The 71,861-nt window shown below is 41.7% G+C and overlaps 2 protein-coding genes, 1 long non-coding RNA gene and 2 pseudogenes across 13 annotated transcripts in view; 3 read left to right on the forward strand and 2 right to left on the reverse strand.

The window, feature by feature from the left end:
• The window catches only part of LOC125085268 (uncharacterized), a 13,886-nt gene extending 6,785 nt beyond the window's left edge, over nucleotides 1-7,101 (reverse strand). The window contains exon 1 of the long non-coding RNA XR_007122839.1: nucleotides 6,522-7,101. This is a non-coding gene — a long non-coding RNA (uncharacterized LOC125085268). The remainder of the gene's footprint in view (nucleotides 1-6,521) is intronic.
• A 7,427-nt stretch (nucleotides 7,102-14,528) lies between these two features.
• Nucleotides 14,529-15,644, forward strand: LOC125107878 (olfactory receptor 7D4-like; annotated as a pseudogene).
• Nucleotides 15,645-22,561: 6,917 nt separating this feature from the next.
• LOC125085229 (zinc finger protein 639-like) lies at nucleotides 22,562-24,852 on the forward strand (annotated as a pseudogene).
• A 949-nt stretch (nucleotides 24,853-25,801) lies between these two features.
• Nucleotides 25,802-47,330, forward strand: LOC125085174 (zinc finger protein 426-like). 8 transcript variants are annotated; one of them, XM_047703454.1, is made up of 8 exons: nucleotides 25,822-25,840; nucleotides 26,072-26,156; nucleotides 32,777-32,824; nucleotides 33,303-33,388; nucleotides 33,990-34,116; nucleotides 34,674-34,754; nucleotides 42,410-42,492; nucleotides 42,956-47,330. In XM_047703454.1, exons 3-8 carry the CDS (start codon nucleotides 32,800-32,802, stop codon nucleotides 44,258-44,260), a joined length of 1,707 nt encoding a protein of 568 aa, XP_047559410.1. In that variant the 5' UTR covers nucleotides 25,822-25,840; nucleotides 26,072-26,156; nucleotides 32,777-32,799; the 3' UTR covers nucleotides 44,261-47,330. The 8 variants fall into 8 exon arrangements, with proteins under 8 accessions (XP_047559428.1, XP_047559419.1, XP_047559410.1 ...); XM_047703472.1 differs by lacking the exon at nucleotides 26,072-26,156 and having other exon boundaries at nucleotides 25,802-25,861; XM_047703463.1 differs by lacking the exon at nucleotides 26,072-26,156 and having other exon boundaries at nucleotides 25,821-25,861; nucleotides 32,730-32,824.
• Nucleotides 47,331-63,651: 16,321 nt separating this feature from the next.
• Nucleotides 63,652-71,861, reverse strand: part of LOC125085210 (zinc finger protein 177-like) — a 25,046-nt gene continuing 16,836 nt past the window's right edge. For 2 of the 4 annotated variants that reach the window (XM_047703496.1, XM_047703503.1), the window contains exons 2-6: nucleotides 68,071-68,156; nucleotides 67,346-67,472; nucleotides 66,804-66,896; nucleotides 66,224-66,306; nucleotides 63,652-65,694 (exon numbers count right to left, since the gene is read on the reverse strand). In XM_047703496.1, the coding sequence (XP_047559452.1) occupies nucleotides 64,588-65,694; nucleotides 66,224-66,306; nucleotides 66,804-66,896; nucleotides 67,346-67,472; nucleotides 68,071-68,103 (1,443 nt within the window). In that variant the 5' untranslated portion in view covers nucleotides 68,104-68,156 and the 3' untranslated portion in view covers nucleotides 63,652-64,587. Of the gene's footprint in view, nucleotides 65,695-66,223; nucleotides 66,307-66,803; nucleotides 66,897-67,345; nucleotides 67,473-68,070; nucleotides 68,157-70,699; nucleotides 71,191-71,861 lie in introns of those variants that run through there. The other 2 variants (XM_047703509.1, XM_047703519.1) reach the window with 2 other exon arrangements.

Consider the following 71,861-nt stretch of genomic DNA (forward strand, 5'->3'; position numbering starts at 1 on the left):
AAAGAAAGTTGGAGTGGCAATACTTATATTATACAAATCAGATATTAAGCTTAAGACTATAATAAGAGATGAGGAAGGACACTATATCATACTTAAAGGGTCTGTCCAACAAGAAGATCTAACAATTTTAAATATCAATGTCCCTAACGTGGGAGCAGCCAACTACATAAAGCAACTAATAACAAAATCAAAGAAAAACATTGACAAGAATACAACAATAGTAGGGGACTTTAACACCCCCTCACTGAAATGGACAGATATCTAAACAAAAGATCAAGAAGGAAATAAAGGCTAAAATGACACACTGGACCAAATGGACATCACAGATATATTCAGAACATTCCTTCCAAAGCAACAGAATTCACATTCTTCTCTAGTGCACATGGAACATTCTCCAGAATAGATCACATCCTGGGTCACAAATCAGGTCCCAGCTGGTACCAAAAGACTTGGATCATTCCTTGCATATTTTCAGACCACAATGCTTTGAAACTCAAACTCAATCACAAGAGGAAAGCTGGGAAAAAACTTAAAAACAGGGGCGCCCGGGTGGCTCAGTGGGTTAAAGCCTCTGCCTTCGACTCGGGTCATGATTCCAGGGTCCTGGGATCGAGTCCCCCATTAGGCTCTCTGCTTAGCAGGGAGCCTGCTTCCCTTCCTCTCTCTCTGCCAGCCTCTCTGCCTACTTATGGTCTCTGTCTGTCAAATAAATAAATAAAATCTTAAAAAAAAACCACCTTAAATACATGGAAGCTAAAGAACATCCTACTAAAGAAGGGCACCTGGGTGGCTCAGTGGGTTAATCCTCTACCTTCGGCTCAGGTCATGATCTCAGGGTTCTGGGATCAAGCCCTGCATTGGGCTCTCTGCTCAGCAGGAAGCCTGCTTCCCCCTCTCTCTGCCTGATTCTCTGCCTACTTGTGTTCTCTCTTTCTCTCTGTAAATAAAATCTTTAAAAAAATAAAATAAAACAAAATAAATAAAAAATTCATGGAAACAAATGAAAATGAAAACACAACTGTTCAAACTCTATGGGATGCAGCAAAGATGGTCCTGAGAGGAAAGTATATAGCAATACAAGTCTTTCTCAAGAAACAAGAAAGGTCTCAAATACATAACCTAACCCTATACCTAAAGGAGCTGGAGCAAGAACAGCAAATATAGCCTAAACCCAGCAGCAGAAGAGAAATAAGAGAAATAAATGAAATATAAACCAAAAGAACAGTAGAATAGATCAACGAAACTAGGAGCTGGTTCTTTGAAAGAACTAGTAAGACTGATAAACCCCTGGCCAGACCTATCAAAAAGAAGGGAGAAAGGACCCAAATTAGTAAAACCATGAATGAAAAAGGAGAGATCAGAACCAACACCAAAGAAATACAATTATAAGAACATATTATGAGCAACCATGTGCCAGCAAATTAGACAATCTGGAAGAAATGGATGCATTCTCAGAGTCGTATAAACTACCAAAACTGAACCAGGAAGAAATAGAAAACCTGAACAGACCTATAACCAGTAAGGAGATTGAAATAGTCTTCAAAAATCTCCCAACACGCCTGGGTGGCTCAGTCATTAAGTGTCTGCCTTCAGCTCAGGTCATGATCTCAAAATCTTGGGATCAAGTCCCACTTGGGGCTTCCCTCGGGAAACCTGTTTGTCTCTCTCCCACTTCCCCTGCTTGTGTTTCCTTTCTCACTTTCTCTCTGTTAAATAAGTAAGTAAAATCTTAAACAAAGAAAGAAACAAACAAAAGAAACCTCCCAACAAAGGCCCAGGGCCAGATAGCTTCCCAGGGGAATTCTACCAAACATTTAAAGAAGAATTAATTCCTATTCTCCTGAAATTGTTCCAAAAAATAGAAATGGAAAGAAAACTTCCAAACTCATTTTATGAGGCCAGCATTACCTTGACCCCAAAACCAAAAAAAGACCCCGTCAAAAAGGAGAATTATAGGGGCGCCTGGGTGGCTCAGTGGGTTAAAGCCTCTGCCTTCGGCTCAGGTCATGATCTCAGGTCCTGGGATCGAGCCCCGCATCGGGCTCTCTGCTCAGCAGGGAGCCTGCTTCCTCTTCTCTCTCTGTCTGCCTCTCTGCCTACTTGTGATATCTCTCTGTCAAATAAATAAATAAAAAATCTTTAAAAAAAAAAAAAAAGGAGAATTACAGACCAATATCCTTGATGAACCTAGATGCAAAAATTCTCACCAAAATACTAGCCAATAGGTTCCAACAGTACATTAAAAAGATTATTCACCATGACCAAGTGGGATTTATTCCTGGGTTGCAAGATTGGTTCAACATCCACAAATCAATCAGTATGATATTTTTAATATCATTAATAAAAGAAAAAACAAGAACCATATGATCCTCTCAATAGATGCTGAAAAAGCATTTGACAAAGTACAGCATCCCTTCCTGATCAAAATTCTTCATAGTGTAGGCACAGAGAGTACATTCTTCAATATCATCAAAGCCATCTTTGAAAAACCCACAGTGAATATCATTCTCAATGGGGAAAACCTGAGAGCTTTTCCGCTAAGGTCAGGAACACACAGGGATGTCCACCATCACCCCTGCTATTCAACATAGTACTAGAAGTCCTAGGCTCAGCAATCAGACAACAACAACAACAAAAACAAAAGGCATCCGAATCATCAAAGAAGTCAAACTCATTCTTTGCAGGTGACATACTTTATGTGGAAAACCCAAAAGATTCCACCCCAAAACTGCTAGAAGTCATATAGGAATTCAGTAAAGTATCAGGATATAAAATCAATGCACAGAAATCAGTTGCACTTCAATAAAACAAAAACAAGACAGAAGAAAGAGAAATTAAGGATTCAATCCCATTTATAATTGCACCAAAACCATAACATACCTAGGAATAAATCTATCCAAAGAGGCAAAGGATCAGTACTCAGAAACTATAGAACATTCATGGAAGAAACTGAGGAAGACACAAAGAAATGGAAAAACATTCCATGGTCATGGACTGGAAGAACAAATCTCGTGAAAATGTCTATGCTACGTAGAACAATCTACACATCAATGCAATCCCTATTAAAATACCATCAACTTTTTTTTCACAGAAATGGAAAAAATAATCTTAAAATTTGCACAGAATCAGAAAAGACTCTGAATAGCCACAGCAATGTTGAAACAGAAAACCAAAGCTCGTGGCATCATAATTCCAGACTTTAAGCTCTATTACAAAGCTGTAATCATCAAGACAGTATGGTACTGGCACGATAAACAGACACATAGATTAATGCAACAGAATAGAGAACTCAGAAATGGACCCTCAACTCTATGGTCAACCTATCTTTGACAAAGCAGGAAAGAGTATCCAATGAAAAAAGAGCCTCTTCAACAAATGGTGTTGGTTAAACTGGACAGCTACATACAGAAGGAGGAATGTGGACCATTTCCTTACCCCACACAAAAATAGACTCAAAATGGATGAAAGACCTCAATGTGAGACAGGAATCTATCAAAATCCTTGAGAAGAGGCGACTGGGTGGCTCAGTGGGTTAAAGCCTCTGCCTTCAGCTCGGGTCATGATTCCAGGGTCCTGGGATCGAGCCCCGCATCGGGCTCTCTGCTCAGCAGGGAGCCTGCTTCCTCCTCTCTCTCTCTGCCTGCCTCTCTGCCTACTTGTGATCTCTGACAAAAAAAAAAAAATTCCTTGAGGCGAACACAGGCAGCAACCCTTCAACCTCAGCCACAGCAATTACCTCCTAGACACATCATCAAAGGCAAGAGGAGCAAGGGCAAAAATGAACTATTGGAACTTCATCTACTATTGGTAACATTCATAAAGCAAGATAAAATGCTTTTGCACAGCAAGGGAAACAGTCAACAAAACCAAAAAACAACTAACAGAATGGGACAGAGTATTTGCAAATGACATATCAGATAAAGGGCTGGTATCCAAAATCTACCAAACTCAACTTATCAAACTCAATACCCAAAGAACAAATAATCCAATCAAGAAGACATAAACCGACATTTCTGGAAAGAAGACATCCAAATGACCAACAGACACATGAAAACATGCTCAATACTATTAGGCATCAGAGAAATACAAATAAAAACCACAATGAGATACCACCTCACACTAGTCAAAATGGCTAAAATTAACAAGCCAGGAAACAAAAGAGGGTAGCAAGGATAGGGAGAAAGGGAAACCCTCCTACACTGTTGGTGGGAATGTAAGCTGGTGTAGCCACTCTGGAAAACAGTATGGAGGTACCTCAAAAAGTTGAAAATAGAGCTACCCTATGACCCAGCAATTCCACTACTGGGTATTTACCCCAAACATAAAAATGGACTGATCTGAAGGGGTACCTGCATCCCAATGTTTATAGCAGCAATGTCCACAATAGCCAAACTATGGAAAGAGCCCAAGTGTCCATCAATAGATGGATGAAGATGTGAGATATATATATATATATATATATATATATATATATATATATATATATATATATATGGTGGAATATTATGCAGCCTTTAAAAAAAAATCTTGGGGCACCTGGGTGACTCAGTGGGTTAAGCCTCTGCCTTTGGCTCAGGTCATGATCTCAGGGTCCTGGGATCGAGTCCGGCATCAGGCTCTCTGCTCAGCGGGGAGCCTGCTTCCCCTCTCTGTCTGCCTCTCTGCCTACTTGTGATCTCTGTCAAATAAATATTAAAAAAAAAAACAAAAACAAAACAAAAAACCCCCAAATCTTGCCATTTGCAATGACATGGATGGAACTAGAGGGCATTATGCTGAGGGAAATAAGTCAATCAGAGAAAGACAATTATCATATGATCTCACTGATATGTGGAATTTGAGAAACAAGGCAGAGGATCATAGGTGAAGAGAGCAAAAAAGGAAATAAGAAGGGAGACAAACCATAAAAGACTCTTAATCTCAGGAACAAACTGAGGGTTGCTGGAGTGAAGGGGGATGGGAGGGATGGGGTGGCTGGGTGATGGATACTGGGGAGGGTATGTGTTGTGGTGAGCACTGTGTATTGTGTTAAGCCTGATGAATCATATCTTAAAAAATGGGGGTGCCGTGGGTGGCTCAGTTGGTTAAGCCACTGCTTTTGGCTCAGGTCATGATTCCAGAGTCCCAGGATCGAGTCCCACACAGGGTTCCCAGCTCTGTGGGGAGTCTGCTTCTCCCTCTGACCTTCTCTCCTTTCATGTTCTCTCACTCTGTCTCAAATAAATAAATAAAATCTTTATAAAAAAACTGATGAATCACAGACCTGTACCCCTGAAACAAATAATACATTATATGTTAATAATAAAAAATAAAATAAAGGTCAAGTTTAACATATGTATTTTTTTTTTAAGATTTTATTTATTTATTTAACACAGAGAGAGACACAAGTAGGCAGAGAGGCAGGCAGAGAGAGAGGAGGAAGCAGGCTTCCCGCCGAACAGAAAGCCCGATGCGGGGCTCCATCCCAGGACCCTGAAATCATGACCTGAGCCGAAGGCAGAGGCTTAACCCACTGAGCCACCCAGGCGCCCCTAACGTATGTATTTTATTTTCAACTTATGCTCGGAGTTCACCATAAAATGGATTCAGTTATCCACACAGAGAGAGCATGCATGCAAAATGTTAAAAATGGGTGAAACTATTATAATGAACATTCACTGTACCGGATGTTCAAATTTTGTTCAAAGTTTCAGATTTTACAGAAGAAAAATTGAGGGGATAAACCACACTCAGTCCAAACATCCCGTTAAGGGTAAAGTCAGTTATTCTGGAACTAGTGCCACAAGGCTCCCACCTTTTTCTCCTGGAGGCCCTTCTTGTGATGGTTTGTGGGGGATGCACGGGCCCAGGACGTTCAGAGCACAAGACAGCGGAGTATTCTTGCTTTCATTTAGAAGAATGACTTATGGCCCGTACATGTCCGTTCTTATACACAGAAATACACACACCCTTGAACCTAAGTCTCTTTTCTTTCTACCTATAGGTAACGTTCAAAAAGAAGAACAGGGGGCGCCTGGGTGGCTCAGTCCTTAAACGTCTGCCTTATGCTCAGGTCATGATCCCAGAGATCGAGTCTGGCGTAGGGCTCCCCGCTAGGTGGGGCGCCTGCTTCTCCCTCTGCCTGCTGCTCCCCCTGCTTGTGTTCTCTTTCTGGCTGTCTCTGTCAAATAAATACATAAAATCTTTTTTTAAATTAATTTATTTTTTTAATTTGACAGACAGAGATCACAAGTAGGCACAGAGAGAGAGAGAGGAAAGGACTCAGTCTCCCCGCTGAGCAGAGAGATCGATGCGGGGCTCGATCCCAGGACCCTGAGATCATGACCTGAGCCAAAGGCAGAGGCTTTAATCCACTGAGCCACACAGGCGCCCCTAAACACATAAAATCTAAAAAAAAAAAAAAAAAAAGAAGAAAAGAAAAAGAAAAACAGACAATGCCAAGGCCAAACGCTAGCAAGTAACTTTCCCTTGCCTATGAGTAGAGGAAAGTCCCGCTGAACCAAGGCTCCGCCGGTGCTCACCACAAGGGTCAGGAGTGCCAGCGTCGTGAGAACCGCAGGGCACCGCGTAGGGACAACGTCCCTGGCTCGTCGGAAATTCACTTCCTCCGGGAAAAGAGTCGCAACCGTTACCTGAGGCGTCTGAACCGGGAGGCACCGTGGCCGAAAACACTCCGCAGGCGCGCCTCACCTCACCTCCCGGACCGGCCCAATGCGGGCACCAGCGACCGCGAAGAGCACGAGCTCAAGGACCCGGCCCCTCTCAAGAGGCCGCTTGGAGACCGGGTCGCACCTGTGTTTTAACGCCCTCCTCGCATTCGGGCCTCCTTTTCACGCAGCCTCGCCGAACACAGGTTCAGGCCCGCGACGACTAACCTGAGTCGCCCAGGGAAACGTTGAGCAACGCGGCAAACACCTCCGCGCGCGAGTGACGCCACTTCCGCTTCCTGCCTCGCGCCGTAAGGGGGCGGGGCTCCAACTAGGACCGCGGGACTCGTTGGACCGCTTCTTGCTGGGAACCCGTAGTTTCCTTTCCAGTGGATGCTGAGGATCCTGGAGTTGGGCCAGCGTGGGGACAGAGGGCAGGGACAGACCCGAGAGACTAGGTGGGGCTCGAGCCAGGTCTGTGCTGTGTTTGGAAGTCAGGAGGGCAAGACTGGGCATGGGGCGCGGGGGGGGCGGGGTCTGCCCTCAGAGGATGCTTTCTTAACAAGTAATTTTGAGGGTTCCCGCCTTACCCTAAAAATTCTCTTCAAACTCTAGATTCCAACAGATTTCCTAATTTTCTTCTAGATGCATAGTTTTTAGTGACCTTTTAAGAATGTAGTTTCATGGGATAGCGGTGTGGGATAGTAGATCCATTTTTCCTTTCCTTTTTTTGAATTTTTTTTTTTAAGATTTTATTTATTTGACAGAGAGACAGATCACAAGTAAGCAGAGAGTCAGGCAGAGAGAGAGGGAGGAGCAGGCTTCCTGCCCAGCAGACAACCCGATGTGGGGCTCGATCCCAGGACCCCGAGGTTATGACCTGAGCTGAAGGCAGAGGAGTGACCCACTCAGCCACGAGGCCCCCTCATTTTTCCTTTTTCTTCACAAATAAACTGTACTGTAGTAGTACCTATTGATAAACTATCCGTGACATACTGATTTGAAATTCCACTTTTGTTATGTAGTAAATTCCTCTATATACACTTGCATTGACTTCCATTTTTTTATTTTTCAAAATTTTCCATACAGTCCAGGGCTCCCCATTCTAAGTTGTGGAACAGCACCTATAACAGGCATTTTCAGTTATTCAGTAATGGTTCTAAAGTTCCTACCACTGTCGGGTGATGTGGACTTCAGTGGGTGGTCATGGTGGAGTTCATAAGGTCCTTTTAGATCCTGGTTTATTAGCACATTACCAAGAATGGTTTATGTGCGTTATCAAATGTGTCTTACTCATCCCTTGAATTCATAACTGTTTTGCTATGTTCATGTTTCTGTATATTTCATTTTCATGTAACCAAAGGAATCTTTTGAAAATAATCTGTTTTTTGCCTTGCTTTGAAAAATTTTCTTCAAACTCTAGATTACATACATGTTTCCTATTTTCTTTCTTAATGTATGTTTTAATGACATTATAACGTTTATACTCCACGAATGCAATTTATCATGTGATGTTGGAGAGTGGATCCATTTTTGCTTTTTCTCCAGAAACATAGTTTTCTGTAGAATGATCTATTGATAAGCTATCCTTGACATACTGATTTGAAATTCCACTTTCATTAAACAGTGAATTGCTCTATATGCACCTGTATCAGTTTCTAGACTTAGGGTCATATCATACTCTCTTTTTACAATAATTTTATACTATGTTTTAGCATTGAGTGGTAAAACTATTATGGCAGCTAATGGTTATTACATCTTTTTGCTCAATGTTCTTCAGAGACAAAATTTTTTTATGAATTTACTTATGTAGCTATTATCATGATTTTCCCTTTTGTCTGTGTTTTGCAACAGCTATTATTGAGATATAATTCACATACCATATGATTTACTCTTTTAAAACTATACCGATCCACGTTTTTTAGTATGTCACAGAGTGGTGCAAGTGTTACATTTTAGAACCTTTGCATCACTCTGCAAGCACCTGTGGCTGTCCAACCCTTATTTTCTTCCTCCCTCAACATCTAAGCACCCACAAATCTATTTTCTTTCTCTATCACTTTGTACTGTATAGTAATTTCATGGAAATGAAATCATATAATGTTTGTCAATGATTTTTTTCACTTAGTATGCTTTTAAGGTTCATATGCTTTGCAGTATACATCATTTAAAAAAAGATTTTATTTGAGAGAGAGAGAGAAAGCACACTTGAGTGGAGGCGTGGCAGAGGGCGAGGGGGAGAGAGAATCTCAGGCAGACTCCCTGAGCACAGAGCCTGGCTCAGAGCTCAATCCCAGGACCCTGAGATCATGACCCGAGCCAAAATCAGGAGTTAGCAGCTTAACCAACTGCGTCATCCATGCACCCTCATCATGTTTTTTCTTGGTGACTAATATCCCATTGTATGAGTATATTACATTTTATTTACTTATCAGTTGATGAATATTTGGTTTGTTTCCACTTTGTGCGTATTAGGAGTGTAGTTATTGGGTTTTTGTTTTTGTTTTTTTTTTTAATGTATGCTCTATGCCCAAGGTGGACCTTGAACTCATGAGCCCGAGATTCATGTTTGTTTGTTTGTTTGTTTTAAAATATTTTTATTTGTCAGAGAGCACAAGCACGGGGAGTGGCAGGCAGAGTCAGAAGCAGGCTCCCCACTAAGCAGGGACCTGATGTACGACTTGATCCCAGTACCCGAGGATCATAACCTGAGCCAAAGACAGACGCTTAACTATCTGAGCCACCCAGGTGCCTGACTTGATACAATTTATACAGGGATTTTACTCAGGGCATCTTACAGATTGGGGCATCAGCTGGATGAAATCCAGGTGCTACGCAGCTATTCTTTGCAAAGTTCAGAACTTACTCCACAAATTTTATAGATCGAGAGGATGCCCCCGCTTTTTTTCCAGGGAGAACTGTAGGGAAATCAAAGGTTTTACATGCACACAATTGACAGCTAACATTTAATTAGATTTTGTGGTGCACTCTGTGCGTCACGAAGGGGAGAAACTATGTTATCTTGAACAAATTTATAGAGGACCAAAGCAAGCCTACCCCCATCCTGGCCTTGGCTATATTAGTCTACAAGGGGCCCAAAACAGGTAGCCCCAAGAGAGGTCATCATTTGAACACGAGCAAAAAGGAGGCTTAAAGCTGCTGTCAATATTGTCAGTGATCCTACAGTCCTTAGGTTCTCACTGTGGCTCCCACTTCCTAAGGACAGCCCTTCCCAACTACCGACTTCTTCTACATCAAAAATAAAATTTTATGGACACTGTACATATTGTTGCAGGTCATGAACCAAATGCTAATGCATTGGACTGTAGTAAACCCTGTGTTGGGTCACCCATTTCTCTCTTCAAAATTAAGGGTTTAAGTCTCCAGGTTCAGGGACTACAGCCATCTGACAACCCTCAGCCTTTAACCCTCTTGGAGAATTGCCCGCAGCTAAAGGAAGCTGACTCACTTACCCACTCAGATCTCCTGCTGCAGGAGCATAACTACCTGACAGCCATCTGTATCCACCACTGTCTTTGGTCCAAGAATCCTGCTGGGCTGCTCCCATCCACTGACTGGTCACAGGTGGATACCAGAGCACGCCCACTGCCAGGCTTACACAATGACATTCATGACGACGGTCAATTAACCCTGCCAAAATGGTGTCTCCTCTTGCTGGCTTAACAGATCTCAAATTCCAGGCAGCTGGAAAACTTCAATAGGACCTTGGCCATGTTTCTGGAAGTTAACCTTGTAGGTGTCAAGAGCTCTAAAGCTGCTGAGGCCAGAGTTGAAGAGACCTGAACCAAATACTGCCCAATCGGCTCACTGGGCATGACATTAGATAGGGCTGCTTCTAACAAGCCTTGATTTCTGGACCCAAGTATCCCATATATTTGAGTTAGGGAACATTATGATTGTCACTGACTTAGAGTGTATATGCATCCTGTGAATTGTGTAGCGAGAATATCTACTGTATGCAAAAGTCTGCTCTAAATGTCATCATACTTTTTGAAATTAAGCGTGTTGCATACTTCCCATTAAACAAATTTTTTTAAAAGATTTCATTTATTTATTTGAGAGAGAGAATGAGAGAGACAGCGCATGAGGGGGAGAAGTCAGAGGGAGAAGCAGACTCCCCAATGAGCAGGGAGCCTGATGCGGGACTCGATTCTGAGGCTCCAGGATCATGACCTGAGCTGAAGGCAGCTGCTTAACCAGCTGAGCCACCCAGGCGCCCCTAAACAAATTTTTAAAAACCATACTCCCCATTTTTCATCTGCATAGTTTTGCCTCTATCCTCACACTCCGTGACAAACTTTAGAGGTGGTTTATATTGGCACCTCCGTTTCCTCAATACTCACTCATCAACCCACTCTACCTGGATTGTTTATGTCCCTCTCCCTCATGTTAGAGGTAAAAAATGGTGCCCTCTCTAATATCGACAAAGGCCCCCATGTCGCCAGCAAATGTCAAGGGATATTTTCAGTCCTCATTTGGTTAGTCCTTTCAACAGAACCCAAACTATTAACCACTCTGCTTTTCTTCAGAAAGGACCTCTTTGCCTCCATGACACTGTGGACTAAGTGATCTTTGAAATCTCCAAAGATTCTTCAAGAAATGGGTATTCCACAAAGTTGATTCCTGGTTTTGGTTCTTGTAGAAATTAAATGTTTCTTAGGGGATATTTTCTCATTTTAATTCAAACCAAAGGAAAAAGAAATTTTTTTGAGAATATACCTTCATCTTTGCCCACTGTTGCCTACCCAGACATGACTGAAAATCTGCCATTCTTTCATCTTTATATCCCAGGGGACCTGAATTGTTTGCAGTGAGGAAAGTCAGAAGAACAATTTATTCAATGAGGACCTTTGAGAATTCAACCACTATGATAATAACATGTCCCGTTCCCCCTTTCCTGTAATTCTCTGAGGGCAGCTTAGGGGAAAACCCAAATGGGTTCTCCTGGGACAGACTGCTGAGAAGAGAAAGCTTCCATGATAATCATCAGAGAGGGTAGGATCATTGCTTCCCAGTCATGGCTGGAGGAGTAGGGGGGAAAGGGGTGAGAAAGTGGGCACTGGGTTTATCTCTAGAGTAATGAGTTAGGTACAGTCCCATATTTAGTCAGTCTACAAAGCTGAAGTCCCTGTAGTATGAAGGTGCTTTACTTGCTACTTAAACCAGTCTTCCCCAGCTCTTGTTCTGTTTCCTTCTCTTTCACAATCTAGAGATACTCTTCAGTAAGTTATTTTCCAGTGAGTCTCATCTTTATCATTTCCATGAATTCTAGTTCCTGTTCCATCACTTAACTACTCACCTGATACATGTAATGCATGATATGTTGTCCTCTTTATTCCTCAAGTGATTAGATTTTTTAAAATTATATTCACTGTTTCTGCTGGCAGATTTGCCTTAAGTGTCTGATCACATTTAATAGTTATGTAATGTCATTGTTTTCCTTTAGTGTCCACAATATATCTACAAATAATGCAATCGTTTCTGACATTTGGTATTCAGACTAATATCCATTTCCTATCTTACTAATCTCTATAAATATTCACGAGAATATGGAGTGATTGAGTTGGAGCAGATTGTCTTGACCTGCTCACAAATTTAAGAGAAATAATTTAGTGTATTAATGTAGAATACCCTGTTGGCTGCAGTTCTTTTCTTTTCTTTTTTCTTTTTTTTTTTTTTTTTTTTTTACGTGACCTCTGTGCTGAGCATGGGGCTCAAACTCACAACCCAGAGATCAAGAGTTGCATGGTCTACTGACTGAACCAGCCAGGTGCCCCTTGGTTGCAGTTTTAACCAACTATTCTTTATTGTGTTAAGAAACTGACCAAAGTTCTTTCCAGGCAACTAAGCACAGGAATGGCTATTACATTTTCTCAAATATTTTTTTCCATTGTGATTATGGCTATGTTCCTCTTCATTTTTCTATCTTTGTGATGCAGACTTTTAGCAAACATCGTAGCATTAATGAGCTTTCCATTCCTAAAATACTTGTTTTACTTGTTTAGGATATACTACTCTTCTTAAATAGGCATGACTGCATTGTATTTAACTTTACTGTCCCAAGTTGTTGTTGTTGTTTTTGTCTACATTTAGTCATATGATGAGCTTGAAGATTCCTTTCTTGTGTTATAGTGGAAGCTTTTGGTCTCAATCTTTATTATACACCTAACATGTCATGTGTGGAACACCTAGTATGTGCAGGCACCATGTAAATCTTTAGAAAGACAATGGAGAGCAAAAACGGTCACAACCTCTGGCCCACAAATAAACATAAAATCACCAATGTGAGAGGCACATTAAGGAATAGTACAGGAAGCTCCCTGTGTACTCCTCACATACTCTGTCCCTCCTGAACTTCACTGTCTGCTCTCCATCTCACTGGCCTCTCAAATCCCTTCCATTACTGAGCTGACCCAACCACGGAGAAAGTGCAAATTCTGTTCTCAGGACCTGAAGTACATGCTCTTTCCTTATTTCCCTTGATTAACCATTACCCATCCTTCCTCTTGCAGCTCAAATGTACCTATTTCAGAAAAGACTTTTCTATGTACCTCCTCAGACTAAATTGGTTCTCAGTAATTTTTTCTCTTTAATTAATTGCAATCTCTAGACATTAGGAATAACAAGGACTTCCTTTTTGTCATGAATAATGAATAATGTAAACATTTATTTTCATGTTAAATTTGCCTTTTAATTTTTTTGCCTTTTAATTTTTTAAGGATGATTTCCCTTATAGAAGTTTTTGAATATTTTAAATCAAATCTACCAGACATGTCAAAAATCAGCAACGGAAGTGCTGATTTTTAATACAACAGACACCTGCTCCGGAGTGGGCACACAGGAGCACACACTCCCAAACTTTGTATTTTACTTTAGTGGTTGTGTGCTTCTGTTTCACCCTATTATCTAAGTAGTCCACTTGCTCTTCTCTGTTCTTAGAGAAACCCACCTGGCAAGTGGTATCTGAAAGAGGGAGGTATAGGGTATTCATGAATGAGAAGTGCTTGAAGGTGGTCGAAAGATTTACCAGACCTATTGTGTTTATAATGATCAGAATTCCATCTTTGATGGATGTCTCAGTTTAATATTGATAAGAGATAGCTATACAAGGCAGATTTATTGTGATGGTAAGGGCAGAAGCTCACATTTTCCAAGTGTCCACAGAATGTCACAAGAACTACAGTAGAAACATAACATGCATCATCTCATTTAATTCACTAACCAGGCTTACAGTGTAGGGAATATTTACCACTCTTATTGTAGAGGTACACTGTCTGCAACTATAAGAGATTAACTTTCTCTGGGTCACACACAGAGAGTACATTGGTAGACCAAATTCCTGTTCTAGAAAGACTGACCCAAGATCCCATATTTGGAATCACAGCTCTATACTGAATTTGGGGATATTTGTCTACCAAAGGGATTGACAAAAATAGCCATCATTTATTGCCATCCTACTGTGTACAAGAGCATTCTGAATCCTCACAAGGAAGTTAATAGCAGTAACTGTATATTTAGAATGAAAAATAATAAGACACATAATAACAACAGATAGTTAACTGTCACATTGATAGGCAGCATCACCTCATCAAAGTAAGGCTATTTGAGTTGAGAATCCACATTGTATAACTAGTATAGAGATATCTGAATAATGGAGATTATCAAAGAAGACATTTGATGTCTTCACTTCTTTTGAATGATTATATCCTAGAAGAAATTGGCTTATGTCCAAGGCTTCAAATAGAATTAGACCAGTGAGTAGGAAATTTAAAAAAAATTAAAAATTTAAAAATGTTTAAATTTCAGAAAATAGAGATGTCTAAATTTTTGAAAGGATACCTAAGTATATTTAGATTGAAAATGAGCTACCATTTGGGTGAGTGAATGAATCATTGCCTTTTGAAGGACTAATGGAGGGTGAAGGATGTCCACCTAAAGGTGGTATTAGAAATATGATGACTGGCTGCTGTGCCAGTTGGCTATTCACTGAATATTGCTTTCAACCCCTGCTCTAGCAGGCACATCGGCTACGTGGAAGCAGGAAACCATACTAGAGGATCCGAATTCTTCCTCCAGGGCCTCTCAGATGACCCAGAACTGCAGCCCCTCCTTTTTGGCTTGTTTCTGTTCATGTACCTGGTCACCGTGCTGGGAAACATGCTCATCATTCTAGCTATCCTCTCTGACTCCCATCTCCACACACCTATGTAATGTACTTCTTCCTCTCCAACCTGTCCTCTGTTGACATCTGTTTTATCTCCACTACTGTCCCAAAGATGCTGGTAAACATCCAGGCACAAAGCAAAGACATCTCCTATATTGGATGCCTCATTCAGGTGTATTTTTTTTATGATTTTTGCTGAAATGGATGGTTTCCTCCTGACTGTGATGGCCTATGACCGGTTTGTGGCTATCTGCCATCCCCTGCACTACATAGTCATCATGAACCCACGACTCTGCGGCCTGCTGGTTCTGGTGTGTTGGGTCATCATTTTCTGGGTCTCCCTGATTCATGTCCTACTGATGAGGCGGCTGACCTTCTGCCCAGGCACAGAAATTCCACATTTCTTCTGTGAAGTGGTTCAGATTCTCAAAGTGGCTTGCTCTGACACCCTCATCAATAATACCTTTTTAAAATATGTGTCCACTGCCATACTGGGTATGTTTCCTCTTATTGGGATCCTCTTTTCATACTCTCTGATTGTCTCCTCTTTAATGAGAGTATCCTCTGCAGCAGGAAAATATAAAGCATTTTCAACCTGTGGGTCTCACCTCTCTGTGGTCTCCTTGTACTATGGGACAAGCCTGGGGCTCTATTTCAGTTCCTCTGCGACTCATTCTTCATAGAGCTCAATTGGCTCAGTGATGTACACTGTGGTCACTCCCACGCTGAATCCCTTCATCTACAGCCTGAGGATTAAGGATGTGAAGGGGGCCCTAGGAAGACTCTGCAATCGGGGAGCCCTTTGTCCGTGATGAACCACTGGCCTAAGAACCACGGGGACATTGTGGGCTCCAAAGGCAAATATTGTGCATGTAAATCTTCTGGGTTTCTTTCCTCTCCTAAAACACAGGCCTTCTTCTATTCCTAAAGTACTCACAAGTTTGCTTTTGTTAGGTTTTGTTTTTGTGTGAGTTTCTCCCTAACAACCTCCTCAATAATTTTTTCTCCTTTTCCTTCCCTATTTGAAGCCTATAATATTCTTTGGTCAGCTTTCCTACAGCCATTCCTGAGATTTTCAATATTACATGTGAAGTACTTATATCAAGTGCTAGCATGGTTTCCTCCCCAAATTGTCCTCTGGAATGTTGATATCCTTCACCTTAATTTAGTTATATGTTTGTTTTAACCTGGAAGAAATGGAATGGAAATCATACAATAGTCATAACCGAAGTGCTTGCCATATCGAGATGGTACTTATTACTCTACATCTGTAAATTTATGTATCTTGAAATTTCCTTAAGATATTTTCTCTCTTTTTAAAAAATGGTTGGGATTGAGGTGTGGAAACCTGACTCTGAGCTCACACTCCTAAGTTTGCTACCATAGTGTTCCTGAAAACACTGGTCTCATTTTCAACTTCAACAGTGGGAATGTTGATTTGAGACCTCGTTTGTTTAGGTTTTTTTTTTTTTTTTAAAGATTTTACTCATTTGGAGAGAGAGTGCAAGAGCACACAAGCAGAGGAGCGGTAGGCAGAGGGAGAGGGAGAAGCAAGCTCTCCACTGAGCAAGGAGCCCAATGCGGGACTCAGTCCTTGGACCCTGGGATCATGACCTGAGACGATAGCAGACACTTAACTAAGACACCCAGGTGTCCCTCATTTGTTCAGGTTTGTAGGTATTATAGTGCATTGCATATCACTGAGATATTGCCTCCTATTTGTCTTCTTCCTCTTCCTTCTTTCCCTCTACATATTCTTTGTTCTATTGGACCTTTATTTCTCATGTCAGGCTCTCTGCTCAGTGGGGAGCCTGCTTCTCCCTCTCCCTCTGCCGGCTGCTCCCCCTGCTTGTGCACTCTCTGTCAAAAAAAAAAAAAAACTTCAAAAAATAGTAAAAAAAAAAAGAATTTTGATAGAAATGAGTCTGCAGTGAGGAGTGTATTTGTCAGCATTTCTCCTCCATTTGCAGGGATCCTTTCACTTTCTCCATTGCATTCCAACCTGCCAATCAATGTTCAGCAACAGGTGCACGGGGTAAGAAGTAACGGAATTATGCCCCACCAAGGATAGCGCTCTCTCTCTCTCTCTCCCTCTCTTTTAAAGATTTTGTTTATTTATTTGATAGAGAGAGAGGTGGGGAGCACAAGTGGCAGGCAGAGGGAGAGGGAGAAGCAGGCTCTCTGTCGAGCAGGGAGCCTGATGGGGGGCTCGATCCCAGGATCTAGGATCATGACCCAAGCTGAAGGCAGCTGCTTAACCGACTGAGCTCTTGGAGCCCAAGGACAGCTCTTGATGGAGAGGTGTGAAGTATACCGTCTTCATCATCAATTAGCTGGGATAATTCTCGTATTTCCGTTTTGCACCACTTTCCAATATTTCCCCACAGGATAAAAACTGTTCAATTGCTGTGGGAGCTGACTTAGGGCACATTTTATTGGATGTACTTTCTTCCCTGTTTCACTTCCCCTCTCCCTAACCCATGTCCTTCTTCCTTGCTTCTTCCAGTAATGTGTGTGCCAATGAATCACTGGCTCCATGTCTTCTTCTAAGGAACCCAAATGGAGTGATGTAGTAAAGATTGTGATGGGTATTAAAACAATTATCAGGGATGGAACTAATAACTTTTGGGACAAAATCAACCTGAACAAAAAACAAGTATTCCATATATAATTAGATCTTCAAATTACTGAAAAAAAGGCATATTTCAGCAATATGGGGTGGCTTAAATTCATTTTCAGTCCATCAAGTTTCAAGCAATGTTTAATTATTGTCTATGTGTACAAATTGAAGAGGGTATCAAAGAGGTAAATATGATTGCAATACAGAATTGTGAGCATAATAATGTTGGTGTGTAATAGAACCTGTTGAAAAGAAAGGTAAAAGTTTACGACTTAAGTAATTCCAGAGAAAACATTTACTTAATGAAATTATTGAGATATAATTTGTATACCATAAAATCCATTCAAAATGTAAATTCAGTAATTTTAGTAAACTTATAGAATTATGTGCCCGTTACCACAATGCAATTTTAGAACATTTCTATCACTCCAAAATTTCCCTTGTCTCCAGTTGTTACTGTCCACTCTCACCTCAGTCTTAGGTAACACCTTATCTGCTTCCTGTCTCTATAAATTGGCTTTCTCTAGATATTTTATGTAAATGTAATCATACAATATATGGTCTTTTTTTTAAGATTTTATTTATTTATTTGACAGAGAGAGATCACAAGTAGATGGAGAGGCAGGCAGAGAGAGAGAGAGAGAGAAGCAGGCTCCCTGCTGAGCAGAGAGCCCGATGCGGGACTCGATCCCAGGACCCTGAGATCATGACCTGAGCCGAAGGCAGCAGCTTCGCCGACTGAGCCACCCAGGCACCCCAATATATGGTCTTTAATTCTCGCTTCTTTCACTTAGCATAATTATTTTTGAGGGTTATCTATGTGGAAAACTTATATCAGTATTTTGTTTCTTATAATTACAGAATAATACTCAAACATATAAATATACTTCTATTTGTTTATTCATTTATCAGCTGGTAGACACTTGGATATTCCAGTTTGGGGTTATTATGAATAATTCTGTTATGAACATTTGCATGTGTGTCTCTGTGTTGACATGTGTTTTCATTTCTTTGGGGTAGATAACTCATGGTGTAATTACTGAGTCACATGGTAAATTGATGTTCCATTTTTAAAAACCTCCTAAATGTTTTTTCAAAGTGGCTCCACTATTTTACAGTTATACATACATTCCCTCGAGCATTGAATGATGGTTCCACAGTTTCCACATCACCAACACTTGGGATTTATCAAAAACTTCTTTTTTTTTTTTAAAGATTTTATTTATTTATTTGTTAGAGAGAGAGAGAGAGAGAGCGAGCATGAGCACAGGCAGACAGAGTGGTAGGCAGAGGCAGAGGGAGAAGCAGGCTCCCTGCTGAGCAAGGAGCCGGATGTGGGACTTGATCCCAGGACGCTGGGATCATGACCTGAGCCGAAGGCAGCCGCCTAACCAACTGAGCCACCCAGGCGTCCCATCATCAAAAACTTCTTAAAAAGATTTTATTTATTTATTTGACACAGAGAGAAAGAGAGAGAGAGAGAGAGAGAGAGAGAGAGATCACTAGTACGTAGGGAGGCAGGCAGAGAGAGAGGGGGAAACAGGCTCCCTGCTGAGCAGAGAGCCTGATGTGGGGCTTGATCCCAGGACCCTAAGATCATGACCTGAGCAGAAGGCAGAAGCTTAACCCACTGAGCCACCCCGGCACCCCAAAAACTTTTTAAAAAAAGATTTTTATTTATTCATTTAATTGATGGGGAGAGAGAGACAGCGAGAGAGGAGAGTGGATATACACAAGCAAGGAGAGTGGCAGAGGGAGAAGCAGGCTTCCCACTGAGCAGGGAGCCTGATGCGGGGCTCAATCCCAGGACCCTGGGATCATGACCTGAGCTGAAGACCGACGCCTAATGACTGAGCCATCCAGGTACCACTCATCAAAAACTTCTAATGGGTCAATACACTTGAGCACTGAGTAACAAATAATCAGTAGAAATTTAACTGAAGAATGGTTTGGGTAGGAAGTAGAGAGAAGAATCGGAACTAGAGGAGAAAGGAACCATGTACACATAAACATGGAAAATTCAAGACTAAGGCATTTCAGGATGATATATGGAACTGTTGACTGAGTTATTAGAAATAAACCTAGAGGGGCACCTGGGTGGCTCAGTGGGTTAAGCCTCTGCTTTCTGCTCAAGAGGAGAAGAGGAGAGCCTGCTTCCTCCTCTCTCTCCCTGCCTGCCTCTCTTGCCTACTTGTAATCTCTGTCTGTCAAATAAATAAACAAAATCTTAAAAAAAAAAAAAAAGAAATAAACCTAGATATGTAGATGGAGGACAGACTATTAAGAATCCAATTTGAAGGATGCCTGGGTGGTTCAGTTGGTTAGGGATCGGACTCTTTTTTTTTTTTTTTTTGACAGAGAGATCACAAGCAGGCAGAGAGGCAGGCAGAGAGAGAGGAGGAAGCAGGCTCCCCGAGAGAGCAGAGAGCCCGATGCGGGGCTCGATCCCAGGACTCCGAGATCATGACCTGAGCCGAAGGCAGTGGCTTAACCCACTGAGCCACCCAGGCGCCCCGGGATTGGACTCTTAATTTCAGCTCAGGTCATGATCTCAGGGTTGTGAGATCAAGCCCTGAACTGGCTCTGCACGGGGAAAGGAGCCTGCTTGAGAGTCTCTCCCTCTGTCTTCCCTACTCCTCCCCGCCTCTGCTCTAAAAAGAGAGAGAATCTAATTTGATCTATTAAGGATTTTGAAAGCAATGGAACACTAGGGCCATGCTGTAACCACAGATGTGTTACGAAGACTTTAGGGTTGCTCTGAGTGGGAGAAACTGGAGGCAGAAGGAATATTTAGGAGACCGTTGAAGTAGTTGAGGGGAAAAGATGATGGGGACCTGACCTAACCAGTGGCAGTAAGATGGGAAATTTTGGAAGAAAGATATATTAATTTCCTTTTGAAGCTATAAAACACTGCCATAAGTCTACTGGCTTAAAATGACACAAATTTATTATTTTACGTTTCTGGAAGTCAGAAGTCTAAAATGCATAAGCAGGGCTACTTTCTTTCTGGAGGTGCTTGAGGAAATCTGTTTACTTGCTCTTTCCAAATTCTAGAGACCTCAACCATTAGTGAGAGTTTTGGTATTCAGGTATAAGACTACAAAGCCTCAGCAGAGCTCAAGAACAAGGAGGGACATTTTGAGAGGGCAGACCTATGCCCAGGTGGTCGGCTAAACATAGTCCCAGCCACACACCTGGAAACAGTCATATCCTCATGTGGACTTGGCTATAGCCCCATTTGGCTTTGGCACCATCCCTCAGCCCCCAGAAGGAGACACATCCACCCATACCTTTCAGGTTAACAGGCTGCTGACCTGACTCTGAGATGTGGACTATGAGCAGCCAGTCTGTGATCCAACTCCAGTCTCTCTGATCTGTGGTCTTCTGCACATAAGAATCCAGAAGGACATGTGTCCATCTGTGACTCTGAAGGCAAACCTGCTGACCTGGTCTGACTGCAGATCTTGAAGCAGCCCACAACCCAGCTCCAAACACTCTGAGTCCCGATGTAGGAAGAATCATGCCCACCCAGAGACGCAAGGGGAGACTCATCCATCAGTGCCCACTGAGGCAGGCCTACAGAACTCAGACATGGATGTGGACCCTAACGCAGTTCTCGGACATGGCTCCAGCCCCTTTCAGCTGTGTTATGGGGCCATTCATGCACGTCTAGTGAGAGAGCCATACTTTCCCACACAACTAGGAAAATAGCTCTGCCACCTGTGGTTCCTGACGAGAATCCTTGTCCTAGGGCCAGCCCTACTGACCAAGGTCCTGGAGGCGGTCCTCTCTACCAGGGACCAGACAAGGTTTACTGCCCTATTAACAGGATTTTCACACAGACTGTTACAGATCCAGGAGCAGCTGTATTACATGGCTCCAACCCAACTCAACTATGATCCTAGAAGCAAACCACCAGGACTGAAACCCAGCAGGAGAAGGTCTTTGAGTGAAAGCAGCTTCTAAAGACTGAAAGAAGTGTTTGCTCCTTCAAATGCACAGACCCTAATACCAATACCACTTGTCTGCATACTCTACTAGCTGACCTGTAAAGGATGTCAAGCTGAATACCTACTGCGGTTATATGCAACAAATATCACCTACCATTATATATTTACCATGAAATATTAAAACATATAAGCCTACCATAATCAAGAGTGAGATATGTTTATATATAAATACATTACTAGTACACAAGAGTTCTAGAAACTGATATAGGTATTTATAAGAATTGTTTTTTAAATACAGGTGCAATTCCAATTCAGTGTGCCAGTTAATTTATCAGTAAGTGGTACTAAAACAATTAGCCATGTTTTCTGGAGGAAAAAATGTGACTGGATCCACTACCACACACTACATGTCAAAATACATTCCATGCAGATTAGAGATTTAAGTGTCTTTAAATATATTTAAGAAGAAAATGATAAAATCCGAATACGATCTGTAGCTTGAAGAGACTTTTAAAATTAAAGCAGGATGGGACCCTGGGTGGCTTAGTGGGTTAAAGCCTCTGCCTTTGGCTCGGGTCGTGATCTCAGGGTCCTGGGATCGAGCCCATCGGGCTCTCTGCTCAGTGGGGAGCCTGCTCCTCCTCTCTCTCTGCCTGCCTCTCTGCCTACTTGTGATTTCTGTCAAATAAATAAATAAAATCTTAAAAAAAATTAAATTAAAGCAGGAAATGCAGATAGTCTTTTTGGGGGTGCTTGGGGGGCTCAGTCGGTTAAGGGTCCAACTTTTGGTTCTGCCTTAGGGTCGTGGAATCATGCCCTCCATTGGGCTCCTTGCTGGGCAGGAAGTCTGCCCAGTCTCTCCCTCTGCTCCCCATACTCTCTCATAAATAAAATCTTAAAAAAAAACACCCCTAGACTTCTTCATCTACATAACACTTAAACCTTTGTACAGATGGCCTGAAGAGCAGGGTGTGAGGCATGCAGGAGGGAGAGGGCCTAGGCTGGGGCAGTTCTCTGGAGCGTGATGGTCACAGTACTGCAGCCCTGGGATCCTGGGATCCTGGGATCCTCCCTGCTCAGTGGGAAGCCTGCTTCTCCCTCTCCCACTGCATGTATTCCCTCTCTCACTGTCTCTCTCTCTGTCAAATAAATAAATAAAATCTTAAAAAAAGAATTATACGAAATTGAAAAGATATGAATGAATATCGTAAAACAAGAAAAAGTAAGACATTACACTCTTCTTGTCACTCAGATTCCTCTGGAATAAGCAGAATTGCAGACGAATTCAATGGAATTTTTTCTGTTCAGTTATAGTATTTGTTCTATGAGAAAACCAGACTAAAATATTTTGACAACAGAAAGAATGACTCTGATAAAGAGACATCAGATGATTTGCCAAAATTTACAGATGTAATCAAGACCAGAAATAGAAATTCTAACTACCTTGTTCCCAGTCCTGTACTGAGAATTCTAGACCAAACTGCCTTTTGTGGAAAAAAAAAATCTGCTGATACTGAAATTTGTGATGAAGAGTGTGACTCATCTGAATTGGCCAACCAACAAACTCAAGAGGAGAGTCCTATAGAAGTTCACACTGCTGAAGATGTTCTAACTGTTGCAGAAGTGCATGCAATTTCTGGAGATTACGATTTGGAGACAGAAAACAATTCCTCTGAGATTCTCTAAGACCAAACTGATGAGGAGCCACCAGTTAAAGTTTGCAAAATTTGTGACAGGAGCCAAGCGTTGAATGGGCCTGCCCAGCAGAACTGGCCTTTACTGAGAGCTAATAGCAGTGACTTCTATAAATGCGAACTTTAGGGGCACCTGGGTGGCTCTGTGGGTTAAAGCCTCTGCCTTCAGCTCAGGTCATGATCCCAGGGTCCTGGGATCGATCCCCACATCAGGCTCTCTGCTTAGCATGGAGCCTGCTTCCTTCTCCATCTCTGCCTGCCTCTCTGCCTACCTGTGATCTCTGTCAAATAAATAAATAAAATCCTAAAAAAAAAAATGTGGGTCGCCTGGGTGGCTCAGTGGGTTAAAGCCTCTGCCTTCGGCTCAGGTCATGATCCCAGGGTCCTGAGATCAAGCCCCGAATCAGGCTCTCTGTTCAGCAGGGAGCCTGCTTCCTCCTCTCTCTCTCTCTGCCTGCCTCTCTGCCTACTTGTGATCTGTCTGTCAAACAAATGAATAAAATCTTTAAAAAGGTGCGAACTTTGTGAGTTCAACAGCAAATATTTTTCTGCTATAAAGCAGCATATGATGTTGAAGCACAAAGGTACTAATTCAAATGTGTTGAATATGCAAGGAAAGTTTCTCTACCAACATGCTTCTGATTAAACACATCAAACTGCATGAAGAGGATCCCTACATATGTAAATACTGTAACTATAAAACAGCGATTTTTGAGAACCTTGGCCAGCACATTGCAGACACCCATTTTAGTGACCTTTCTTGCTGTGAGCAGTGCAATGTAGAGTTATCTTCAAGCAATGAAGGCTACCTACATTTCCAGGAGCACAGCTGTGATGAATAGTACTAGTGTCAGTTTTGTAAACATGAAACCAATGATCCAGAAGACTTGCAAAGCCATGTGGTAAATGAACATGCATGTAAATTAACTGAGTTCTAAGTATAACAATGGAGAACATGGACAGTACAGCCTCTTTAGCAAAATAATCTTTTCTAAAAAATAGATGGGGTGCCTGGGTGGCTCAGTGGGTTAAGCCTCTGCCTTTGGCTCAGGTCATGATCTCAGGGTCCTGGGATCAAGCCCTGTGCATCGAGCTCTCTGCTCAGCAGGGAGCCTGCTTCCCCCACCCCCTTCCCCGGCCCCCGGTCTTGGCCTGCCTCTCTGTCTACTTGTGATCTGTGTCAAATAAATAAAATCTTTTAAAAATATATTTTATTTATTTATTTTGAGAGAAGGCATTTTGTGGGGAGGGGCAGCAAGAGAAGGAGAGAGAGACTCTTGAGGAGATTCCCCACCGAATGCAGAGCCAGATTTAGGCTCGATCTCATGATCCTGAGATCATGACCTGAGCCCAAATCAAGAGTTCGATGTTTGAGCTATCCAGGCGCCTACAAAATTCCCTTTGACAAATATAAAAACTTCTTTGTATGTCAAGTATGTGGTTTTCAGAGTAGACTCAATATGAATGCTAACAGGCATGTTGCTATTGAACATACTAAAATTTTTCCTCATGCTTGTGATAATTGTGAAAATGAGTTTTCAAGTATGCGAGAATACTGCAAACATATAAATTCACATTTACCTGAAGGGATTTATTTATGTCAATACTGTTAACATTCAACAGGACAAATTGAAGATCTTAAAGTTCATTAGATTTCAAGCAATCAGCTGACTCACTTTTAACCCTAGTGACTGCTAGATGGGGTTTGGAAATGAATGAATTAATAAGTCACCTTCCCGTCCGTGAGACAAATTAATTATTTTCTTTAACTTCCATAACGTTGATGTAAACTAATAAATTTGGCATTTTTGGTGATGTTAAAGAACAATTAAATATTTGTACAATTAAAGATGAAACATTAACACAGCAAGAGAGGTTATCAATTCAGTCGATGCATAAAACACATTTGATGATGCGCAAGAACAAGACGTTTCTCTTTTTATTGATGAACAACTGACAAACAAGGATTAGTTTCAGGAGCACACAGTGATTTGACACATATACACGTCATGAAATGGTCACACAATGTCTAGTTTACAGCTGTTACCATACAAAGAATGGTGAAATGTTACATTGACTGTATTCCATATGCGGGTCCATGACATCTCCTTACTTATTTTACAACCGGAAGACTGTACTTCTTAATCTCCTTCACATACTTCGTCCATTACGCCCCCACTTCCCTCCCCTAAGTCCTGAATAGATGAGATCACCCAATCGTGTTAAAAAAGATCTCTATTTACTGCAAAAACGCCACCCAATAACACTCAAAATAAAGGCCTAAAAATGGGATGGTCCGCTGGGTTCTCGCGCTTATCGATAAGGAACGACGACCGTACAGGCTCTAGGAACTGCGGGGAGGGAGACACGAAACCTTTTCACTGAGCAGGCCGTTCGTTGGGTTTGCCCGGGGGTGTCCTCCCACCGCGCAAACTGCAGCTGGGGCTCGCCCCACGCCACCCCGGCCCACCCCGCGCACGGGTCCCGCCGTCCGCCCGCAGCCGCGCCCACTTACCTGGTTCCAGCCCCCGCCGTGTCCTCCCGGCAGCATTCCGGCCTCAAACCTAGCCGCAGCCCAGCCCGCCATTCAGCTGGCGAATGAGGGAGCCACAGTTCTGCGGTCTGAAGTAGAAGCCCCGCCCCTCGACCCCCCCCGGCAGGAAGCGGAAGTTGCGTCACACGCCCGCCGGGGTCTCTTCCGGCTGCCTCCTGTGGACTGCGTTCAGCCCTTGGGGATGGTAGTGGTCAGCTGTGGGCTGGCTGTGGTAAGGGTGGCGTGAAGGGGAGTGAAGGAGGAGGGAACGCAGGGACGGGTTTAGTCAGGGTCGCGGATGGGCCTGCTGAGGGGCCGGGCCGCGCGGTGCGCATCCGCCTAGATCGGCCGAGAGGCCATTGAGGCCGGCGGTTCCCGCCCCGAGCCGCTGTGGACCTGCTGTGAGGCCGCTTCCGTGGGGTCTTTTGTATCCACTGCGCAAGCTGCCTTTGTGACTTTTCTCAAGGAGGTAAAGAATTTCAGCTGTTAGGAGTGACCCAGACTCCGCCTCCTCGGGGACCTGACTGGTGAGCATTGGGAAAGTTGGTTCACAAGGGCTTGCGTTTTCTTTTCGTGCGGAAGAGAATGTGGCTTTGTCACATTCGTCCTTTATTTTGGACACACCGTGTCTTAGTCGGAAGGTAATATGCTTTCTCGGACGTCAGTAGTGGGCATATTTCAGAAGTTGGTGATACACGCGTGCACCACAAGTGTACTACAGAGAAGCAGTTTTCACCTACTTTAACATCCTTCCCTCCTGAACCCGTCCATCCCCACCAGGTTTCAAACTAGGGGACCCCTGGAGAAAAGATTGGAGGCTTTATTACCCCACTTTTAAATAATTGAATTTCACAACTACAGGACGTGTATTTTCCCGACATTTTTGTTTCCAAAGATCTTAACCTAAAGGAAATGTAAATACTACTGCAATGAATGTGGTCGAAGTAGGTTCGCCCATTTTCGCATTTTGCATGGTTGCGCTCTCTGGATAACGACATGTATTGAGAGTAAAAAGGAAATAAATTGCAGGCGTGATACTTGACCTTTAAATACTCGGTAGTGTTGGCGCCTGCGTGGCTCAGTTGGTTGAGCGTCTGTCTACGGTTCAGGTCATGATCCCGGGGTCCTGCGATCGAGCCCCACAGAGCAGGGAGTCTCCTTCTCCCTCTGCCTCTGCCTGCTACTCCCCCTGCTTGGGCTCTCTCTCTCTCTCTCTCTCTGTCAAATAAATAAATAAAACCTTTTTAAAAAGTTAAAAAAAAAAAAAACAAAAAAAGGGCCGGTGATGTATTTCCTAAGTATAAGGACATTTTGCTACTAAAACGATAATACATTGATTTCACCCCAGAAAATTAAAAATGTTAACTGATACCTGCTCTGTGAAAACTAAAATCCTATACATTGTCTCAAAATGTTTTTGAACATTTTTGGATCTAGGACTCAGTTAAGGTTTATATGTGACAATATATATGTTTATGTCTCTTAGTCGCTTTTAAGCTAAAGCAGAGCTATTGTTTCTTCAGAATACTGACTTGGAAGAGTCACATGTTTTTTGAGAAACTCATACTTTTGATATTTGTGATTTTATTTCCATGATGTGTTTAAATGCTTTGTTCATCTTGTAATTTTGTAATATGGTCATTGGGTCCAGTATAGAGGTTGGTAGACTTTGTGTCAGAAAAGGCCAAGGTAGTAATGTAATGGGGGGCTCAGGGGTGCAAGAGCACCTGTCTCTGGGGCTCTAAAAACAGACCAGGTTCGGCCACTGGTCGCTGACAAAATCAAAGACGAGAGGGGCGCCTGGGTGGCTCAGTGGGTCAAGCCTCTGCCTTTAGCTCAGGTCATGATCTCAGGGCCCTGGGATCGAGCCCCGCATGGGGCTCTCTGCTCAGCGGGGATCCTGCCCCCCACGCCAGCTTGTGATCTCTGTCTGTGAAGTAAATAAATAAAGTCTTTTAAAAAAGAGGTGGTAAAACAAGGTAGAAATACACATCAGTGAGGCCAGTACCAGGAAGAGAGGGAACTAGTGTCTCAAAGATGGTCGTCAAAGTTCTGAAAATACTTCCAGTTTTTTATAAGGCGCATGTGGGACAGATGTCAGCGGGTACCTGCAGGTGAGCAAAGATCAGGGCCATCCTTGCCTTGGAGTCAATCACATGGGGTCTTGCTAGCTCAGGGCAGTCCTTAAAGCTTGAGCAGGAAGTTTCAGTTCCCATCAGAGATGCTTTGCCCTTTTGGACTTTTGCCTGAGTTAAGGGATGAGCTGGAAAGAAGACCTTAATCAATTGGAAAGTTTGAGGCCAAAATGGAGGTAGTTGCAGTCCTCTTTCAGTGACTACTTTATGATTTGTTGGCCAAAAGGCCTGGAATTACTCAGCTCTGCTTTTGTAGTGCACAGGCAACCATAAACCTTAATAAATGGATATGGTTTTGTTCCAGTAAAACTTGATTTCCAGAAACAGCCCTGTGTTTTATAGTTTGCCAGCTATTCAGGTCCAGAAGCTTCAAAAGATCTTTCACAGACTATCTTGTGGGTGATTTGTACTTCAGATTATGTTGCATAAAGGAGTTATAATGTGGGGCGCCTGGGTAGCTCAGTGGGTTAAACCTCTGCTTTTGGCTCAGGTCATCATCTCAGGGTCCTGGGATCGAGCCCCGCATCGGGCTCTCTGCTCAGCGGGGAGCCTGCTTCCTCCTCTCTCTCTGCCTGCCTCTCTGCCTACTTGTGATCTCTCTCTGTGTGTCAAATAAATAAATAAAGTCTTAAAAAAAAAAAGGAGTTATAATGTACATCAAGTATTTTATCTCCCTCACAGTCCATAGTAACTACTGCTCAAATTTAGTTATAATCTCATGAAAATCAGTTACCTAAAGACTAAATTGTAAAGTTATCCTGTAGTAACTTGTGTATTAATGAAAACGGGAAGGATATAGGCACAACTAATCTTTTGAAGCATTAATCTTTGTATCTCCTCCTGCAATGTTGGTATTGTTTCTGGATTATATTGTCCAGTGGTTGGGAATTTCAGGATACTCCTTTCAGCTTTTCCTACCATAATGGTCCTTACCCTATGGGTCAGAGATAAGGAAATTCTGCTAGTTGCCAAAAATTCCAATTACATATTTAGGTTTTAGGGAAAGAAATAAACACAGGGTGGGTGCTTGCTGCAGCTGGGTCCAGTCTGCGTTCACTGAAGGTTGATTTTTTTTTTTTTTTTTTTTTTTTTTTTTTTTTTTTAAAATCACCTCCTAAGTCTCTGCTTTGGTGGTGTGCCAGAATGATATTTTGGATCCTCAGGAATTATTGTCCTCTTAGAGACTGTCTGAATATTTCCTTTTCCCCCATGCATAGTCACTTGTAAATGACTGTACATCCTTTTATGAAGAGCCTGTAGGAAGGTTTATAGTGTGACTAGTGGTGATGATGCAAGATCCTTCCTTTGCTGAAGGAGTCCCAAGTTTGTGATATTGTTGGTTAGGCGGCTGTGATTTTCCACTGTGGTCAGTCAAATCTGAGTTTTGGTTACTGCACTTGAGGTTTCTAGTTATAGACATCAAATAAAATTCTAGTACGTAGGTTGGCAAACTGAACCCTAGGCCAAATCTGGCTCTCCACCTGTTTCTGTAAATACAGCTTTAGACAAACTTAACCATATTCATTGATTTACATTTTTTAAAAAATATTTTACTCATTTATTTGACAGAGAGCATAAGCAGAGGGAGAAGCAGGCAGAAGGAGAAGCAGGCTCCCCGCCGAGCAAGGGAGCCTGATGCAGGGCTCAATCCCAGGACCCTGGGACCATGACCTGAGCCAAAGGCAGATGCTTAACTACTGAGCCACCCACGTGCCCCTGGTTTACATATTTTCTATGGCTTCTTTGAAACCACAGAGACAGACTTGAGTTTATATAGCACAGACGGTTTTTGGCCTGCTATGCCTGCAACGTACTGTATGGACTGGTAGAGCAGGTTTGTTGAGCCCTGCTAGAACAGGCTGCATATCTATTTCATTGCAAGGGACCAGTTAGGCTGGGATCAGTTAGCCACTGCTAGTGATTTCTGCAGGCCAGAGCACTCTGATTCCTGTTTCATTCCCACTGCTCTTGACAGTTCACATACCTACTTTGTCTATGGCAATTAAGTGCTGCCCACTTGATTTCTGCCTCTCTGGCTTCTCATCATCCCCGCTGAAATCAGGGAACTCAGTGATCGTATAACCCCTAAAGTCGTACCTCACCTATCGTGGAGAATAACCACAGAGGCTTCTAGGATGGAGGCCATCTACTTACCTGTTTCTCTATACCTTTGTGGAGACTCTTCTGTTCCCTCAACATAGAGTGGGGAATGGGGCTGTGTATCACACAGAATAAATCCAGTGCCACATTGCTATCTCCCTGGGATTTGCCCCTTCCCATTTTGTGGTGGAATTTCTGACATTTGAACTCATTACTATAGGTCACCATTGAGTCTATGGTACCATCCAAGCAAGTAAACTGTTGGAGCTTTCCCTGAGTCCATGAGGTAGTATATATTAAACCCAGACCATCATTATAAGTCCCCATGTCAATGAATTTGGCCCAGTTTATTGTTATATTCCACATTTAAGGGTCTGGCATGCTTACAGTTTATTCCCCGACAGGGTACTCAGGTTTCTTCTACATATTATACTAGTTGGAACTGTTTTGTTGTACAGGCTATTTTATCTTGCATTGACTTGTATCCCTGTTACCCTGGACTATGAATTCATTATGCCACTAGAGGCAGTAGCAGGTAGTTTGGGTGGATCTTGAAGAAAAGGAGCATTTTCTTCTAAGACTTTTGCCCCAAGTGAGAGTTCTTCGGTATTTTTAAGCAGAGGAAGGCTCATCTCAGAAACCAAAGGGCAGGAGACTTCCTGATGAGGGAGAGTTGGTGTCTTGTGGATTCGAGATTGTGACTTTCATCTTGGTCTGACTCAGTGTCCCCATTGGTTTTTAAATCTCATTCTTCCCTTATCAGTGCCTTAATTTTCACATGAACAACTAGTTGATATAGACACTCTAATTGTGGTTGTAATTTTACCTGTGCAGTTAAATTTCATGTTTGATTTTCAGCGGTGTCAGTCCTATGGCCACAAAAATGTCCTTTTTAAGAGCTGTCTTGAGGCTTTGTGATTATCAGACCTTGATACGAGCATGCCATTTTCTGTGCAACTCTAGTCCTAAGACTCTGTCTCTCACCACAGTCTTTGTAATCATTACTGAGGTAACAGCTAAGCCTAGCATTCACTTGGATTCCCAAGGCAAGTGTTTCTGTGTACATCTTCCGAGTGAGCCATAGCGCTCATCAAATGCAGCTGAGTGTCTTTCAAGGAGCTCGGCATCTGGCTCCAGACAAAGACTTGATGAAATCAACCCCCACATCTCATCTACTCTGTAGATAGTATTTGGGCTGCTGTTCTCTGTTCAATTTATTAAAGAGAGTCAATAATGTTCAACACAGGAGTTGTCCTTGAAGCTGTATCAGGTTAAAAGATAGAAGGAAGCCTTACTAAGAAAGGAATAAAAATAAAATAAAATGAAAGCTTGGTGAAAAACAGAAGTTATAATAATAAGGAAGTTCTGTGAAAGATTCCTAAAAATAGATCACTGACAGGCTGATTTGGCATTGCTCCTTTGCCAGGGCGAGGGGCAGTGGGCAAACTTTGATTACTTTGAGCCTCAATCAAGACCCTCCTGTTGAATACTTGAGGAGTCTTCTGAGTTTTCTAAAATCCTTCTAGCATTATTTTTCTTAAAATTTTGGGTCCTATTTAGAACAGCCTTCCCTTTTTCTGTCATATTACCCAAGAAGCAAACCAAAATATTTGTGTATACATTTGTATTTGTATATAGGATACTCTTTATTTTTTTCACCTATTTGAGTTTTTGCTTCATAAACAGACGTGTCCATTAATAATTGAATATCTTGTCCCTTGGGAATAATGGGCCATTAAGCCCCGGGACATTTTCTGTATATTTCACCGTTTTCTGCATAATGCCTAGGCCAGGACCACAATTTCTTAATTATTTATGGAAAGAAGGAAGGAATAAACCTATTAGATAAATGAAAAGGCGGTGCAGGGCTCCAAACCACTCTCAGCTCCATGAAGTGAAGCTCAAGGGTGTTACCAAATTAAACACTTCATTTTGCTCCTCTTCATAATACCCAGCAGTATTCTAGGCCAGTGCTGGTGAATGGAAATATAATGTGTAGGCCAAGTATATGGTAAAAGCTTTTCTGTAACTGCAATAAACAAACAAGAAGGAAATCTTATGTAATAATATACTTTATCCCATCTATTGAATATATTTCAGCATGGAACCCCATATAAGAATTGAAGTATTTTAAATTCTTCTCATACTAAGTATTCAGAATTCACTGGACACAAAATTTTCATCAGATGTATTTTATGTGTTTGGATCATGTAATAAATACAGTTGAGAAAGATGTTTAAGTTTATGGAAACTTTTAAGTTTTCTAATAAACCTGCAAAATGTTTAAAATTTAAAATTTAATTAAAAATAAATAAAATCTAAAATTGTGATTTTGCTAACTGCATATCAGTTACTCAATGGCCCATGTGGCTGCTGGCTACCAGAATGGACAAGGCAGGTCTAGAATGATGTCTGCTCATATTGGGGAATAAGAACCTCAGGATCTCAAACATTTGAGAGAAGCCTGTCTGCATTCAATTGTGGATCTCTTTTTTTTCATAATTGGATAGTATGGGACCAGTGATTAGTGTTCTGTGAATCTAGCTTTATCAGCTATTAAATAGGGCAGATGATATCTACTGTAAAGGGTTGTTACAACAATTAGGTGAGCTGATACATGTACAGCTCCTAGTAAGACAGATATTTGTCATATGTCTGTTGTAAGGAAATGGTAATAGCTATTACTGACTTTCATGCCAAAGGTTATAACATTTCTAGTGGATTTCCCGTATATCCTCTACTGAGAGAGAGCTAATGTATGATGTTTGATAATGGATTAGTAATGCTTACTGATTGATGATATGAATGAAAGATACTCTGGGTAACATTGTGCCAAGAGTAATGAAGACTGCCGTATTTACTCAGATTCTTAAGTTGCACTAAAGTGATCTCGGCATCAGATTTCTCACCAGGCAAACCTCATCACTCTCCCAGGATGGCAGCTGTTGATCTGAGCCATGGTAAGTCAGTGTTGATTCTCATTTTCAGACAATTCTTAAAGGTCACCCCTACACAGTATAGGGCCTGGATCTGGGTCTAGGCAGTCAGGCTGCTGGTTCACCTACAAAGAGCTGAAATAGGCCAGAGAATGCTGTTACCTAAGTCCGCTTCCTGGTGTGTGTGCTTTGGGACTTGGTGCTGCATGATCCCATTGATGAATTTTATTATATTGGGCAAATAAAGAATTGGATTTCCCAGGGGTTGGGTTTCCATATCTGTAAAATAAGGCGATGACCCCTTTCCTTGTGGGTGGTATGTCTAGCATGTCCCGTTTATGGCTCTGGGTGAGGGAGGGCTACTCTCATATTTTATGGCAGTAGTGTGTATTTCTGTGAGATTTCTTGTGTGTATAGGAATATATGGAAATCTCAAACTAGGATGGAATGATTTTTCAGGTAGGTGATTCTGGTCATGCTGCATTCTTTTTTTTTCCTCTAGATCTTTCTAGAGATCCTTTTTATCTGCCTGAGGAAAAAACAGAGGCAGAAAGGATGGTGGCTCTCTGGCTGAAAAATTATCAACAGGTAATTAAAAAAACATATCAATCAACGGAATACCATACTTACATCCACCAGGTGGATACATTCCTTCTAGGCACATCTGTGTTTTGAGCTTCCTAAGGCAAATAAACTCTACAAGGACTGAATCCCCAGTTGCATTTTCCCTGGAAGTGGAAACTCATATTGAAAAGGGATTGCTCTGAAAATAATCTTAGTATTTCACTAATCACCTATGAACCTCATGGATAACAGGTACATAGTTCCACCTTGCTGTGTTCTGACATGGTAAGGAGGGTGTAAGTATCTTTTTCAATGAATTTAGTCATTCTGTGCTGTTATCAAGGATCTTTAGTGTGCTTAGAAGTCTACTGCACTGGAGGGAAATAAGAACTCCTACTCTGGTTTTTCTGAGATAAGCTTAAAAGGTGCCATTAAAGCCATATGAGTGGAGATGAGCAGTGAGTGAGTTTAGATGGGAAGAAGAGGATCTAGGACCACAGAACCGTGGGAGGATAAAGAGAAATCTCCTAGACCTGCATAGGTATTGAATCTCCTGTCCTCATTCTCCTGTGAATGTTGGTGGAGATGTTTCTTGTCTCAAGCCAACATGGGTGTGATGGTTTAGATTGCAGTGACCTTCGAGGATGTGGCAGTGGACTTCACCCAGGAGGAGTGGCTATTACTGGACCTTACTCAGAGAAACCTATACAGAAATGTGATGCTGGAGAACTACCAGAACCTGGTAGCAGTAGGTAAGTCTGCCAACATTCCAGATGTGTGTCATATACTTACTGTGTTTCCAGCCTTGGTGATGCTCTCTGAACATAATTGGAAAAAAGAGACACATAGCCCTCCACTAGCAGGTTATCGTCTGCAATGCGTGTTCTGTAAATGTGACCCTCTGTTTGGAATTTACATTCTTAGACTCCACTTCTGACATTCTGAGTTATAAAGCTGGGGTTGTCTCCCCATCTTCTGTGTTTCAGTAAGCCATCCTGCTGATTGTGTTGCACTCCAGTGTTTGAGGACCACTCCTGTAGTGGTTTCCCCATCAGAATGAAGATCTTTCATCATCTTAATTTCCTATTTGAGTACCTTTATGCTCTGTAAATATGTATATACATTCAAATTTGGCTTTCAGGTGTCAAGAGATAACTTATCTCTTGTCACAGAAGGGGAGTACTTGCCTCTTTTGGTCCTTTGGGGATAATTTCATGGCTTTCATTAGAAATATAGTTCTAGATTCATTGGAGGCTTTGTCTTCTCTTGCATGAGCCTCTCCTGTTAATGTACCTTTTCCTGTGGACAGAATATCAACTGTCGAAACCTAAGCTGATCGCTTGGTTGGAACAACAAGAGTTGAGGACAGTGGAGAAGGGAGTTTTCCAAGGTGAGTGCTGTTAACAGGCCTAACTGGTCATTCTGAAGGATGGCATCTTTGCACTTTAATGTGTAAAATTTTAAGATACATTGGTCTCAGAGGGATGAAACCATTTACCTCTGATGTTTGGGATATCTTCAGGTTCCTTCAGTCTTTTACTTAAAATTCCTATGATCTCACAAATGACCTGTTCTGATTCTTTAAGTTTATCATTTTGGTGTATCCTCCTTGTCCAGGTATTTTTCACATGTCTACTTGGTAATATATTACCTTGATAATATTTTGTTATTGTTTGACATCTTGTTTGATTTTCAGAAAATTATTTTTTAGTAAGCCACTGAAGTCTGTCCCTACATACTTGTCATATATTCCCCATAAACAGGTGAACCTTTTTTCTTGTTATTTCACCATTTTTAATATGAAAATATGTCTTAATTTAATGAGTCTTCATTTAAAATTGTTTAGTGGTGCCTGGGTGGTTCAGTCATTAAGCATCTGCCTTTGGCTCATATCATAATCCCAGGGTCCTGGGATTGAGCCCCACATAGGGCTCCCTGCTCAGCAGGAAGCCTGTTTCTCCCTCTTCCATTCCCCCTTCCATTCTCTCTTTCTCTTGCTGTCTCTCTCTCTCTGTCAAATAAATCTTTTTTTTTTTTTAAGATTTTATTTATTTATTTGGCAGAGAGAGAGCATAAGCAGGGAGAGCTGCAGGCAGAGGGAGAAGGAGAAGCAGGCTCCCTGCTGAGCAGAGAGACTGACATGGGACTTGATCCCAGGACTCTGGGATGATGACCTGAGCCAAATGCAGACACTTAACTGACTGAGCCACCCGGGCACCCAAATAAATAAGATCTTAAAAAAAAAAAAAGGAGGTGGGGAGGAGTCAAGATGGCGGAGAAGTAGCAGCTGAGACTACTTCGGGTAGCGGGAGATCAGCTAAATAGCTTATCTAAAGATTGCAAACACCTACAAATCCAACGGGAGATTGAAGAGAAGAAGAACAGCAATTCCAGAAACAGAAAATCAACCACTTTCTGCAAGGTAGGACTGGCGGAGAAGTGAATCCAAAGCGACGGGAAGATAGACCGCGGGGGGAGGGGCCGGCTCCCGGCGAGCGGCGGAGCAACGGAGCAAAATCAGGACTTTTAAAAGTCTGTTCCGCTGAGGGACATCGCTCCAGAGGCTTAACTGGGGTGAAGCCCAGGCGGGGTAAGCGCGGCCTCAGGTCCCGCAGGGTCGCAGAAGGATCGGGGGTGTCTCAGTGTCGCAGAGCTTACCGGTATTAGAACGGGGAAGCCGGCTGCAGAGACAGAGCCGAGGAGTGACTCTCAGCTCGGGGTTGCCTTGAACCGGTCGCAGGCTCGGTCAGCTCGGAGCGCGGCCGGAGGCCAGGGTGACGGGAGTCATTTGGCGCTGTTCTCTGAGGGCGCACTGAGGAGTGGGGCCCCGGGCTCTCGGCTCCTCCGGGCCGGAGACCGGGAGGCCGCCATCTTTATTCCCGTCCTCCGGACTCTACGGAAAGCGCTCAGGGAACAAAAGCTCCCGAAAGCGAACCCGAGCGGATGACTCAGCGCGGCCCCGGGTAAGGGCGGTGCAACTCCGCCTGGGGCAAAGACGCTTGAGAATCACTACAACGGGCCCCTCCCCCAGAAGATCTACGGGAAACCCAGCCAGGACCAAGTTCACCTACCAAGGAGAACGGCGGAATTCCAGAGGAGAAGAAAGAAAAGCACGGAACTCATGGCTTTCTCCCCATGATTTTTTAGCCCTGCAGTTAATTTAATTTTTTTTTCTTTTTCAATTTTTTTTTCTTTTTCTCTTCTTCTGCTAATTTTTTTTTAACTTTTACCGTTTTCTTTTTTTAACGTTTTTTAAATAGTTTATCTAATATATATATATTTTTTCCTCTTTTTATATTTTTTCTTTATCGGCTTTCTTTTTTTTAATAGTTTTTTTTTTTCTTTCTTTCTGAACCCCTTTTTATCCCCTTTCTCCCCCCTCACAATTCAGGATCTCTTCTGATTTGGCTAAAGCATATTTTCCTGGGGTTGTTGCCACCCTTTTAGTATTTTACTTGCTCCTTCATAAACTCTTATCTGGACAAAATGACAAGGCGGAAAAATTCACAACAAAAAAAAGAACAAGAGGCAATACCAAAGGCTAGGGACCTAATCAATACAGACATTGGTAATATGTCAGATATAGAGTTCAGAATGATGATTCTCAAGGTTCTAGCCGGGCTTGAAAAAGGCATGGAAGATATTAAAGCAACCCTCTCGGGAGATATAAAAGCCCTTTCTGGAGAAATAAAAGAACTAAAATCTAACCAAGTTGAAATCAAAAAAGCTATTAATGAGGTGCAATCAAAAATGGAGGCTCTCACTGCTAGGATAAATGAGGCAGAAGAAAGAATTAGCGATATAGAAGACCAAATGACAGAGAATAAAGAAGCTGAGCAAAAGAGGGACAAACAGCTACTGGACCATGAGGGGAGAATTCGAGAGATAAGTGACACCATAAGACGAAACAACATTAGAATAATTGGGATTCCAGAAGAAGAGGAAACAGAGAGGGGAGCAGAAGGTATATTGGAGAGAATTATTGGAGAGAATTTCCCCAATATGGCAAAGGGAACAAGCATCAAAATCCAGGAGGTTCAGAGAACCCCCCTCAAAATCAATAAGAATAGGTCCACACCCCGTCACCTAATAGTAAAATTGACAAGTCTTAGTGACAAAGAAAAGATCCTGAAAGCAGCCCGGGAAAAGAAGTCTGTAACGTACAATGGTAAAAATATTAGATTGGCAGCAGACTTATCCACAGAGACCTGGCAGGCCAGAAAGAGCTGGCATGATATATTCAGAGTACTAAATGAGAAAAACATGCAGCCAAGAATACTATATCCAGCTAGGCTATCATTGAAAATAAATAGAAGGAGAGATTAAAAGCTTCCAGGACAAACAAAAACGGAAAGAATTTGCAAATACCAAACCAGCTCTACAGGAAATATTGAAAGGGGTCCTCTAAGCAAAGAGAGACCCTAAAAGTAGTAGATCAGAAAGAAACAGAGACAATATACAATAACAGTCACCTTACAGGCAATACAATGGCACTAAATTCATATCTCTCAATACTTACCCTGAATGCTAATGGGCTAAATGCCCCAATCAAAAGACACAGGGTATCAGAATGGATAAAAAAACAAAAACCATCTATATGTTGCCTACAAGAAACTCATCTTACACCCGAAGACACCTCCAGGTTTAAAGTGAGGGGGTGGAAAAGAATTTACCATGCTAATGGTCATCAGAAGAAAGCAGGAGTGGCAATCCTTATATCAGATCAATTAGATTTTAAGCCAAAGATTATAATAAGAGATGAGGAAGGACACTATATCATACTCAAAGGAACTGTCCAACAAGAAGATCTAACAATTTTAAATATCTATGCCCCTAACATGGGAGCAGCCAACTATATAAACCAATTAATAACAAAATCAAAGAAACACATCGACAAGAATACAATAATAGTAGGGGATTTTAACACTCCCCTCACTGAAATGGACAGATCATCCAAGCAAAAGATCAACAAGGAAATCAAGGCCTTAAATGACACACTGGACCAGATGGACATCACAGATATATTCAGAACATTTCATCCCAAAGCAACAGAATACACATTCTTCTCTAGTGCACATGGAACGTTCTCCAGAATAGATCACATTCTTGGTCCTAAATCAAGTCTCAACCGGTATCAAAAGATTGGGATCATTCCCTGCATATTTTCAGACCACAATGCTCTAAAGCTAGAACTCAATAACAAGAGGAAATTTGGAAAGAACCCAAATACATGGAGACTAAACAGCATCCTTCTAAAGAATGAATGGGTCAACCAGGAAATCAAAGAAGAATTGAAAAAATTTATGGAAACAAATGATAATGAAAACACAACAGTTCAGAATCTGTGGGACACAACAAAGGCAGTCCTGAGAGGAAAATATATAGCGGTACAAGCCTTTCTCAAGAAACAAGAAAGGTCTCAGGTACACAACCTAACCCTACACCTAAAGGAGCTGGAGAAAGAACAAGAAAGAAACCCTAAACCCAGCAGGAGAAGAGAAATCATAAAGATCAGAGCAGAAATCAATGAAATAGAAACCAAAAAAACAATAGAACAAATCAACGAAACTAGGAGCTGGTTCTTTGAAAGAATTAATAAGATTGATAAACCCCTGGCCAGACTTATCAAAAAGAAAAGAGAGAGGACCCAAATAAATAAAATCATGAATGAAAGAGGAGAGATCACAACGAACACCAAAGAAATACAGACAATTATAAGAACATACTATGAGCAACTCTACGCCAACAAATTTGACAATCTGGAAGAAATGGATGCATTCCTAGAGACATATAAACTACCACAACTGAACCAGGAAGAAATAGAAAGCCTGAACAGACCCATAACCAGTAAGGAGATTGAAACAGTCATCAAAAATCTCCAAACAAACAAAAGCCCAGGGCCAGACGGCTTCCCGGGGGAATTCTACCAAACATTTAAAGAAGAACTAATTCCTATTCTCCTGAAACTGTTCCAAAAAATAGCAATAGAAGGAAAACTTCCAAACTCATTTTATGAGGCCAGCATCACCTTGATCCCAAAACCAGACAAGGATCCCAACAAAAAAGAGAACTACAGACCAATATCCTTGATGAACACAGATGCAAAAATTCTCGCCAAAATACTAGCCAATAGGATTCAACAGTACGTTAAAAGGATTATTCACCACGACCAAGTGGGATTTATTCCAGGGCTGCAAGGCTGGTTCAACATCCGCAAATCAATCAATGTGATACAACACATTAATAAAAGAAAGAACAAGAACCATATGATACTCTCCATAGATGCTGAAAAAGCATTTGACAAAGTACAGCATCCCTTCCTGATCAAAACTCTTCAAAGTGTAGGGATAGACGGCACATACCTCAATATTATCAAAGCCATCTATGAAAAACCCACCGCAAATATCATTCTCAATGGAGAAAAACTGAAAGCTTTTCCGCTAAGGTCAGGAACACGGCAGGGATGTCCGTTATCACCACTGCTATTCAACATAGTACTAGAAGTCCTAGCCTCAGCAATCAGACAACAAAAGGAAATTAAAGGCATCCAAATCGGCAAAGAAGAAGTCAAACTATCACTCTTCGCAGATGATACGATACTCTATGTGGAAAACCCAAAAGACTCCACTCCAAAACTGCTAGAACTTGTACAGGAATTCAGTAAAGTGTCAGGATATAAAATCAATGCACAGAAATCAGTTGCATTTCTCTACACCAACAACAAGACAGAAGAAAGAGAAATTAAGGAGTCCATCCCATTTACAATTGCACCCAAAACTATAAGATACCTAGGAATAAACCTAACCAAAGAGACTAAGAATCTATACTCAGAAAACTATAAAGTACTCATGAAAGAAATTGAGGAAGACACAAAGAAATGGAAAAATGTTCCATGCTCCTGGATTGGAAGAATAAATATTGTGAAAATGTCTATGCTACCTAAAGCAATCTACACATTTAATGCAATTCCTATCAAAGTACCATCCATTTTTTTCAAAGAAATGGAACAAATAATCCTAAAATTTATATGGAACCAGAAAAGACCTCGAATAGCCAAAGGAATATTGAAAAAGAAAGCCAAAGTTGGTGGCATCACAATTCCGGACTTCAAGCTCTATTACAAAGCTGTCATCATCAAGACAGCATGGTACTGGCACAAAAACAGACACATAGATCAATGGAACAGAATAGAGAGCCCAGAAATGGACCCTCAACTCTATGGTCAACTCATCTTCGACAAAGCAGGAAAGAATGTCCAATGGAACAAAGACAGCCTCTTCAATAAGTGTAGTTGGGAAAATTGGACAGCCACATGCAGAAAAATGAAATTGGATCATTTCCTTACACCACACACGAAAATAGACTCAAAATGGATGAAGGATCTCAATGTGAGAAAGGAATCCATCAAAATCCTCGAGGAGAACACAGGCAGCAACCTCTTCGACGTCAGCCGCAGCAACATCTTCCTAGGAACATCACCAAAGGCAAGGGAAGCAAGGGCAGAAATGAACTTTTGGGATTTTATCAAGATCAAAAGCTTTTGCACAGCAAAGGAAACAGTTAAAAAAACCAAAAGACAACTGACAGAATGGGAGAAGATATTTGCAAATGACATATCAGATAAAGGGCTAGTGTCCAAAATCTATAAAGAACTTAGCAAACTCAACACCCAAAGAACAAATAATCCAATCAAGAAATGGGCAGAGGACATGAACAGACATTTCTGCAAAGAAGACATCCAGATGGCCAACAGACACATGAAAAAGTGCTCCATATCACTCGGCATCAGGGAAATACAAATCAAAACCACCATGAGATATCACCTCACACCAGTCAGAATGGCTAAAATTAACAAGTCAGGAAATGACAGATGCTGGCGAGGATGCGGAGAAAGGGGAACCCTCCTACACTGTTGGTGGGAATGCAAGCTGGTGCAACCACTCTGGAAAACAGCATGGAGGTTCCTCAAAATGTTGAAAATAGAACTACCCTATGACCCTGCAATTGCACTGCTGGGTATTTACCCTAAAGATACAAACATAGTGATCCGAAGGGGCACGTGCACCCGAATGTTTATAGCAGCAATGTCTACAATAGCCAAACTATGGAAAGAACCTAGATGTCCATCTACAGACGAATGGATAAAGAAGATTTGGTATATATACACAATGGAATACTATGCAGCCATCAAAAGAAATGAAATCTTGCCATTTGCGACGACGTGGATGGAACTAGAGGGTATCATGCTTAGCGAAATAAGTCAATCGGAGAAAGACAACTATCATATGATCTCCCTGATATGAGGGAGAGGAGATGCAACATGGGGGGTCGAAGGGGTAGGAGAAGAGTAAATGAAACAAGATGGGATTGGGAGGGAGACAAACCATAAGTGACTCTTAATTCACAAAACAAACTGAGGGTTGATGGGGGGAGGGGGTTGGGAGAGGGGGTGGGGTTATGGATATCGGGGAGGGTATGTGCTATGGTGAGTGTTGTGAAGTGTGTAAACCTGACGATTCGCAGACCTGTACCCCTGGGGATAAAAATATATGTTTATAAAGCTGTAAAAAAAAAAAAAAAAAAGAAAATAAGAAAGGATGAATCCCCAAGTTTTGTAGCAACATGGACGGGACTGGAAGAGATTATGCTGAGTGAAATAAGTCAAGCAGAGAGTCAATTATCATATGGTTTCACTTATTTGTGGAGCATAACAAATAGCATGGAGGACAAGGGGAGATGGAGAGGAGAAGGGAGTTGAGGGAAATTGGAAGGGGAGGTGAACCATGAGAGACTATGGACTCTGAAAAACGATCTGAGAATTTTGAAGGGGTGGGGGGTGGGAGGTTGGGGGCACCAGGTGGTGGGTATTGTAGAGGGCACGGATTGCATGGAGCACTGGGTGTGGTGCAAAAATAATGAATACTGTTATGCTGAAAAAAAAAATAAAATAAAAAAAATAAAAATAAAAAAAAAAGGAGAAAGAAAATTGTTTAGCCTATGATTTCTTCCTGCAAATATTTAAATTTGTGTTTTATTTTACTTTAGAATGGGAAACACAGCCTCAAACGAAAGGATCAGCATCTCACCAGGAATTTTTTGGAGGAAAAACAGCCATTGAAATACAGAAAGTAAGATTGATATGTGATATTTCTTATATTCCACATTCAAAAAAGATTGGTGGTCCTGTTACAAAATTCAGTGCAAGTGTGAGATACTTGAGACAAATGGCATTCACCAAAGACAGAGTAATTCAGAGATACTCTGAATATGACAACTTGGCATTTATAATCCAAATCTGCCTTGAAAATTGTTGCTCTCTAGATGCCACAAGTACACATTCCCAGATATATAACTTGTCATTGAATCTTTAAACATTTTCGTGAAATTTTAATAGAATGATCTTAAGAGTAGATGGCGTCAGTTTTTGGCAGACAGTTTCCGTGGTTTAACTTGAAAGAAATCAACAGGACCTGTATTTATGTAATGAAAATGCTAAGAGTCATATCATCACCATGTTTCTTGCATTATAAGGTTGAAATTTATCAGCAGTCTGAAAATCCTGTCATCATCTTTCATCCCTTCCATCAACAGGAGAGGAACCACCATGGAGCAGAACTCTTTGACTGTGAGCAAGGTGGAAAAGTCTTGAATAAACATTTAAACCTTAAGACACACATGAGAACTCAAAATAGAGGGAACAGTTTTGAGTGTAATCAGTATCACAGTGGCCTCCTTAATCTGCAAAAGAAAAACTCTACTAGAGAGAAACTTTCTGAGTTTAATCAGTGTGGTAAAGTCTACAGGCGGACTCCACATGCAGTGTGTGAGAGAACCAGCGTGGCAGATAAGACTTTTGAATGCACTGACTGTGGGAAAACGTTCATTAGTCGTTCACACTTTCAGGCACATAGGAGAACTCACAATGGAAGAGATTTCAGTGAATTTCGGAAGCAATTTATAAAAACTTCAGTTTTCTCAGCAGGCCAAAAGGAGCATGTGCAGACACGGGCTGCTCACGAACCCCATGAAGGTAAACAGTGTGGGAAGTCTTATGCGGATTCCAAGTGCCTCGATAATCGTATCATTCGACTTCATGGTGGAAGAAAACCCTTTGAATGTAGTGAATGTAGGAAAGCCTTCACTACATCCTCGCGCCTTTGTGTGCATTTGAGAATTCACACTGGAGAGAAACCCTATCGATGTAAAGAATGTGGGAAACACTTCCAGTGGCCCTCACTCCTTCGGAAACATGTTCGTACTCACAGTGGCGAGAAGCCCTATCAATGTAAGGAGTGTGGGAAAGCCGTCAGTCGTTCTTCGGTTCTTAATGAACATTTGAGAATTCACACTGGAGAGAAGCCCTATCAATGTAAGGAGTGTGGGAAACACTTCGCTTGGCTGTCAGTCCTTCGGAAACATGTTCAGACTCACAGTGGTGAGAAGCCCTATAAGTGTAAGGAGTGTGGGAAAGCCCTCAGTAGTTCCTCAATTCTTAATGAACATTTGAGAATTCACACTGGAGAGAAGCCCTATCAATGTAAGGAGTGTGGGAAAGCCTTTACTAATTCCTCACGACTTAGTGTACATTTGAGAATTCACACCGGAGAGAAACCCTATCAATGTAAGGAATGTGGGAAAGCTTTTGTTTGGCCCTCAGTCCTTAAAAAACATCTGCGAACTCATAGTGGAGAGAAGCCCTTTGAATGTGGTGAATGTGAGAAAGCCTTCAGTAATCCCTCATATCTTAAGGAACGTTTGAGACCTCATACTGGAGAGAAACCCTTTCAATGTGGTGAATGTGGGGAAGCCTTTAGGACTTTCTTGTATTTTAATAGCCATTTGAGAAATCACTTAGAGAGTAATCCTATGAACTTAAGTACTGTGGGCTTTGACTAGTGCTCTCCTGATTTGACATTTAAGTATTCACACGGGATAGAAACCCTATTAATGTAAGGAATATGGGAAAGGCTTCACTTGGTCTTTCAACCTCCATAAACATACACAGATTCAAAGTACAGAGTGACCCTATGACTGTTAACGGACTGTGGGAAAGCCTTCACTACTTCCCCATTTGAAGTCACACTGGAGATAAACCCTATGAATGTAAACACCAAGGAAAAGCCTTCACTGTTGCCTCAACCTGTAAAATTGTAAAAATTGATACCAGAGAGCGACCCCTTGAATGTAAGGAATGTGAGAAAAGCTTCACATCGAAGTCATGACTTAATACCCTAAAACGCAGAATAGATTGAAGACTTACGTATGTAATAAGAGTGACAAGGTCTGTTATTCCAGTGCATTTCAGCAAACAAAACAACTCACGTTCGAGGGAAACTATGAATATGAGGAATGTGGAAAGGTCTACAGGTGTCCCGTTGAATACGTGAAAGAACTCACTAGTTAGATGCCTATGAAGTGAAGCAGTGTGGGGAAGCAATCAGTGTCCCACAACCATGTCGGAGGAACACAGTGAAGTTCAGTGTAAGAGCTGTGGGGGGCCCGTTTATAGGCTGGCTTCATGGATCTGTTTTGAACGTGTGCCACTCTGCCCTGACCATTTGTGGGAATGGTCTGGCTTTGTGCCCTTGATAGCAGTGCTAGTCCAGTCTAGTTTCTACTACCTGGTTTTCAGCCTGGCCCCACGTGGGACTACCACCGTTAGACTTAGCGCTGTGCAGGCCACCTGGATCCTCTGGTTACACTGACCTTGTCTAATACTGTGAAGATGGTGAGCATGTGAATCAGTTCACTGCTCGTAGTCCGTCTGCAGTGCCTCATGCTGGTGAAGGGGGAGGACATAGGTCTCTAAATTTCCTGAAAATGTTCTCTCTCACACCTGCTTTTCCTGGGTTAGGAAAGACTTAAGAATTAACAGCCCTGATCTCATGCTCTCGAAAGAGAGCAGCACACCTGGTATTAGGTTAGAAAATACCTTTAACCTCGGGTAGAACACGGAGAGGCTGTTAACAGAATGTTCTCTTTGTTCCCAAATCACCACGGCCTGGAAGAACAGTTACGTCCTTTGTGTTCCGAAACAGCTGCACCTGGCATGTGATGTGCTGATTCGTTTACATCACTTCAGATGCTGTGAGGTGGGAAACCTTGTGAATAGGACAGGTCCTGATACTCTTGTTATACTTGATGTCCCACTGGCAGTTCCTGCAAGTGGCCTTTGGGCAGAGACACAGAATCTATCAGAACCTTGGTTTAATTTTGAGTTAACACATTCATATACTTGTAATACTGGAGCAGCCTTTAGTTATGTCATGGGTGGCCTTGGAGGCTACAGCAGCTTACTGTCACTTCCCTTCTAGCTTAATCAGATCAGTGGAATACACTCCAACCAGTCAGGTTTAGTGATAATTCCCGATCAGACGTGACCTGGATAGGGGCACCTGGGTGGTTCAGTCAGTTAAATGTCCAACTGTTAATTTCAGCTCAGGTCTCAATCTCAGGGTTGTAAATTCAAGCCCTGCATCGGGCTCCAGGCAGGGCATGGAGCCTACTTAAGAAGTGACATGGGTACATTCCTGTATGTTTGTGTTTGATTGAGATTGGGATATGAAGTGAGTCTCCTGAGTATGGGTGTAGTCTTAACTGCATTGTGTGTATTGCAATATATAATACACTGGCCTTAAGTGATGTTATCTCAAAACCCACAAGTCCTAATTCCAACAATCTGATACCCTCATCAGTAACATCTATGTGTTCCAGTAATAATGGTAGCTGACTTCTGTCTCACCAGGATCCTCTTTTCATAATCTCGGATTGTCTCCCCCTTAATGTCTTTTATATGGGGAAACATGAAGCATTTTCCACCTGTGGGTCTCACTACTCCGTGATCTCCTTTTCCTGTGGGAGAATCCTGTGGCAGTCTAGCTCAGTTCTGCTGGAGCCATTCTAACCGTAGAAGCTTGATTACCTTAGTGACAGGCACTACGGTCACACCCATGCTGAACTCCTTCATTGACAGCCTGGGGTCCTGGGTTCTCCACCTGGGAGAGATGATGGTCCATGATGGGATGCTGGCCTCAGAACCAAAAGGACATTGTGGGCCCCAAATGCAAATATTGTGAATTTAAGTTTTCTGGTGATTATTTTCTCATAATAGATATATTTATTTTACTCTATTCCCAAAGCACCTATGACTTGCTTCTGTTTGTCTTTGTTTCTCACCAACCTCTTCAGTAACTACTTTGTTACTTTTCTTCCCTAATTAGAGCATCAAATTTCTGTCTTGGTCAGATTTCCTATAGCCATTCCTCAGATGTCCAACATTAGATATGAAGCACCACATCACATGTGGCATGGTTTTCTCAAAAATCATCCTCTGAAATGTTGATATTTGCATTCATTTACTTTGGTGTATTTTTCATATTAGTGGACTAAAAAGGGTACTACAGTTGTAATTGAAGCACTTGCCATAATAAAAACTGCTGTTTTATGTATATAATTTGATGGAATTCTTGGAGATACTTTCTCATTTACCCCATTTTTCATAAAAGTTTGTGATTGCAGTGGATTTTACCCTGGACACAAAGACATAGTTTTGAACTTCCGGTGTGTAGGAATCTAGATTTGAGTGGTAGTTTGCTTAGGTGTTTTTATGTGGTATATTGCATAGGGTAAATCTGATATATTGCCTCATTCTTTGCCTTCTGTCCTCTTTCTTTCATTCCCCCTTTCCTTTATTATCTTTGATTGTAACTTTATTTTCCGTTATTGCCAACAAGACCCAGGTGGAAACTACTTTATCAGTGCATGACTGGTGGAGGAAAGAACACAAAAATGAATGTTTCATGGATAGAGTATTTGGGAATAATGAAAACATCTGGAAATGGAGAGTGGTAATGGTTGCACAAAAACCAATGTACTTGATGCCAGCTGAATAGAACTGTACACCTAAGTGTTTAAAATGGTTAATTTTGTTACATGTATTTAAACACAATAAAAAAGTGACAAAATGGAAAGAGACTGTGAGATTTCTTTCTGATAATATCTTTAATTCCATAATGTAATTGATGACTCTTGTTAGTTTTTAGAGAAATATTTTAATATTGGCCCTCAACAGTCCAGAACACAAAGGAATCCAGAAGGACTTCTGTCCCAACTGGTTCCTGGAGGTGGGCCTGCTCACTTTGGTCTCCCTCCTGATCTTGAAGCAGCCCACCACCCGGCTCCAGACACTGAGCCACAATGTAGGAGGAATCCTGCCCACCCAGAAGAAGTCTCACCCTTCAGTGCCCTCTGAGGCAGGCCTGCAGAATTTGGGTCATGGATGTGGACCCTAAGTTAGCCTTGTGACTTGGCTCCAATCCCTTTCAGTTGTGGTTTGAGGCCATCTATGCCTGCCAAGTGATGTGTTATGAGCCCTACCTGTCCACATAACCAGAAAATACTACTGCTATCTTTGGATCCTGAATTGATACCTTGTCCTAGTGTCAGGATACTGACTCAGTATCCTGACAAGGTCCTGGAGTGATGTCTCTTCTGACCAGGGTGAAGACAAAGTCAATTGCTTTGGTAACAGGATTGTGTACCACAGACTCAATGCAGAGCTGACAGCAGCCAGGTCTGGTCTCAGTCCCACTTGACCATGATTCCAGAAGCAAAACCCATCACCCCAGAGACCTGACATGAGATCGTTTTTGTCCATGAAAACAGGCTATACAGTCTGAAAGAGACATTTGTTTAATTACAGAGACACAAATGACAAGCCCAGTTGCCTGCAGACACGGCCAGCAGACAGACCATTAAGTAGCCTAAGTTGAGCTGACAGATGAAGGGCTTTTCTGTACTGTGACACTGAAGACTGGAAGAGCGATTACTCGAAGGTATAGATATAAAGAGGCAATGATCACAAGAATTAGGCAAACATATCATCAATGGAAGTACCTTAAGCTGAGCACCTACTGTGGTAAATGTAATATTCCCAACCTTTTTATATTTACCACGAAATATTAAAACTTACAACACTACTATAATCAAAACAGATAAGAGCATAAGTAAATGCAATACTAGTGCAGGAGTTTATTGTTTAATAAAGTCGGAGTTTTGTATCTGTAGGTCAAAAATAATTTATGATTGGTATTGAATCAATTGGCCATCTTTTCTGGGGGAAAGAGGGATTGGATCCACTACTCCACCCCATATGGTAAAATATATCCTATGAGGATTAAAGAGGTCGGTGTTTTTAAATGGATTATATTTAAGAAGTAAACTATAAAATGCGTATATAATTGAGAGTTTGAAGGGACTTTTTAAAACAAGTTAGGAGGGCGCCTGGGTGGCTCAGTGGGTTAAGCCGCTGCCTTCGGCTCAGGTCATGATCTCAGGGTCCTGGGATCGAGTCCCACATCGGGTTCTCTGCTCAGTGGAGATCCTGCTTCCCTCTCTCTCTCTCTGCCTGCCTCTCCATCTACTTGTGATCTCTCTCTGTCAAATAAATAAATAAAATCTTTAAAAAAAAAATAAAACAAGTTAGGAAATCCAGATACAACTTTGATTTTTTAAAATTTATTTAAAAGAGAGCCCAGGGGCGCCTGGGTGGCTCAGTGGGTTAAAGCCTCTGCTTTCGGCTCAGGTCATGATCCCAGGGTCCTGGGATCGAGCCCCGCATCGGGCTCTCTGCTCAGCAGGGAGCCTGCTTCTTCCTCTCTCTCTGCCTGCCTCTCTGCCTACTTGTGATCTCTGTCTGTCAAATAAATAAAATCTTTAAAAATAAATAAATAAATAAATAAAAGAGAGCCCACACGTGGGCTGGAGGAGCAGAGGGAGAGAGTCCCAAGCAGATTCTGTGCTGAGTGCAGAGCCCAACTCAGAGCTCAGTCCCATGACCCTGAGTTCAGGACCTGAGCTGAGACCAAGAGCTGGATGGCCAACCTAACTGTGCCATCCAGTTACAATTTTTAAAAATGCTTCTTTGTCTACATAAAAATCAAAGGATTTGTGCAGTAAAACATGAAACACGAATGTAGCAAAATAGGTTATCAATTCAGTAGATGCACACAAAACATTTAATGATGCCCATGAACAAGTCTTGATAAATATGTTTTAAATCAGTGTTTTAGGGGCTCCTGGGTGGCTCAGTCATTTAATTGTCTGCCTTGGGCTCAGGTCATGCATGATCCCAAGGTCCTGGCATCGAGTCCCACATTGGGCTCCCTGCTTAGCAGGGAGTCTTCTCCCTTTCTCTCTGCCTGCTGTTCTACCTACTCTTGATCTTTGTCTCTTTGTGTCAAATAAATAAAATCTTAAAAAAATTAAAAAATCAGGGCACCTGGGTGGCTCAGTGGGTTAAAGCCTCTGCCTTCGGCTCAGGTCATGATCTCAGGGTCTTGGGATCAAGCCCTGAGTGGGCTCTCTGCCCAGTGGGGAGCCTGCTTTCCCTTCTCTGTCTGCCTCTCTGCCTACTTGTGATCTCTGTCAAATAAATAAACGGACTCTTTAAAAAAATTTAAAAATCAGTGTTTTTTTTTTTTAAAGATTTTATTTATTTATTTGACAGAGATCACAAGTAGGCAGAGAGGCAGGCAGAGAGAGAGAGGAGGAAGCAGGCTCCCCGCCAAGCAGAGAGCCTGACGCGAGGCTTGATCCCAGGACCCCGAGACCATGACCCGAGCCGAAGGCAGAGGCCCAACCCACTGAGCCACCCAGGTGCCCCTAAAAATCAGTGTTTCAAAAGATCTTTATTAACTGTGCAAAGACCGTTTTCCATTCAAAATCACAGCAAACATGATTAATGGAGTAATTTTTAAAATTTTTGTTTTTTTTTTTTTTAAGATTTTATGTATTTATTTGACAGAGAGAAAGAGATCACAAATAGGCAGAGAGAGAGGAGGAAGCAGGCTCCCTGCTGAGCAGAGAGCCTGATTTGGGGCTCTATCCCAGGACCCTGGACAGTGACCTGAGCCAAAGACAGAGGCTTAACCCACTGAGCCACGCAGGCACCCCATATATTTTTTTTAATTTTTAAAACTATTTTCCAAGATCAGATGAGATTGTGCGCATTCAGGGTGGTATGGCCATAGACTTTAAAAGGATTTTATTTATTTGACACAGAGAGATCACAAGTAGGCAGAAAGGCAGGCAGAGAGAGAGGGGGAAGCTGGCTCCCTGTTGAATAGAGAGCCCGATACGGGTCTCAATCCCGGGACCCTGAGATCATGACCTGAGCCGAAGGCACCCAGGTGCCCCTAATGGAGTAATTTTAGAACCATTCCTGAATAAAGCAAGAATGCCCAGTGTCGGGTGCCTGGGTGGCTCAGTGGGTTAAGCCTCTGCCTTCGGCTCAGGTCATGATCTCAGGGTTCTGGGATCGAGTCCCACATCGGGCCTCTCTGCTCAGCAGGGAGCCTGCTTCCTCTCTCTCTCTGCCTGTCTCTCTGCCTACTTGTGATCTCTCTCTCTGTCAAATAAATAAAATATTTATAAAAAAAAAAAAAGAATGCCCAGTGTCAGTGTTTTTCCACAAAATGTCATTATATTGAAAGCAAGGAACCAGGGCGCCTGGGTGGCTCAGTGGGTTAAAGCCTCTGCCTTCGGCTCGGGTCATGATCTAAGGGTCCTGGGATCAAGCCCCGAGTCGGGCTCTCTGCTCAGCAGGGAGCCTGCTTCCCTTCTCCTCTCTCTGCTGCCTCTCTGCCTACTTGTAATTTCTGTCTGTCAAATAAATAAATAAAATCTTAAAAAAAAAAGAAAGCAAGGAACCAGTGATAAGAGTTTACCATTGTGTCCAATATAAAAGGAAATAAGGGGAAATAAAGGCCTATATACGGGGTTGATGGAATAGGGGCAATATAGTAGTTTACAAATTAGGAGGGAGATAAATACTGAAAAATATTTATGCTAGACATAAATCCAAATTTATTAGTAATGGCATATTATGGGCTAATGTTCCAAATGAAAGCAAAGGTTTTTAAAATATTTCAAATAGATAATATTTGAAAATTTGAAAATATTTGAAAAAGTAAGGAAAAACAAGCTGATGTAACTACAGTACTTCACAAACTTCATGAAGAAGCAGCAGAGTAGGGGCACTATTCCCCTCTTGCTCAGAGAGGAAACCTCCTGTGGAAGAAATTTCATTACTGCATTGCAGATACTCTGGCTGTCATTGTTCTCCCTCTCCCAGAAATCCTTGACTCTGTTAGAATGTCTTTCCCATTTCCAAAAGTCTTGAATGTGTGATTTGATTATTCCCTTCTTCCAAGGTGTTAAGTGAACCTGTCACTATCTCACAGATTTTGGCAGAGGAGCTGAGACTCTGACGTTAGAGACGAAGGCAATAACTGACTCATGGTATAGCCAGTAGCATGAGCATCAGTATGTGTAAATTGGCTCCCATTGTCCCGTCTCACAGGGGTTCCAAGGAGCCCGGGTGCTGGAGAACGCTGAGCTTGCAGAACCCAGTTTATCTGAAGCAGTCAGCCAGCCTGTTCTTTATCTTAATGGGAGAGATGATGTCATCTCTCAAGGTTCCACACTGCAAAGGCACATCTAACAAATGGGCTAGGGGAAGAGTGATCAGGGATTTGCATTCTTCCCAGGTTAAAAAAGTGAATGAGAGCAAGAGAAAAAGGTGCACAGGTAATTCCCACCGAAGCTGTAAGACATGTGTGAAGTTTGATTTGGATTATTAGAATGGTTTCATTAAGCCTCAAAAAGTGTCATCAAGCAGCTGCAGCCCTGATGGCCACACATGACATAAACCAACCCAATACTGCTCCACATCAGAGCTATATGAATTTATATCACTGAGGCTGTTTTCACAGCACATGGATTGAATGACAAGCACAGAGCCAGACCCCATCACCATGACCCCTTGGAGCTTGAGCTCCAAAGATGGTAGGGTTGTTCTGCCAGGCTGTGGTGTTGGGTGTAGGGACGGAAGAGCACATTCATTGTCCTCACTCACCCTCCTGCTACACAGCTTGAATAGAAGGCCTTCCCAGTTGGCAGGGGTGTGTTCATAGGGCATGTACTCATGCTGCCTCATGGCAGGAGGTGTAATCTCACCTCTTCTCCACTCATCCCATGCATCATCCTGAGATTCCATGAGATAGGATCAGATGAAAGAGGGACACAAGGTCTTCTTTCCAAAATTGACAGACATGTTTTGTATCCCTTACCCTGGCCAGTGTGATTCAGTGTAGATGGACTCCATGAGCAGTTTGAACAGTGATGCCCTGAGGCACCGTGCTTGAAATGTAAGACCAAGTCAACCCAGTAAGAGTATCCAGGTGGGTAGAAGACAGTAAGGACAATAAAGGGTGAACTGTGTAGGCCCACTTTTGGGCGGGCTGCAACATGGAAGGTGTAGCAACTAGACTGGCCTGGCCAGGCCAATCAGGGCAAAGATAAGTCATGCCCCCAGAAAAGGTTGGGACACAATAATAAATGTTTATAACAGACCTTACAACCACCTACAAGACTAATGCCTGTCAACAGACATAAGATTCTTGTTTTTAAAAATATTTGAGAGCATACAGGAGCAGGGGTGTGAGGGTGTGGGGGAGAGTTCCCAAGCAGACTCCCTGCTAAGTGCAGAGCCCAATGAGGGGCTCAATCCCAAGACTCATGAGATCACGACCTGAGCCAAAACCAAGAGTCAGACACCCAAACAACTGAGCCACCGAGGCGCCCCTCCCACATTCTTTATATCCATAGGGTTTTAATCCAGTTTGAATTCAAATGGGATTTTTAAAAAAGATTTGACAGACAGAGATCACAAGTAGGCAGAGAGGCATGCAAGCAGGCTCCCTGCTGAGCAGAGGGCCCAGTGCAGGGCTCCATCCCAGGACCCTGACATGACCTGAGCCGAAGGCAGAGGTTTAACCCACTGAGCCACCCAAGCGCCCTTCAATTGGGATTATTAAAACATGAATAATTTTGGAAGGGTTTTCTACATTCCTTACATTCGAAGTACTTCTCCAGAGTGCAATGTTTTATGTTTACTAAGAGAAAAATAACTAATGAAGGTTTTCCCACATTCCTTACATTTATAAGGGTTTTCTCCAGTATGAATTCTTAAAGGTTGTGCTACTTTTGAGGCAACAATAAAAGCTCTCCCACTTTTATTCAACAGTCATAGTGTTTCTCTCCAGTGTGAGTATGCATGTGAGTGATAAAGTGGAAACTGGCAAATGCTTTCCCACACACAGACTACACTCGGTTTCTCTCCATTGTGAGTTCTGAGAGGATTAATAAAACACGAGGAAGCAGTAAAGGCTTTCCTATGTTTGTCACATTTAAAAGGCTTCTCCATAGTGTGAGCTTGTAGTTATGTTCAGTATGTTTTGAGAATGCAGTATAGGCTTTCCCACATTCCTTACACTGGTAGTACTTTATTCCAGTGTGATTAAGACATGAGGAACTCTTTCCACATTTTTTTTTTTTAATTTGTATTTGTTACAACCTTTTAATGTAGAATGTGACTTGAGCACTACATTTCCACTCATGGAACTTGTGGAGTTACTTCTCCAACAGCTTTACAACATGCCTAAGTAGGCCTAGAATGTCGCTACTCTAAACAACGCTCCTCTTTGGAAAACAAGCCCTATACACGGTTACTCCCATCCGGTTGGTTAAACTAGTAGTTTCTAGAGGCCTGGTACATGCAGCTGGTAACTACAGGGGACAGAAGATTTAAAAAGTAGATCCTAGAGGGTGAGAGCTGTTTTAACCAACATTTCTCTTTAAAACATCAAGGTATAGCTCGGAACACTTCAGTGACAGACAAATTTGGTCTTACTAAGGAATCCACTTTCATTGTCCCTGGGTGGCTCAGTGGTTAAAGCCTCTGCCTTCGGCTCAGGTCATGGTCTCAGGGTCCTGGGATGGAGTCCCGCATCGGGCTCTCTGCTCGGCAGGGAGCCTGCCTCCTCCTCCTCTCTCTCTCTGCCTGCCTCTCTGCCTACTCATGATCTGTCTGTCCAAAAAAAAAAAAAAAAAAAAAAAAAAATCTTAAAAAAAAAAAAGAATGATAAGTGGACAGAGCCTTCTCCATCCCTCTGGAGATCAGGTTATTTGAAGTTGGGTTCATATTAATCAATCAATCAAAAATATTGATTAGTAATAATTAAACAGGATCAATTACTTTTTCTGTATAGATGACATGCATGAAAGCTACTCTAACAGGACGGTATACAAGAGGTTATTAATATCAACCGCCAATAACTGAGGACTGTTACATATCAGATGTCTCACTAGAGTTTTGAGCTCACACATATGTGGAAAAATTTGTATATCTGAATCTGCTTCTTTTAACGATTTTATATTTAAGTCATCTCTACACCCAACATGGGGCTCAAACTCACAACCCTGAGATCAAGAATCGCATGCTCTACCCACTGAGCCAGACAAGCACCCTTCCCCACCTTTTCTTAAAAAAGATTTTAAGTATGAATCTATTCATTCAACTGTAACGATCTAAACACAAATCAAACATATCTGTTAAAATTTAGTGTCCAATGAATTTTTACCTTTGAATGAAGAAAATAACACAAAGTATCTAAATTTTTGATACTGACTGCATACTGCAGTAACTACTTTATATAATAAAGAAGTAAAATATTCTTCAAAATAATATTAACTTTTTCACTTTTGTTCATTGTAGATACTGAAAATAATTATGTACATGGTCTACACATACTTTTACTGGACAGCACTGGTCGAGGCTGTTGCTGAATATATAAAGGAAAAAAAATTTGTTTCTGTCAATACCACTGAGCTTGCCTCCTTGGATGGGAAGCTTGAAGCTTGTTCATTTCAATTCTTATTCAGGATTTATTCCTTTCTTCTGTTCAGTAAATAGTAAGTTATGTCTGTGGCAGATACTCATGAGAACAGTTACATATACAGAAAATGTCACAGGCATAAAAGATCCAACATTCCTATTGTAGAAGATAGACAATAAAGTAATAATTGACCTATCAATTCATAAGTGACATGGGAAAATAAACAGGTGGGGGGAAAAAGAGGGTGTCCTATATACACACCTCACATAAATTCTGTTGGTTTCTGGGCAAGACAAAGGAGAAAAAGAGAATCATTAGCTCTTCCATATTTAACCTAAAAAGATTAGAAAAGGAATGCCCAAGTTTTTACAAAATAACTCAGAATATGTTAAAGTGCTGAAGCTCCCACAGGTGTTGGTTGGAACCTCCAATCAAACAGATGTGTGCTTCCCCTTGCCTTGACAGAGGGGCAAGTCCATGCCACACTTTGCTCAACATGTGTGCATTCTGTGTGTCTTTTCAGACAACCGCCATTTCATATTTTGTATGTGTTCCGTTTTCTATTTAATTTGCCTTTATGTTTCTTCATTTTGCCACAGAATTCCTTTATGCTTGTTTTTTAACTGTATTTTATGTCTAACTTTTTTTTTTTTTTTAAGATTTTATTTATTTATTTGACAGACAGAGATCACAAGCAGGCAGAGAGGCAGGCAGAGAGAGAAGAGGAAGCAGGCTCCCCGCTGAGCAGAGAGCCCGATGGGGGGCTCGATCCCAGGACCCTGAGATCATGACCTGAGCTGAAGGCAGCGGCTTAACCCACTGAGCTACCCAGGCGCCCCTATGTCTAACTTTCTAAAAAAAGATTATTTATTTCTTTGAGAGAGAGAGAGATCACAAGTAGGCAGAGAGGCTCCCCATCTCTCTCTGCCTGCCTGCCTCTCTGCCTACTAGTGATCTCTGTCAAATAAATAAATAAAATCTTAAAAAAAAAGTATATTAACTTCCTACATGAACGTTATGTGTCAGAAGCAAAGAACGCGCAAAAGTCAAGTCAAACCGTCAGATAAAACATTCCTTTGCATCCAAGAGGAAAACAGGCCCGTGGGAATCAGCTCTCCCCACAGTGCTCACCCGAGTGCGCCGGAACCGCGTGGTCCGTGAGGACGCGAGGACACGGCCAGAATCTACCAACCCGGCGGATGAAGCTCTTTTCCCCCTGCAGAAAAGTAACAAAAGTTGCTTCGCAGGCTCCTGAAGAGGGAAGCAGTGTATGAACCGAACCCCCAGAGGCGCCCTTATATTTCCTGAAAAGCTACTCCCGAAGACACCCCAGCGGAAGGCAGCGGTGCGCGCCAGGTCTCTTTTTTTCTTTTTTAAAGTTTGTTTGAGTCATCCCTACACCCAAGGTAAGGCTTGAACTCACCACCCCAAGATCGAGTGGCTCGCTCCACTCACAGAGCCCGCCAGGCTCTCCACGGGCCAGGTCTCTTTAAGCAGGCACCTGGGAGGCGCGAGACACTTGTCCTTTAACTGCCACCTTCCAGCCCCTTCCCTCTCCCTAGGGTTAGCCTCCAGACGCTGTCAGGCGCGCACTCACAGCCAAAGCGAAAGCAGACTAGGGGCGGCGAAGACCCCGGCGCCTGCGTGATCTCACTTCCGCTTCCCGCCTGAGGTCGGAAGGGGCGGGCCCCCGCGGGCGGCCTTCAGCCCCATCGGACCACCTCAGGCGGGAGAGCGCTGGTTTCCTCCCGCCTGGGTGTGGGGGGGCAGGGCAGGGCAAGGCGCCGGGGCGGGGACAGAATGGGATCCGGAGACTAGGCGGAAGTTAGGACCAGCGCCGTGGGCGGGGCTTACTCTTGAGGGCGTGGCTGCAGGTCCGAATAGACCAAGTGCCTGTCGGCACTGCTGAATATATATATATATATATATTTTTTTAAAGGTTTTTTATTTATTTATTTGACAGAGAGAGATCACAAGCAGGCAGAGAGGCAGGCAGAGAGAGAGGAGGAAGCAGGCTCTCCGCCGAGCAGAGAGCCCGATGCGGGGCTCGATCCCAAGACCCTGAGATCATGACCTGAGCCGAAGGCAGCGGCTCAACCCGCTGAGCCACCCAGGCGCCCCTATATATATATATATATATTTTTAAAGATTTTTTATTTATTTATCAGAGAGAGAGGGAGAGAGAGCAAGCACAGGCAGACAGAATGGCAGGCAGAGGCAGAGGGAGAAGCAGGCTCCCCGCCGAGCAAGGAGCCCGATGTGGGACTCGATCCCAGAACGCTGGGATCATGACCCGAGCCGAAGGCAGCTGCTTAACCAACTGAGCCACCCAGGCGTCCCGGCACTGCTGAATATTTAAGCTGGAAGGGCGAGTGTGCGGGATCGCCGACCCCAGGACAAGCACGGGAGAACTGCCTGCCCTTCCCCTTGTTCGTGGACCGCTTACAAGGATTCTCCCCTATCCAACGTTCTTGCCAATCCTTAAAGTGGTCTAGCTCCTCCAGTCAGTCCCTTCTTTAGGGCTTTGAGCACCATGCTAAACTCCAGTAAGCGATTCCTTTAGATTTTCAATGTAATGACATTTTCTGCAAATCTGTTCTCCCCCCACCATAATAATTCTTTTTATTTATTTATTTTTTAAATACAATTGATACCGGACATTCTTCACTTCTCAGGAATATATCTGAAGTTTCTCCAGTAATCACGTTCTCTGTGGTTGCTGTGGTTTTCAGTGGATGACCTTTACGGAGTTAATAAAGATGTTTAAACCCTGATTTTAATGACTTTTATTGAGTTGTTCATGTGCATTATCGAATGTGTCTTATACATCTATAACTATTTTGCTAGGTTGTTTCATGTGTTGCTGTATAGAATACTAAATGTATGTAGCCAAATAATCTATTTTTTAAAAAAATATTTTAAGATTTGAGAGAGAGAGAGAGAGAGAGAGAGACAATGAGCAGTCTCCGCAGTGAGCAGGGAGCCTGACATGGGGCTCAATCCCAGGACCCTGAGACCACGACTGGAGCTGAAGGCAGCTGTCTAACCGACTGAGCCTCCCAGAGGCCCCAAAATAATTTGTTTCTTGCCTTTATTATTATTTTTTATATATATATTTTAAAGATTTATTTACTTATTTGACAGAGAGAGAGAGATCACAAGTAGGCAGAGAGGCAGGCAGAGAGAGAGGAGGAAGCAGGCTCCCCGCTGAGCAGAGAGCCCGATGCGGGGCTTGATCCTAGGACCCTGAGATCATGACCTGAGCCGAAGGCAGCGGCTTAACCCACTGAGCCACCCAGGTGCCCCTGTTTCTTGCCTTTAAATGTCCAAACTGTATACTGAATTTATTTCTCACATTAAAGACATTTTTAAAAAAGATTTTATTTGACAGAGAGAGATCACAAGTAGACAGAGAGGCAGGCAGAGAGAGAGGGCGGGGGGGAAGCAGGCTCCCTGCCGAGCAGAGAGCCCCATGCGGGACTCGATCCCAGGACCCTGAGATCATGACCCCAGCCGAAGGCAGCGGCTCAACCCACTGAGCCACCCAGGCGCCCCTCTCACATTAAAGACATTTAAAAAAAAGATTTATTTATTTGAGTGAGCGAGAGAGGGAGAGAAGGAACAGGGAGAAGGACGGAGGGTGAGGGAGAAGCAGGTTCCCAGCTGAGCAGGGAGCCCCTGCTGGGCTCAATCCCAGCACACTGGTATCAGGGGAGCTGAAGGCAGCCACTTAATGGACTGAGCCTCCGAGGCGCCCCTATTAAAGACATTTGAATTTTTAATCCTCATGGAGTTGATTTCGTCATGTGGTGTGGGGTAGTGGATCTGGTTATTTTATTTCCTACAGAAAACATGGCCAGTTGTGGTACCACTTACCAGTAAACTTTTCTTGACCTAGTCATGTGAAATTCCATCTCAATTAAATAAATTACTATAGGTGCTGGTATAAGTTTCTAGACTCTTCTGTGCCAGTAATAGTAATACCCATATACCTTTTTTTATTACAATAGCTTAATATTTAGTTCTAATATTTAGTGGTAAAAATATAAGGGCTGCTAATATATGTTGCACCTTACTGCTCTAAGTGCTTCAGAGATAAGACTTTTTTTTTATGCTTCTAATGATATAGCTATGCCATGATTTTTTTCTTTTTTTGGAATAGCTTTATTGACCTATAATTCACATAACCTACAATTTGTGCATTTAAAACTTAAACATTCAATTTTTTTTTTTAAATTAAATTCCAGAGTTGTACAACTAGCACAATTTTAGAACTTTTTTGTCACTCCAAAAGAACCATTCCTTTGGCTATCATCCCATTTTCTTCTTCTCTTAGTGTGTAGGTAACCATGAATGTATTTTCTCACTCTAAAGATTTGCCTTTTCTGGACATTTCATGTAAATGAAATCATAAAATCCTTTGCTGATAGCTTCTTTTCACTTAGCATGTTTTCAAGGTTCGTATGTGTTGTAGTATGCATCATTTTTAATTGCTGAATGATATTCCTTTGTATGGATATACTACATGTTATTAATATATTTATCAATTGATGCACATTTAGGTTGTTTACACTTTGTGGGTATTATGAGCACTGCTGCTCTGAACATTCACATATTTTTGTGTGTCTGCAGACATATTTTAATTTATCCTGGGTATTGTATTAGAATTCCCCAGAGAAATAGAACATATAGCCCTGAAATTTATGGTTAGCTCAGAAGGATCTATTATATATACACACATACAATGGACACAACATACATTATATGTACTTATACACACACAACATGACTTTTATATAAGGAACTACTTATATAACTATGAAGGCTAAGAAATCTCTCAATCTACCATCCCCAGTCGAGAGAGCTATGAAAGTAGGTGGTACCTTTCAAACACTTGAGAACCAGACTGCCCACAATGGAGATTTCAGTCCCTGTCTCAAAGCCCAAGAAGAGGAACACCAAGAGCAGGAGAAGATCACTATCCCAGTTCAACAATCAGACAGAAAAAGAGAATACAGTCGTCCTCTGCTTTTTCGTCCATTCAGGCCCTAAATCGCATTGGATGATATCCGTCCATGTTGGGGAGGGTGATATGCTATGCTTAGTCTATTGATTTAAATGCGAAACTCCTGAAACATGCCAACAGGCACTACCAAAAATGACATTAATGAGATATCTAGGTATTTCATGACACAGTCTAGCTGACACATGAAATTAATTAATAGGTATCTACCTAGGACTGGAATTGCTGGGTCAAATAGTAACTATATATTTGACATTTTGAAGTACTATCAGACTGTTTTCCAAAGTGGCTGCACCATTTTATATTTTACCCATCAGTATATAAGCTATTTCCCAATGTCATTTGTTAATTTTTTTTATTAGCTATCCTAAATGGTAAGAAATGATATCTCCTTGTGATTTGGGTCATTTTTCTATCAGTGATGTTGATGACTGGTGGTAACTTTTCATGTATTTGTTGCTATTTGTTATGTCCTTGGAGAAATGTCTCTTCAAATCTCTTGTCTATTTTAAAATTGAATTGTTTTTTCATTGTTTATGAGTTATTTATATATTCTATTTATTTATATATTTACATATATATACACAGAATATTTATATATTCTGTATAGAAGTTGCTTTTTGCATATATGAATTGCAAATATTTTCTACCACTCCATGGATTGTCTTTCACTTTCTTGATGTGTTCTTTGGAGTACAAAAGTATTTAAATGTTGATGATGGACCTCTGAAGTACAAAAGATCTTAATTTTGATAAACTACAATTTATCTATTTTTTTTCTTTGATTGCAAGTGTTTTTGGTATCACATCTAAGAAACCATTGCCAAATTCAATGTCAAGATTTCCTCCTATGCTTTCTTCTGGGAATTTTGCAGTTTTGTCTTTGGTTGATCTTTGGTCCATTTGTTTTTTTTTATAAAGTAAGAGATGGAAAGCAGTAACGTTCCAGTGCTTCGTCACATATGGCTGGCAGTGCCATTTGCATAGTCCAGGAACTCTCGACTGCTCTTTACTTGGTTAATACCAAAAGATAAGATATAGTTATGTATCCTAAATTTTTGAGATAGGCAAAATTGAATTATTAAGTGGAGAAGCAGTAGAGATAAGTACCTCTTTGTTATGCTTAAATAATGTTTTATTTTTTTTAAGATTTTATTTATTTGAGAGAGAGATCATGAGAGGGGAGAAGATCAGGAAGAAGAAGACTCCCCACCAGTACCCCAGGACCATGACCTGAGCTGAAGTCACTCGCTTAGCCAACTGAGCCACCCATCCACCCAGAATAATAAGTTTTAAACTCTGAAAGCCAGTTTTAACACCTATTGAGCCGTATTAATTTTTTTAAACCAAGTATCCACAGAATCATTTTATCAAGGAATAAAGCCAAAGACCTTAATTTAAATTTATTTTTCATCATTGTCAGGGCATTGATGATTAAGATGGGATAATTTAGGGTAATGGTTACAATACTTATGGGAAATTTAGACATTACTACAATTACAGTGGGGTACACCTATTTTCCTCTATTTTAATTAGTTTTTTGATTATAGGAGAAATGTTTAAATTTAGTGGGGTCCCCAAGTATAGCTATAATTTGAGCCCTAGTATTGATAACAATTTATGAAGCCCTGTCAATTAGTGTATTTTAGCAATGTTATATTTAATTTAGAACTTAAATTGTGGAGCTGCGAAAGCCTTGGTGACCCTTTTATCTTTTTAATATGTAAATTCTTTAATATATAAATTTTGTGTCTTATTTGTTGTATATATAATTATATATAAAACTTATGTAAGTTTTTAACATATAAACTTTAATATATAACTAAGTTTTCAATTGATTCAAATTATGGATCTTTGTTTTAGTTTAGTTGTGTGTATATTTATAATTTACATATATACATATCTATATTAAATGTTGGAAATGTACATAATTTACTTTATCTTTTGTTTTCTCCCCTGTATCTATGGGTTTATTTTTCATTATCATTTTTAAATGAGTAAGCAATTGAAGACTAACATTATGTTTCTAGACCTGACAGTTGCTTGGTACAGAAGATTTAAAGTTCCTGTTCTTTGGGAAGGGAGGGATTACTTGTAGTCACATAAAGCCCCTGCCGCTATACCTTTTTTTCTTTTTGGTCTCTCACCTTTCCCTGTTTTTTTTCTTTATGTATTTACCCATAAGCTCCTGATGGTCCTGAGTGGAACTTTGCTATGTGCAGTGACCTCCCTTTCTAGACTGTGCCTTCCAACCTCAGAGGGACTGGAGTCTCTCTCCAAGAGAGCAATAGGGGGGAGTCCCAATTTTATAACATTTGGTTTTCAAGAAGATGCTCTTACATGTTGATAGGCAGCGGCACTCGAGAGCCCACGTACATTGACCAGGAGATTTACAAACGGGTTTGAGTTGAGAAATCTCCCGAGGTTTTTTAAGGGGAGCAGGGAAAAATGTTCTTCCCCTTTTCCCTTTTTCATGAAACATGGATCTCATCTCCCACCAGGTAGGCGGGGGAACAAATCACGACAGAAGCAAAGCGAGGAATAACAGGGACATATGTGACAGCTGCTGCTGTCTTTGGCAGGGAAGGCTGCTGAGGACCTCCTGATCTCTTTGGCCCCCATAGGAGATGTAGTGGCTGAGGAGATTCCCCCTTGGTGTTGCAGGGACCACCACTCCACAGTGCTGAGGAGAGGTAAGTCGTTTCTGGTTGTCCTCACATACTGGTAAGGAGAAAATGTTATCAGTTAAGTCAATCATTTGCATTTATACCAAGTGAATTAAAATATTATTAGGGGAGAAAAGTGGGGAGTATATAAGAATGAAAGGACAAGGGTGCCTGGGTGGCTCAGTTGGTTAAGTGTCTGCCTTCAGCTTAGGTCATGATCCCAGGGTCCTGGGATTGAGCCCCACATCAGGTTCCCCGCTCAGTGGAGAGTCTGCTTCTCCCTCTCCCCACTGTTCATGCTTTTTCTTTCTCTAATAAATAAACCTTAAAAAAAAAGAATGAAAGGACAATTTATCAGAAATATAAAATGAGGGGCACCTGGGTGGCTCAGTCTGTTAAGCATCTGCCTTCGACTCAGGTCATGATTCCAGGATTGAGCCCCACATTGGGGTCCCAGCTCAGCAGCGACCCTGCATCTCCCCCTGCCCCTCACCCTCCTGTGCATGCTCTCTAATAAATAACAATAAAATCTTAAAAAAAGAAATATAAAATGACATTTGTATGCATCTACCTATAGTGCCTCAAAGTAAGACAGAGTTAAAAAAAAAAAACAATCTGACTACCCCCAGTAATAGTGACACATTTAACATACATCTCTCAATAAAGGACAAATGAGGAGAGGTTTGTAATAATAAAAATTTTATAAACAAAAGATTCATATATCAGACACACTGATTATACTGAATAATTACAGAATAGGCATTGTTTCCAACCATATTTAAAAGATTCATAAAACTTGACCACATAGGAGATATTCTTGGTTAACTGAAATCCCTTGAAACAGAAGCTCCCTCCAGAGTGGTTTACATCAGTTAGGAGTTTATTTTTCTTGTGTTAGATGAAGCCCAGAAATATGCAACCCGAGGTTGGTACAGCCAAATGATACTGTATATCCCTGCGGTATAATCAGTAGCCTCTGACTATCATCCTCTTGGTCTATTTTCTAGGAAAGAAAAAGAAATGAGACACGGGGCAAATGTTGAAAAGAAGATGCCAACTGAGATACTCCCATTGCCACAGCTTCTTTAGAACCCACGAGTAGTGACCTCTGCCTATTTCTCACTGACCAGAACCAAGAGCTTATGGGGGCTCAAAGCAGCAAAGTAAGTTGAGAGAGTTCCTTAAAAAATTGTTCACACTGCCAACTTGAATACAATTATAGTTTTGTTACTTTAGGAAAGGGAAGGAGGAATGGATCTGGGGCTACTCATTGTATCCAACACATTGGGCCACACAGCAAGTCTTCAATAATTTTGTTTGAAATAATGTCATACAGAATCTAATCATAAAGACCACGCATCTGTGTATAATCCAATTAAATTAGAAATCTACAAAAAAAATAACTAAAATATGCAGAGTCTGCACATTAAAAATCCATTTCTAAATAACCTACAGGTCCAAGACATCTTGATGAGGATTGGACCACATTTAGTACTAAATTATGGTGAAAACATTATTTATCAAAATTTTGTGGTATAGACTAAGGAGCATTTAGAGTGCCATATAACCTTTAATAATCATCAGTTAACAAGCTGTCACACTTTCAGGATGAGACACTCACTGATAAAGACAATCACAGAACGAGAACATTCGTAAGATTATTCCCAGTATAGCGTAAGTCAAGAATTGTGCCTGGGCTTTCTACATTGGTCACAGCAGGGCTGCTCTCTGGTGTGAGTTCTAACATGAGGAATGAGGGGTAAAGGCCTAACAAAGGCTTTCCTGTAGTCATTTCACTCATACTTTCTGCCCAGTATGTATTCGCTTGTGCATTATAAGGTTAGTGCTGGTGCTGAATGCCTTTCCACACTGAATGCATTGATAGGGCTTCTCTCCTGTGTGAGTTCTCACATGTACCCTTAGGCACGAGGAATTCCTAAAGGCCTTCCCACATTCTTTACACTCATAGGTTTTCTCTCCAGTATGAGTTCTCTTGTGCACGATGAGGTAAGAGCCTGTGCTGAAGGATTTTCCACACTGACTACACTCGTAAGGTTTCTCTCCAGTGTGAGACCGTGTGTGTTTCTTAAGGGATGACTGATCAATGAAGGCTTTCCCACAGTCACTGCATTCGTAGGGCTTCTCTCCAGTGTGGGTTCTCATATGCTTCTGAAGGGATGAAGGAACGGTGAAAGCCTTGCCACATTCCTTACAGTCATAGGGTTTCTCTCCAGTGTGAGTCCTTTTGTGCACATTAAGATGAGAGCTCTGGCTGAAGGATTTTCCGCAGTGATTACACTCATATGGTTTCTCTCCTGTGTGAGATCTCACGTGCTTTTTAAGGGAAGACTGAAAAATGAAGGATTTCCCACAGTCACCACATTCATAAGGCTTCTCTCTGGCATGAGGTCTCACACATTTCTGAAGGGACGAGGAGCTGGTGAACGCTTTTCCGTGCTCCTTACACTCTGGGCTTTCCTCCATGGTACACATTGTTTTGTGGACACCAAGGGAGTCTCTTTCTCCATGATCTTGGCATTCACAGAATTCCTCTCCAGCAGGTATTTGCACATGTACTGAAAAGGAAGGGTGTAAACTGAAGGACCTAAGACACTGATTACACGGATGAGATTTCTCTCCTGTGAGAGTCTTTAAGCATTTCCTAAGGGATGCCTCTTGAAGGAAAGCTTTGCCACAATTATTAAACTCACAAGTTTTCTCTCCACTGTGAGTACTTACATGACTGCTAAGAGTTGAGGGGTGGCCAAGGTCTTTCCCATATTCTTTATAACTGAAGCATTTCTCTCCCTCACAATATCTTGTACATATAAAGTGATAGTTCTTTCTGAAGAATTTTCCACAATGATCAAAGTCCAAAGGTTTCTTGCCAGGTTGAGTTGGTGCCTGCAGAACAAGCAAGTGGTAACTAAAGACTTTCTCACTTTCTTTACACTCGTGGGAATTCTATTCTGTGTGGATTCTGCCATACATAGGAAGTACATGATAATGCTGACATTTTTACTATTTTCAGTGCATGTATGTGATTTTTTTTTCCCCTATTAGTTCCTTCAAGTTGAATCAACTGAATGCTCTAACCCAGGACTCCATCATTCCTAACAAGGGGCATCCTATATACAGAATTTTGCCAATAATGAGTGAAGAATGAATTAGCCATGTATTAAATACTTAATGGAATCATATTTAAATAAATGTTTACTTTTTGGTATTCTCTGTGGGGCAGCAAATATTGAGCTTGTTTTAGAGATTTCTCTAATTTTATGAGATTCAGGAAGACGTTTCTGAGACAGCTTTGTGGTGAGTGAATGCTACCTGCCTCACTGTCTCGCCTCATTTGGAAGCTGGTGCTTTAACTCAATAGCATCAAAGACTTCTACTTTAAAAGAAATCAGAAATCATCCCTGGTGAATCTTACCATTTTTATGCCATTGCAAGTTTTTTTCCCAGGAGCATTCTTCAGATGAATCCCATCTTTTGATTTCAGTTGAATATCCCAATCTGAAATTGAAAATTTTTGAAACTATTGGGATAAAAAGTAGGGATAACAGAAAAAAGGAGGTGGGCACCCTATGAATTGTTTTCAGGAACACTAAATATGGAAAGGAAATGTGAAAGAGAAGATGTAACCTGTGACCAGAGGACCTGTTCTAGGAACTTGGCTCTGGGAGAAGATGCTAATGATAGGAATAAGCAATGGAAATGGGAAGTATTTCATTTAGAAAGGATTCTGGAGGTTTGAAATAATAGGAGAGTGTATTATCTGGAAAGCAAAGTAGGGAAAATGGAACAAAAAGTATTCAAGGAAATGTCAAATTTAAAGAGGAATTAAAACAGCTTTTTCCTCTGAGACCACATGAAAACGTGAATGAATGGCAAGATGGTGAAAGATGGAAAGCTCATAATGGCCTCCTTCTTCCACAAACTGACAGTTCCAAATGGACCATCCCTCACCAAGTCTCCTCCACATAAATGACTCCTTTCTGCTTGGGGCTCACCTGTACAGGCACCTTGGAGAATTGCCCCCTCCTCTGTCCCCAGCACTTCCTGCTCCACCTCCGTGATCAGACTGGGTTTGCAGAGAGGGTATCCTGCTCATGGAGAAAGACACATGAGGTGGGGAACTGTGAAGGACACAAGAAATCTGTCCACAAAACTGATTCCAATACTTCGATATTAAGAGATTCTGAAGATAGACAAGTAAAACTTCAGGAGTGACCAAAGAATCCGATCTGAGCTCTTTTGCAAGGTCCCCAAAACAGACACCTACATATGCCCTATCCACAAGGAACTAACCCTCGAAATCCAAGCCCAAGAGCAGAAACATACTGCAAATCACCTACATTTTACAATAATAATGAAAATGAAATCAGTATGTTTTTATGGAAAGCCATGAGACTGCCCCACAAGGGCAGAAGCTATTCTTTTTGTGTTTACCATGTATTGTCATTCTTTTCACATATCCTGGAACATGGTATATGAAGGAGGACCATCTGCTGCATGAAGAAATGAGAGAATGAAGGAATGAGGCCAATCTTACCCACAGAGGCCAGGTTCCTGTAGTTCTCCAGCATCACGTCTCTGTACAGGGTTTTCTGAGCAGGGTCCAACAGCGCCCACTCCTCCTGGGAGAAGTCCACTGCCACCTCCTCAAAGGTCACTGAATCCTGAAACATCACATGCACTGTGGCTCAGGCAAGGCCCGTCTCTAACAACGTAGCAAAAGAATGGTGGAGAGGCTGCCAGCACTGGGGAAAGAGACTAGCACACAGCAGGCTTGCAGGTACTTCAGAGGCCTCCCATTATCTCATTAACTGAGACCGGAGGCTCAGTTCTTGGAACTCTCCTCTTTCGCTCTCCCTGCCTGGATCATCTCATCCAGACTCATGCTTTAAGCACCCTGTCTAATATATAGTTGACCTGCTCTTCCCACCACTAGGTTGCGAGGACTCTTCCAGTCTTAGCCATGAGAAAAATACTTGGAAAATCAATGATTTTCCTAGTGAAAAATCTCTCTTGTCCTGCATAGCACGCAGCAGAATATGGAACTAATACTCAACTTGGAGGAAGATCTTGGAAAAAAAAGAAATTAACAAATGATGTAGCAATAGAAGTCTTTCCTACTGCATTCTTTATCTCATTCTAAGAGGCCCAGAGAAGTGGGGAAGACTGAGGCCAGCTCAGTTGAAATTGTAGGTCAGGGGCAAGAGATGTGTCCTTTGGGAACAGCAATGTTTTTTGGAAAGAGAATAATTTCCTGTATACCTGTGACCAGGTTGTCAGAAATCCTGCAGCCATTCTTCCTCTTGTGTGTCTCCCTCCTTACCAGACAGGATTCTAAGCAAGCAGACCTAGAGAAGAAAGAAGCCACCAGAGTCTGGGTTGGACAGATATTCAACACTTACACCCTAGAAGCTTCCACATACTAGCTTCAGAGGGAACACAGACACATACACACACACATACACAAACCCACAGTACACTTCCCTGTTAGGATTTTACCTTCCTATCCTAGAACAAGTAGGAATCAGGAATACAGTATTTATTTTTAGCTTTTACACTTTTTTTTCTAGACTGAACTACTAAAAATGTCTAGAGTCAATAGGCACTGTGAGAAGCAATGAGCCTTCCTAAAACTACCATGCCTCTAAATGTCATTTGCCCAGGAAAGAAACAAGGGGGCTCATTTTAGAAACAGCTGAGTCCAGTGTAGAACATGAAATGTTCAAGGTGAGTCTGAAACATCATATAGCAGAAAGCAAGAAACCCAACAAAGCTAACGGGGTTGTATCAAAAAGACAAAGGAGGAAATTTTAAAAAACAGCTCTCCTTGGCTTAAGATGGAACAGTTTACAAAATAATGACTACAATGTGTTGAAATCATCAAATCTAAAACAAAATAATGAGTTCATAACGACATTTAAAAAAAAAACCCTAATGGTCAGTATTGGAGGAGGCCAGGCTATCAACTCATAATTCTGAAAATTCTGAAAGGAAAGAATCAAGCATATATCCCTCTCTCTTTTGTGAACAATATTTTTATGATTTCCAAACTGCTGTGATGAGGCGAAGTTCTTTACAGAAGAATCGTATAAGCTTTATAAGCTTTTATAGCGTTTATCATAAAGAAAACGCTAGAGTCAGAAAGTCACCATTTCTAAAGCACTAGTACATTAATGGATCATGGCAATGACAACCAACAGCTACTAAGTTATTAGGTGAAAAGTAAATGGGGATGTTTATTTCTGACTTTTAATTTTGAAAAAACTTTCAAACTGAAAGAAAATAATGGTGTGAACATGAACTTCCACAGAGTTTGCTTTCTCTCTCTACCCCTGTGTTCCCTCTTTCAGCAAGAATGTTAAGAGTCTATTCGAGGGGAAACAGCAGATGTCATGACCCTTTCCTCCTCTATACTTCAGAGTGACGCCAGAACTTGTATATTCATGTAACCACAACGAGCAAAATCAGGACTATTTAACATGGATTTAACATTCCATATGCAGCATTTCACTAACTGGCCCAATAATGTCCTTTATAGCAATCACTTTGTAAATTTCCCATATAGGACCATGCCCTCAAACCATGGTTCTTTTTTTTTTTTAAAGATTTTATTTATTTATTTGACAGACAGAGATCACAAGTAGGCAGAGAGACAGAGAGAGAGGGGGAAGCAGGCTCCCCGCCGAGCAGAGAGCCTGATGTGGGGCTCCATCCCAGGACCGTGGGATCATGACCTGAGCCAAAGGCAGAGGCTTTAACCCGCTGAGCCACCCAAGCGCCCCCAAACTGTGGTTCTTTACTCTTCTTTGATCTGGACCTATTCCTTGGCCTTTCATCTTTTAAGATATGAAGAGTCCAGGTCTGATGTTTGACAGACTCCACTTCAATTCTGGCTTGTCTGATGCTTTTCTCATGATTAGACTCAGATAGTTCTTTTTTGGATGAAGGATTACACAACTAATGTGTGTCCTTCTCGGTGAGCCACTTCAGGAAGCCTATGACCCAGTCTGTATCGTTACTGGTAACTTTAATCATGTGGTTAAGGTGGCATGCCACAGTTTCTTCTATGAAGTAATTGTTTTCTCCTCTTGTAATTAATAAGGACTCTTATTAACCAGGGGATAAATGAAGATGGTATAAACAAGCTGGAGAACTTTATAAAGGAAGGATCAAGCTGACACTGGAACCCAATGATAAATCTTAACATCACAAAGTAGGTATCTGATCACGGAAGTTCTGATATGATGTAAGAAGAAACAGTACCATCTGTGAAGTATTTTTGCCAAAAAAACCCCTGACAAATCCTTTCACATTAGCAGTTTATAAAAAGAGAAAAGAGGAAGGACTGAGGGACATGTTTTTAAAATGACATCATGAAGGGGCACCTGAGTGGCTCAGTATTGTGATAATGCTAAAAACTTCCTGTTAAGCCTAAATCTAGCCAAGCTTCTAAAGACTTTCAACAGGAAATACAGAGATAAACAAGTTAAACACCAAGATGCAGCAATCAGCCAAATCTACAATGCAGAACACTTTAAAGACAAATGACTTAGTATCTCCAATTAGTTGATTAACAAAAAAAGGAAAAAGGGAGGAGATGAAACAGGTACTTACGAGATCTATACCTCAAAAAACAATGTGGGAGCTCTGATAGGATCCTGACTTGAGCAAACCAACTGTAAAAATATATTCTGGAGACAATCAGGGAACTCTGGAGTCTGCCAGGTGAGAAAATGCTATGGTGGTATGTAACAGCCACAGATTCATACTTAAGTATTTACTGATGAAAGGATGTGATATCTAGAATGTGCTATATATAAAAAAAAAAAAAACCCAGGGGGGAAAAAAAAAGCAGGTGGACAGGCTACTAGCACTATCCCAACACTATTACCTCCATAATACAGGAGCCACCACTCACATAAGGCTGCTGAGCCCTTGAAATGAAGCCAGTGTTAAAATTAAAATTTAAATTTAAATAGCCATATGTGGATAGTGTATTAAACAGTCAGGCTATGATGATCCAAGATTGGTAAAATATTGATAATTGTTAAAGCTGAGTGTTGACAATATAAGGATTCACTATACTATTCTATTCTTATGTGTGCTTGAAATTTCCCTATGAAAAGCTTAAAAATTTAAAAGGATAAAATAAAGACATTTTTAAGTAAAAACCTGAGAGAATTTACCCATCAAAAGATCACTAAAGTAAATTCTCAGTATTCCAGGAAATGGGAGTTTGTGCAACGGAAATGTTAAAAAAGTAGAGTGAACAAAAATCAAATGGGCCTGTAAGGGCCAATTTAGCCAGAGTGGCCCCACCTTGGCTGAACAGCCATTTTGTTGTTTATGCAGTAAAACTTAAATTGACCCTGCCACCCCCTCCCTCCCCCCAAATTACTAAAAAGAAAGTCGGGGGAAACCGGTCCCAGGTAACAAAGCCCAAATACAAGGGTGGGTCAGGTCAGATGGAGATAACAGCCCAAATGCAGGGATGAGTTGGGTCGGTGGAGACATCCAATCAGTAGAGTGGCTTACTGTCTCCCTCGCTACCAAGGAGTGTGGGCCCCGCCCTCTGGGTGCCTTTTGGGCGCCAATTCTGACCAAGGTGAAAGGCTAGTTCAAATGTCTACTATAGGGTAATTGTAATTCAATTGGTCACAGGACTGTGCAGCTTTCTCTGTGTTACAACTTCATTGGCCACCTGTGCGTGGCCAGGCCCAACCACATGGCCTTTGCCCTTAAAAGCTAGTCTGTAAGGCAGAGAGGGGTTGCCCTCTCTGTAAGGCAAGGCCACGACCGGTCTGTTTGACGGTCGGTTTGATTCTTGATGCTTGGCGTGAAATAAAGCTTTGCTTGACCTTCGCTGTGTATCAGTCTCGCTCCTTTGACCATGGACCCATTATTGGGGGACCCAACATGTAAAAGTAAATGAACCTTGATCATATAAAATGGTAATAACAGTCTAATTCGTGAGAAGGAAAAGCAAGCTAGAATCCTAATACTGAATAATAAAAAAACACATAAATTTGGAGTGAGATGACTGCAGTTTTACG

Source organism: Lutra lutra, chromosome 1 (assembly GCF_902655055.1).
Source record: "Lutra lutra chromosome 1, mLutLut1.2, whole genome shotgun sequence".
NCBI lineage: Eukaryota > Metazoa > Chordata > Mammalia > Carnivora > Mustelidae > Lutra > Lutra lutra.

Coding starts and splice junctions, on each gene's coding strand:
- LOC125085174 (XM_047703472.1), top strand. CDS start 32,800: ATGGCAGCTGTTGATCTGAGCCATG. Junction 33,389..33,989: donor GGCTGAAAAATTATCAACAG/GTAATTAAAAAA, acceptor GTGATGGTTTAG/ATTGCAGTGACCTTCGAGGA. Junction 34,117..34,673: donor CCAGAACCTGGTAGCAGTAG/GTAAGTCTGCCA, acceptor TCCTGTGGACAG/AATATCAACTGTCGAAACCT.